The following is a 72,089-nucleotide window of genomic DNA, read 5'->3' on the forward strand; positions in this document are numbered from 1 at the left end:
AAACTACAGTTAGTCCAAAACGCAGCTGTTAGAGTTATTACTAGGTCAAGAAAATATGATCATATAACACCAATTTTATCATCACTACACTGGTTACCTATTAAGTTCCGAATCAATTACAAAGTATTGCTACTGACCTATAAAGCCCTAAATGGTTTAGCTCCAGTGTATCTAACGGATCTTCTATCGCCCTACAATCCATCGCGCTCTTTAAGATCACTAAACTCGAGGCTTCTGGTCATTCCTAGGATATCTAAGTCCACTAAAGGAGGGAGGGCATTTTCACATTTAGCTCCTAAACTCTGGAATAGTCTTCCTGATATTGTTCGAGGTTCAGACTCGCTGTCCCAGTTTAAAACTAGATTAAAGACGCATCTCTTTAGCCAAGCATTCACATTATAATTACCTTTTATACTACAGTTAAATCGGATCAAAAGCATTAATATTCTGAACAGCAGCTATGGTAATTATTTCCCATCTGCTTTTCTGTTGTTATCTCGGGACACTAGTCCCGAGGTAACTAGTTCGTCAGCTCCAGTTTGTATCCAGCCTCTCATGGAGATTTCAGATGCCCCGACACCTGTGATGAGACGACTCCACGCCTGTGAAGAGACGACTCAACGCCAGCGTTGTTATGGCCTTAAATAATACTTGATTGATTAACTTATTCTAACATTTATCTTTAACATTCTCTTTCTAACATTTTTCAAATGTACATTTATGAAATACACTTTCTGTAAAGCTGCTTTGAAACAATGTGTATTGTGAAAAGCGCTATACAAATAAATTTGAATTGAATTGAGCTAAATATTAAATGTTAATAAAGCACAAACTCAAAAGGGACCCAGTTGCTTTATTTAAACATTACAATTGGACGGTCGGATGAATTTCTGGCATGTCAGTTCTTCTGGTCGCCCCTCGTGCAGGTATCGCACAGCTGAAGCAGAGCTAGAACTGATTGCCCTGTTGGCGGTGAGGGGAAATAGGACAATCAGTTCGCAGCTCTGCTTCAGCTGTGTGATTAGCTCACGAGGGCCGACCACAATTACAGAATTCCAATTTAATCTTTATTGCAGCAAGAAAGAAAACAAAAGAAGAGTGATATCTTTAAGTTCTGTAGGCAGCTATATAAAACTGCAGAAATTTAGAAAACTGCTGCGCCTCCAGTTCGTGTTGTAAAATGGATAATCTCTTCCAAACCACAGTGTATCCAGCTCCTCTTTTATTAATTTAGCTATTTGATTATTAATTTACTTGTTTCACTTTCACACTTTATTTGTTTATTTACTATTAAATACAGTATAAATATTAGATAAAATAAGATAGATATTTGAAGATATTTTCACCTTGCTTTTCCATTCATTCCTCCTGTGTGTCTGCAGGTGCTTTAAAGGGAAAAGTTTATACTAAAATTCATTAAATAGTCTTGAATTTGAATTCAGTGTGTTTTAACTGGAATGTAAAGATTTTGATCACATTTCAAGTTTAACTTCAATAATTAGTCACATTTCCAAATATTTACTAACATCTTGTTGTTTTAGGTACATTACAAGTGAATGCTGATAAAAAGGAGGCATCAGAGTTCATCTTTGCTGGGACGGTGCAAAAATGGCTCCGTTACGCCCCTGAAAGGCTTGGGGGCACTGGTCGCGGTGGAAACCCCTGAGTTTAGAGTATTTCATTCTTTCTTCTACCTTTTTTCTTTCAGTAGTACTGTCCCATTTCTGTCTTTATTGACGAGTTTCCATTTGTATTTACTTCCATTTTGCAGATGCAGGTTGTCATGTTTTTCATTTGTGTTATAAATTCTGATGTAATTGTTTTAAGTCAATGTGAGATTTCCTGTTGAAACTGTGGTGGTATAAATAAATAAATTTGCATGTGAACTGAAGGATGTTGTTTACTTTGAGTGACTTTTTGATACAAAATCATATCAATTGCAGCCATACATGAAAATGAACTGGCATAGAATCCTGCTGTACATAAAGCAAGTGCAAGATTGATTTTATAGTGTTTCTATGTTGATTCAGTGTTAAATAAGTGGTTTAATTAAAGTTGAAAAAATATAGATTTTATGGCCATCTTGATCTATTTTTCATCGTTGAAGTAACATTATTTGAAGGTGCAAACCTGATGAAAAATCAATGTTAAATATCAACATTGTTTCAATGATAATTTGATTAATGCATTAACATTGATTCAATGTTGATTCAGTGTTAAATAAGTGATTTAATTGTAGTTGAAGAAAATATTGATTTTAAGCCCGTCTTCATCTATTTTTCATAATTGAAATAACATTATTTCAGGGTGCAAACCTGACGAAACATCAATGTTAAATTTCAACATTGATTCAAAGATATTTTAGTTGATGCATTAACATTGATTCAACGATGATTCAGTGTTGGTCTGCTATCTGGGAATGCAGTTGAATACTTTTGACAGTAAAAACCATTTAATAAACAAATATATAATAAATACATAATACAGCAACAATGTTGTAAAATACATTCTTAAAAAAAGTTTTTGTATTAACAGGAACAAAGTCCCATTCAAAAGTACTCTCGGATCAATGACCAGGTACCTATCCTGGTCAAGTTTTTTTCTGGAGCGGATTTGAAACCAGCCTTCAGGCTCTCCAGGAACAGCATCAGCATGCTGGTCCAGGTGCTGCCCCGTAAAAAAGCCCATGGAGGGAGCCATGAAATTGAAGTGCTGGTTACGGTTTACTGGCTTGCCTGTGGAGCATCCTACAGGGTCACTTCAGACACCTTCAGCATGCCACTTGCAACAGTTTGCAGGACCGTCCACAACGTTGTGGAGGAAATGATGACCATCCTCCATAAAGTTATTAATTTCCCAAAACCAGAGGAGATGGAGGAGGTGGTGGTTGGCTTTGCTCGCCTTGCTGGTCATGAGGCATTCTGCCGTGCAGCTGGTGCCATCGATGGGTGCCACATCAGGATTTTTCCTCCTGCTGAGCCACAAAAAATATGCTACATTAACAGGAAACTCTTTCTTTCCATCATACTGCAGGGTACCTGTGATGCCAAGGGCACATTTATAGATGTGTACATTGGCAATCCAGGCTCTGTACATGATGCCCTTGTCCTGCGCAGATCACCAATGTACCAACAGGCTCTGTATGCACTAGCTGGATACTTTCTGTTGGGAGATGGTGGAATCATGACACCATACCGCCAGCCTGTCACAGGTAAGAAGAACACGCAGAGAAGACACAGTAAATTATTACTTTCATGACTTTGAAATTCACCAAGCCCCGGTACAACAGGCATCATGCTAGGGCGAGGAACATTATCGAGCGCACCTTTGGCATGTTAAAGACGCGCTGGCGTGCCATTTTCCTGAGGGCTCTGAAGGTAAGGGCTCTATTCGCCCCGAAGGTGATTGGTGCCCGCTGCATCCTCCACAACATCTGTGTGGCAGCAGATGATCTCATGGAGGAGGAGGAGGAGGAGGAAAGCCAGGGACAGGATGACAGCGAGGATGACACGGTTAATGCAGCAGCAGATGAGAGGGACCTGTCTGGGAACCGTCTCCGTGGACGTCTTGCTGCTGAGCTTTCTGCTCCTGAAGAACTTCCTGCGTGTCTGGGTGAACATGACTACATCTAGACTGAAAACCTCCAGATGTAGTCAAGTGCACTTACAGTGTGAACATAAACATAATTGTAACATTGTTAAAACATTACATCATATAGAAAGATTTGACTAAATGTGACCATTATTAATTTATGATACTTTCATTATTAATTTATGATAATTTATTGATGTAGGTATGTTCTTCTGGATAATGTAATAAATAATTGTTTATAACTGCAAGACACTGGATTTAATATATTGTTATATTTTTTGTTGTAAATGGGGGTGCTCCTCTATTGCTCCCCGCCGCAGCAAAAATGTCTGCCCACAGCTCCAGATGTGTGTTCATGGTGTGTGTGTGTGTTCAATACTGACTTCTCTGTGTGCACACTTGGATGGGTGAAATGCAGAATCAGAATCAGAAAGAGCTTTATTGCCAAGTGTGCTTGCACACACAAGGAATTTTTCTTGGTGCTGAAGCTTCCAGTGCACATATACAATACAAACACAACAAGAACATAGTAATACAAATTCTAAGAATAAAAATATGAAAAATAATATAAAAAATATAAGGTCACAGTTACGTTTAGTCAGACTAAACATTTACAGATTATGAACATATTTACAGTAATATTTACAGGGGGGGGGGGGGGGGGGGGGGGTTAACTGTTCAAGAGGGAAATGGCCTGTGCCTAGAAACTGTTCCTGTGCCAGGTCCTGGAGGGTTGGCAGGGGAGCACCAATAATCCTCTCCGCAGTCCGGATTGTGCGTTGTAGTCTCTTGATGTCAGATTTGGTAGCTGAACCAAACCAGACAGTGATGGAAGTGCATAACACAGACTCAATGACAGCCGAGTAGAACTGAATCAGCAGCTTCTGTGGGAGGTTGAACTTCCTCAGCTGACGAAGGAAGTACAGTCTCTGCTGGGCCTTTTTCACAATGGGGTCAATGTGATTGTCCCACTTCAGGTCCTGAGAGATGGCAGTGCCCAGGAAGCGGAATGACTCCACTGCTGCCACAGTGCTGTTCATGATGGTGAGTGGGGGGAGAGCTGGGATTTGGGATTTGTTCGTATGTAAATTGGTTTGTATGAAATTAAATGTCAGTGTAAAGCAAATATTCAATCCTGGTGTATTATTCACTGTAAGTAGATTATGAAGAAATACCAATATTTTTTCAGTGCTCTCACGGTACTATTAAACAGAACTCCTAGCCTGCATGAAGTGTATTTAAATGACACTAAGTTTTTTAAGTTTTTTTTGGCACTTTTAGCACATTTTAGTGTTACCTAAAATACAATAGAAGCCCGAGTTGAAGGTACTTCAAATGTCTTTGCAAGCAATTTGGAGCATGTCTTCAGCATTATTAAAGCAAGAGGGCCAAAAACAGTGAATTTTAACACGTATTTAACACGTATTTTACGTGTATTTAACGCGTATTTCACCGGTAAAATACGCGTGAAATACCTGTTAAATACGTGTGACGAATCAGCGCATATTTCACATTTCGCGTTAAAATTCAGTTTGAATGGGTCAGTGTCATTGGCTGCTGAAGACTTGGGTCTAACCATTTCTGTGAGCTTAGAGGGGTGTCCCATTCATAGACTAGGCTACCACCATTTAACATGCTATAGATCAGATTATTTATTTTGTCCTTTTTTTTGTTTCTTTGTTGGTATGGAAAATGTAGCCTAGATAAAAATAAAAATCATGTGAATAAACACATTAGTGACATTCTAGCTTTAACATCAAAGCATTAACATTTGTGTGGGGAAATCAGTTAGAGATTGGACACTCATCAGACAAACAGTAATTAGGTACACAGGAGGTACACATATTATCCATTTAAATGATTTTTTTAAAGACTTATAGGGTGGGTTACCAACAATTACTCTTAAATCTAGATTAAATCAAGGTTTATCTAATAATCGTATTGCACCAAACTTTAAACCTTGTTTAAAAATAAGCAGGTTTACATTTAAACCATCATTTTGAACATGGATTTAATTTATATTTAAGATGGATTAACTTTAATCATGTTGCTCCATACTTTAAACTCAGATTTAAATCTCAATTATGGATTCATTTAAAAGATTAAAAATATGAGGAGGTTTAAATAAAATAAAAAAATTGATTGGGGAAAAGTGTACAGTGTACTTTTTCGTTCATTTGATTTTCCTTTGAAACAGTATTAAAAAACAAAAAAAGACTCCTTTTTCGTTTTTTTGTTTTTTTAAAACAAAACGAAAAACAAGAATTCAGCTTTATTTTTCGTTTTTCGTTCAGATTTTTTTTTTTTTTTAGTTCAATTACAAAGTACAAAACAGAAATAAGACATTGTGGTACAATTCAGAGTATGCAATAACAATTAAAATATAGATTATCATGAAACATGCAGTGACTTATTCATTTAACGTAAAATAATCTAAACTTTTAAAAGTAGGTTCGTCAAGTATTCGTTGTATTTTGGTTAATGTTATGGTGTGCGCCAGAAGTGTTTTTTTTATTTTTCAAAGGCATGACATATTGTAGTCATTTTGTGCACAATGTGCACAAATAAAAGTATAAATTTTATGATGATGATTATGATGTCCTACTCATCAGTATGATGATAAATGTATTTCCTCTGCTGAGGAAAAAAAAATCACTTTGGCGCCGGCGACTCACGCATAGGCTATATTATCAAAATAAAACTTCAGTAATAATGTTCAATAAAAACATAAAAAAAAATATTCTGCTTGGTCTTTTGTACAATGGTTGCAATTGATCTGTTGGGCAAGTACGCACATAACCCAGTGTTGTTGTATTTTATTTACCTGTAAATTTACCCGCGCGTCTCTCAACATGACACTCAGGTGCGACTTATTTTCTGGTAAATAGCGACGGTCGATTATAAAAATCATAGGATGGAGGCAATGAATACAATACGTTGTTTTTTTTTGTTGTTTTTTTTGTGCACACAGACACACATACAAAAAACATTGTGTTCATTGCCGCCATCACATTAATTTTGGCCTGAATAATTGTTTTTGGCTACATATTTGGCCCGTTTTGTTTGGATGGCCAACTCTCACAATCTGCGTGAAAGCTGCGGGACACAGGACAGCGCGGAGAGAACGCACATGATGTGCTTTGGAAGTTTACTTATTAGAGAAAATAACACGCACCGTTTTGTTTGACATCAATTAATTCGCACTATTAATTAAGTAAACTCAAAACCAAAATGTAGCTATAACTGCTGCATATCTCCTGAACACTTCAATAGGCCTTCTGGCAGGGCTGGACTGGGGCTAAAATTCGGCCCTGGCAAATCCAGCCCATCCGGCCCATGAGTTCCTCTTGAATGTTTTAACTGGGGTTAGGGCCTTAAATTGGAGTAAATAAATAAATCTAGGACAGGGACAACTAATGATGGATATTATCGAATTTACTGCAAATGCAGATAACAAACGTAATATTGCACTTTTGTCACACAGAAATGCACTTGACAGTAAACCACTGATTTTGAGCTAGGATACATTTAAGTGAATTTACTGCTTTTAAAATCTGCTGTCATTAACTCACTCTCATGTCGTTCCAAACCTGTATGACTTTCTCTCTTCCGTGAAACATAAAAGAAGATATTTTGAAGAATGTTGGCAACCAAACCATTGAATAGCCTATAGGCTATACCATTGAATAGCCTATTGTATGGACAAAAAAAGACTCAAATGATTTTCTTTTATGTTACACAGACAGAAATTCATTGAGGTTTGGAATGACATTAGGGTGAGTAAACGTTCACATGTTTTGGTTGAACTACCCCTTTAAAAACAATAAAAAATGTTCTAGAGTTAACACCTAATTTATGTTACACACTGATATGATATCTACCTTTCATGAGGTTCTCATTGAAATAACATTTTGTTAAATTTCATTAGATCTATAAAAAGTTCATAAAACATTTACAGAGAAAAAAGCTTTGTCCTTAAAGCACTTTATGGAATGATTCCATTATATTGTTGAAATTACATTCACCTACTTCAGTCAGTAGGTGTTCTCCTCCTATTCAAATTTGACATTGAAGGGGTGCATATAACATATTTGTCTACCTCCAACTATAGTTGCCACACATTGAAATACGATTTTCAAAAAAGAAAAAGAAAAAACGAAGAAAAAAAAACCTGGGGAAAATAAATGCAGAACATGTTCACATAGGACACTATTAACACGACTATATACCCTTATGCTGCGTTCACACCAAACGTGAATAGAGCGTCAAATTCGCGTCTAGTTGGACGCTTGAAAATTTTTAATCCATTCGCGCGTCCACAACGAATTGGATGCACATATAAATCGAGCGTTTGAAGCGAAATAGACGTACGCTCAAGTCGCTCCATGAGAAATCTCATAAATATGTCACCACTCTTTTCATTTTCATTAAAAATATATATTAAACATTAATAGCCACACAAATGTGGTTCAGGCAGAGCACTACCTACATTATCTTCACTACATGTGAATAGATTAGATTCATGAGACCAAAGATCGCCCGTTAGATAATTATATCTCATGTTTAACCACTACAGAGACATCAGAGCCAGCGGCAGACGTCAGAAGGACTGGCCGAGGAAAGGCTGCTCTCGCCGGGGTAAATGAGCGCTGAGCGCCCGCTGATCGCCTGGATCTCACAACTCCAAAAACGCAATATTAATTATTTTTAATAGGCACTCTCTAATAACCACAGATTTGAGCTTTAGACAACTACATTCTCATCTTAAAAAGTCTTAAAACTAAATTTTGTGACACAATAACATATCTTTAAATTATGCAGGGTTTCTCATCATATCACTTTACCACGTGACAGAAGCAGCTCCTGATTGGTTAGCGCGGCGCGAATAGACGTCAAAGTTCCGATTTTTCAACGCGAATTTGCTTCAAACGCACGAATGAACAAAAACCATAAAATAAAATCAATCGTGCATATCGCGCAAGACGGTTGATTCACGTGTATCGCGCCACAGGACCTCCAGACACACGTCGACGTGTCTTTACATTGACTTAACATTGAAATCACTCGCTCCAGACGCTCTATTTGCGTTTGGTGTGAATGCAGCATAAGGTAATTTAGTACCATAACAATAATCGGCACATTATACGGTCTCCCAAACATGAGGCATTTCCTGTCTGTGAAATTAATTCCACAATGATGACAAAACCAGTTCTCTCATTCATGAATACTCATGTGGTACTCCAGGGCTTTTTTATAACTAAAATTTTTCCCACAGTGTCCACATGTGAACGGCTTCTCTCCAGTGTGAACTCTCATGTGCCTGTTAAGGCTTTCTTTTCGGGTGAAACTTTTTCCACACTGTTGGCAGGTGAACGGCTTCTCTCCAGTGTGAATTTGCATGTGTTTATTAAGGGTTTCTTTTAGGTTGAAACTTCTTCCACACTGAGGGCAGGTGTAGGATTTCTCTCCAGAGTGAACTCTCATGTGGACTTGAAAGTTTTCATGTTGATCAAAACACTTTCCACACTGTTGGCAGGTGAACGGCTTCTCTCCAGTGTGAATTCGCATGTGGCTTTTAAGGTTTCCTTTTAGGTTGAAACTCTTTCCACAATGTTGGCAGGTGTAAGGTTTCTCTCCGGTGTGAATTAGCATGTGGACTTTAAGGGTTCCTTTGAGGTTGAAACTTCTTCCACAATGTTGGCAGGTGTAAGGTTTCTCTCCGGTGTGAATTAGCATGTGGACTTTAAGGTTTCCTTTATGTCTGAAACTCTTTCCACACTGTTGGCAGGTGTAAGGCTTCTCTTCAGTGTGAATTCTCATGTGCTTGTTAAGGCGTCCTTTTTCAGCAAAACTCTTTCCACAGTGTTGGCAGGTGAAAGGCTTCTCTCCAGTGTGAATTAGCATGTGGCCTTTAAGGTTTCCTTTATGTCTGAAACTCTTTCCACAGTGAGGGCACACGTAAGGTTTCTCTCCAGTGTGAGTTCTCATGTGCTGGTCAAGGATTGCTTTTCCAGCAAAACTCTTTCCACAGTGTTGGCAGGTGAAAGGCTTCTTTCCAGTATGAAGTCTCATGTGAACATTAAGGTTTGCTTTATGTCTGAAACTCTTTGCACAGTGAGGGCACACGTAAGGTTTCTCTCCAGTGTGGGTTCCCATGTGCCGGTTAAGGATTCCTTTTTCAGCAAAACTCTTTCCACACTGTTGGCAGGTGAAAGGCTTCTTTCCAGTATGAAGTCTCATGTGAACATTAAGGTTTGCTTTTCGGCTGAAATGCTTTCCACACTGTTGGCAGGTGTAAGGCTTCTCTCCAGTGTGAACTCTCATGTGGACTTTAAGGTTTCCTTTATTTATGCAACCCTTTCCACACTGTAGGCAGGTGTAGGGTTTCTCTCCAGTGTGAATTCTCATGTGGACTTTAAGATCTCCTTTATTTCTGCTACTCTTTCCACAGTGAGGGCACACATAAGGTTTCTCTCCAGTGTGAACTCTCATGTGACTGTTAAGGTTTATTTTTTGTTGGAAACTCTTTCCACACTGTTGGCAGGTCCAAGACTTCTCTCCAGTGTGAACTCTCATGTGAACTTTAAGGCTTACTCCTGGAGCGAAACTCTTTCCACAGTGTTTGCAGGTACAAGCCTTCTCTCCATTGTGAATTATCATGTGTCTGTCAAGGTTTCTTTTATGAGTAAATCTGTTTCCACACTGTTGGCAGGTGAAATTACCTCTTGTTCCGTTATTTTTAGCCTTTTTTCGTGACAAAGTCTTTTCAGGCTGTGAGCAACTAAAAGGTTTTTCTCCAGTTATCAAATCATGATTCTTATATTGATCTTTCTCTTCATTCAGTACTTCACTCTCCTCTTTCAGCACCATCAGTTCTAAGGCAAAAAGAGACAAATGCAAATTAACACTAGTTTAATGGCACTAAGCAACAGACAACAAAACATTTAGACATGACAAGTATCAAAACCAACATACAACTAGATCCTATTCACATGGGCATCGCACCAGGAGGGAAAAGTGGACAGAGTGCGGAGGGCCCAGAAGTTTATGGAGGGACATTGATATAGAGCACACACGTTTTCTGAAGCCGATCATGAAATTACTGACGTAATCTAACACGTTTTTTTTGTTAGTCCTCAATGCTGTTGTGAACTTCTTTTGTTCCTTGAAGCAGAGACCAGGAGACTTGGATAGGTTCTTTCAGCAGGATTTTTTATTGAGAACTTGTGCTGTCTTTCGGGTGAGGTCGTCAAGTCTAACTAACAGTACAAAACACTGTAACTTAATTACATTTCAGGGGGAGTGTTACATTCCGGCTCAAGGAAGTAACAAAAATAAAGGGTTCAGAGTCCAAAAATGAATTAGACCAAAGATTTATTTACGTCTAGGGGTTACATAATAAAGAAAATAGATGTTCAACAAAAAAAGAAGCGAACAATAAAGAGAAAAACAATATGAAGGTCCAATTCCTGAGCAAGAATGCAGGATAGGGGTCAGCACCCCCTCCCACAAAGGACAGCCGTCTTAAATACTGCTTTCCAAATTCAGTACAGGTGTGGATCCTTATCTGGCAACCTATAGGAGAAAGAGAACGCAACACAACAAACCCAAAACAAAACTGAGCCGTAACAGGGAGGGATTACACAGCAGGGGAGGAGACACTGAACAATACAGTGCAAATGTTGAATAGGAAAAAGGGACACACCCCAAACATTCCTGTCATCAGTCCTGATTCAATCAGCATAACAGTGTCATTCAAATGCATAGATGCTAATCCAATCAGCCAAACGATATTGTGCTCTGAGCTTGTTATGCTAAATGGTCAGGAAGTGCATAAAGACAAAATACTTAATGTCTCAAACACTTAAACTGCCTGACTTAATCTCCTTAGAATGTCCTCAAGTTTACCTCAAAATGTAAAACACAATATAGATAATGTTTTCAGATATATTCTATTACATATAGGAACCTATTTATATAACAATTTATAAATTTGTAATCTCACAATGCCTAACATTCTCTCTTTCAGTGGTCCTCTTACAGTATGGCTAAAGACCTGCTCTGATGGGCTGAACTTCAGAGACTCCTGCACCGTTTCACGGATTGAGAATAAAAGCAAAGGAGCTCCTTCATCCCACTCAGACCATGTCTCGAGGCAGTATATCCTAATCATTGCTTTTAAGGTCTGATGGAACCTTTCAACTGACCCCTGACTTTCTGGGTGATAAGCACTGGACATACGATGTGTAATATTGAGCGATTTAAAGACTTGAGCACACAATTGAAATAGAAAATAAGCCCCCTGATCAGTCTGGACGTGATCAGTCTCAGTAGACCAAAAATGGTAAAGAACTTTGTTAAAGCTTTAACAACTGCTCGGGATGTGATTTTTTTTCGGAGAAGAATTGCTTCCCGGTATCTGTGCACATAATCGTCAATAAAAACCATGGTTAAAAATGATGCTGAAACAGAATGGGTTAACATGGAACAGTGCTCTGAACCATTGTCAACACTAGCTTTTATGACACTGTAACGGATGGCATGATCAAAATGCTCTAGGCACCATAAAAACCTTCCCCCTTTCCCACTGGTCAAACTTGATCACTGGCCCAGCCCAAAGAGTCGCAAACCACGTCTCTTCAAATGCCGTTATCACCTTCAAAGATAGCATAGGAGACCAGACGCCAGCCATTTGGTCAAAGACTAGAGACAAACTTTCAATACACAAGGACATTGACACCATTTTTACTCACAATCAATCTCTCCCAACTGTATACACTATTTCTCCTGCATTTTAAGCATGTCCTTTTATATTAGCCTAGTTATGATTCTTTAGTTATGTTAGTGCAACTTCAAATACTGATATCCAAAGATGATGGGGATTTGAATACATTAAATCAATGACACATCTTGCTTGGTATCAAAATTAATTTCAGAATTTATGGTGTATAGTATGTTTTGATTAAAAAGCATCATATTTCTGCCATACCTTTGTGTAAAAACTGCAAAAATTCTCCATGCCACCATAAACACGCAGATAGGGATAAGACAGAAAAAGATTTTCTGCTGGTCATCTTTGATTGATCACCTCACCAAATGGGTGTGAACTGATAGGGCCTTTAAGAGTTCCCTGATTAGTAGGGGTGTAACGATTCGTTTTAACAACGATACGATTCGTATCACGATTTGAGGTTGTCGATACGATTCAAGGACGATATTGGTTAATTTAGAACGATACGATCCAAAACGATTCAGTGACTTGAAATCGATTCAGTAACTTTTTAGCCAAAGATTGTGTGACTGAAATAAATATCTGGATACTGGTCAGTGCAGGTGAAATTTCCAAGATTCCTGTTGTTTCTTGTAAGGGAATCCGGTATATCAATTAATTATGGATATAAACAATCAAGTAAACAACAATTAATGGCAAATGCATTAAAATTTTATTTGAATAAAGTGCAACCAACAGTTTAGGTTGAATTAACAGGAAGATAACCTTTTCTGCTCTCATTTTCAATATTCAATACATATTCAATAAAAGCACAGTAAGTGCAACCAACATTTCAACAGTAGGTTAACCTGCTACTTCTGCTTTTGTTTTCCAACATAAAAATATTACAATATTAATATAAAAAATAAAGTGCAACTAACTTCTCTTCAGGTTTAATTAATAGTAAGTTTACCTGCTACTTTTGCTGTTGTTTTTCAAAATTAAAATAATACAAATACAATATTAATATCAAAAATAAAGTGCAACCAACATTTCTTCAGATTGAATAAACTGGCTGAACCTGCTACTACTCTCACTTTAATAAACAAACAATATTTAACAAAAGATAAAATGTAACCAACTACTCTTCAATGACTCTACAGATTTCTTTTTCAAAAATATCACCATGATCTGACCGCAGAACACTTCTCTGTGCGTTCACTATGTCGCCAACAGTACTAAAAACTCGCTCTGCTGGCACACTGGTGTCAGGAATGCACAGGTAACAAGCAAGGGTTGAAAGTACAGGTAGCGCTTTCTCCTGGTGGCTTGATCATTTCTCGCTCGTTGGCTTCTCCTCTGCCATGCGCCATGCTACGTTTTGTTTTCTCAAGCCCCGTTCACACCGCCAGCAACACGCAGCGACAAAGCGACACGATCCCATTCATTTCAATGAGCGCTGCTGCTGGTGCGTTGCGATGATGTCACAGATAGGCAGACTGAATCGAGTAACGTTTAACACCTTTATCATTAAAAGTGCTAAGAAAAAACATCCATATAAAGTCTGACGTGCTTAAATCCAATGCGTTATTTCCTATGATCGATACAATCGATTGATTACCTTTTAAAACGATGTTAGATCGATATATGTCGTCCGGAAGGCCAACTTGCCGAGCACAGATCGATGTAGTTAGATCATAGGAAAATAAATCGATACATCGATGTAGTAGATGAATCGTTACACCCCTACTGATTAGGCACATCATGGCTCAATCTCTTTTGAGAGCCCACATTTCTTCCTTCTTGCAACTATCTTTAAGTTAATTTTGTGGGAATCAACATGAAAAACACAATTAACGCTTCAGCGCACTCCTAATGAAAACATCAAGAAACTCTGGACTCTGGACTGGATATTGCATCTGGACTTGTTCAGCAACCGAAGTCAATGCACGTACAGTTCGCAACCTTTAGATGCGTTTCTTAGTCATTGTGCCCCTTTTAAGGTGAACCTGATTCTTTGATGTTTCTCGTAGGTTGTGGTAGAAGCAGAGAAATGCTGGAGAGTGTGGGAAGGTAGGAGACCACACACATATATTCTGGGATTGTCTGAAAATATCCACATTTTTGCAAAGGGGTAAAAGGCTGAGATCATGAAAATTCTGCATAGACGTGCCTTCTTCTCCCATTTTTCTTGTTTGAAGGGTTACCTCAGGATTGGTGTAGTAAAACCAAGAGATATTTTGCAAGTACTCTAATTGAAAAACTATATTAATTGGATGAAGCCACATTCTCCAACAATGGCCCAGTGGATAGAAAAACTTGAATAGAAATGGAATATTTGACTGCCGACTCCCAACTGAAAGTGGACATCTTCTTACAAAGGTGGACAGTATATATATCTGGATGCATTAAAACGAATTGATCAATATGGAACTTGTACTTATCTGCTGGTGTATTATTTGATTTTCACATAATGTGTTTTCTTTATTATCTTATTACTTATGTACTTTTTTCCTCCTTTACTTGAGCCAATGATGGTTAGTTAATTGTTTGTGAATTGTTTTGATGTATAAAAATAAAAGTTAATTTTACTAAAGTAAACGCAATCCACTATCACATACTCAAAAGGGTCTATGACTGAACTGGGATTAAAAGGGCTGGTGGAATCACCTGGTTTGGTTTCCCAGCATACTGGCAAACATGACAAGTGTTGCAATACTGTACCACATCACACTTCATACCGTACCAAACAAATGCTGTAAAACATGGTTGTATGTTCTCTTCAACCCCTAAGTTTCCAGACAGCAAATGATCAATGAAAAATGTAAGGAAGCACAACCTGATAAACAACATTCCACTCATCATGTTTCTATATTAACGAAAGTTGGTGTTCAGATGTAACAACGCCGAAGAAGATGTGCTCTCCTAATCTAGAGGCGCACTTCATAAACTCTAAACCCTTCTACTCGCCGCAGGAGTTTTCCTCGTTCATTCTCGTGAATGTGTACATCGCTTCAGACGCGTGTGTGAGCACGACGCTACAACAGCTGGCTGAGCAAATAGCTGAGACTGAACAAAGGTACCCAGACTCTCTTTTAATCATTCTTGGGGATTTTAATAAAGCAAATCTCTCCCGTGAACTGCCAAAATAAAGACAGCACATTACATGTCCCACCAGAGACAGTAATATACTGGACCACTGTTACACAACAATAAAGAATGCATATCACTCCGTCCCACGGGCAGCTTTGGGGCTCTCTGATCACTGTGTGGTTCATCTTATACCGACCTACAGACTGAAACTGAAATCAGCTAAACCTGTAATAAAGACTGTAAAAAGATGGACTAATGAGGCAAAGCTGGACTTACATGCCTGCTTCGATTGCACTGATTGGACTGTTTTTGAAGCTGCTACCACCGATCTGGACGAGCTCACAGAGTCTGTTACATCATACATCAGTTTCTGTGAGGATACATTAGATTAGATTAGATTAGATTCAACTTTATTGTCATTACACAAGTACAAGTACAAGGCAACGAAATGCAGTTTAGGTCTAACCAGAAGTGCAATAGCAGCAAGTGCAGGATATATACAATGGTTGCGTAAGTGCAGGACATAAAAATGTTCTGAATATATATAAATATGTATAAGTAGAGAGATGGTTATTACTATAAGTAGAACTGAATTTACAGATGAATATATACAGTGAATAAATATACAGATGGCTATTACTATAAACAGAATTTACAGGTGAATATGTACTATGAATAAATATACAGATGGCTATTACTATAAACAGAATTTACAGGTGACTATGTACTATGAATAAATATACAGACGGTTATTACTTGAACAGAATTTTACAGTTAGAGGTATACAATAATATGTTAGGCTAATATGAGGAATATAGCAGTGGATTAAGTTAGTACAATAAATTATGGACAGAGCTATCCGAAAGAAAGTGTAAAAGTGCAGTGGAAAGTGGTTGCATATTCCAGTTAGAAGTACGGTGCAAAATGCAAATGTAAACATTGTTACTGTAAATACAGTCGGCAGTGCAAATGAGCATAATCCAGTTACGGTATGGTGGTGCAGAATGCATAAGTAAACAGTTGTTACTGTAATAAACAGTCAGTAGTGCAAATAACAAAGTGAAGGCAGATGTGAGGTAGGAGAGTTATCAGTTTATGAGGGAAGTGGATCAACGGGGGTTTGAGTTCAATAAAGAGACAGCTCTGGGGAAAAAACTGTTCTTTAGTCTGCTGGTCCTGGTCCGGAGGATCCTGAAACGCCTGCCGGAGGGCAGGAGAGAAAACAGTCTGTGGGCTGGGTGAGAGGAGTCCTTGAGGATGCTGCGAGCTCGATGCAGGCAGCGTTTCCTCTGGATGTGCTCGATGGCAGGCAGTGGAGTCCCTGTGATGCGCTGGGCAGTTTTCACCACCCGCTGCAGTGCCTTGCGCTCCGCAACAGAGCAGCTCCCATACCACACTGCCACACAGTTGGTCAGGATGCTCTCTATTGCGCAGCGGTAGAAGTTCACCAGGATAGCAGAGGAGAGCTGATTCTTCCTCAGTGTCCTCAGGAAGAAGAGGCGCTGGTGAGCCTTCTTGACCAGGCTGGAGGTGTTGGTCGTCCACGACATGTCCGCCGAGATGTGGATCCCCAGGAACTTGAAACTGGAGACACGCTCAACAGCCATTCCATTGATGTGGATGGTGTCGTGTGTGCCTCTTGACTCCTTCCTGAAGTCCACGATGAGCTCCTTCGTTTTGGTGGTGTTGAGGAGCAGGTTATTATCAGCGCACCATGTGGCCAGGTGCTGGATCTCTTCCCTGTAGGCAGTCTCATCGTTGTTGCTGATGAGACCAATCACCGTAGTGTCGTCCGCAAACTTGACGATGGAATTAGTTCCATACACAGGCTTGCAGTCGGAGGTGAAGAGGGAGTAGAGAAACGGACTTAGCACACAGCCCTGTGGTACACCAGTGTTGAGTGTGATGGATGTGGAGCAGGTGGATCCTGATCGAACATTCTGGGGTCTGTCAGTTAGGAAGTCCAAAATCCAGTTACACATTGAAGTGTTGATGCCCAGGTCTCCAAGTTTGGCAATTAACTTGGATGGGATGACAGTGTTGAATGCTGAGCTGAAGTCAACAAACAGCATGCGTGCATAAGTGTTTTTACTGTCCAGATGGGTGAGCACAGAGTGCAGTGCCATGGAAACGGCATCCTCTGTGCTCCTATTGCTGCGGTAGGCAAACTGGTGTGAGTCCAATGTGGATGGTATAGAGTCTTTTAGGTGTTCCAGGACCAGCCGCTCAAAGCACTTCATAATGATGGGTGTGAGTGCTACAGGGCGGTAGTCATTAGGGCACCTCGGGCTGGAGTGTTTCGGCACTGGCACAATGGAAGTGCGTTTAAAGCATGATGGTACAGCTGCTTGGGCGAGAGACAGGTTGAAAATGTCTGTAAAAACCCCAGCGAGCTGCTCCGCACATGCCCTGAGCACACGTCCAGGGATGTTGTCTGGTCCAGCAGCCTTGTGCGCGCTGATCCGGCTCAGTGCCTTGCAGACATCTGTGGTGGAGAGTGTGATTGGTGGGTGGTCAGCTGAGGGTTTGAGCTTGGTGGCAGTTTCTCTGTTGTCTCTTTCAAAACGAGCATAAAAGTAATTTAGCTCATTCAGGAAGTTGACATCAGTGGCTGCGGGGGTGGAGTGGGGGGGTTTGTAGTCACTGATGGCCTGGATGCCCTGCCACATGCGTCGAGGGTCAGAGTTGGAAAAGTGACCCTCAATCTTAAGCTTGTAGCAGTGCTTGGCCTTTTTGATGCCCCTCTTCAGGTTTGCCCTGGATGCGCTGTAGGCTTGTGCATCTCCTGATCTGAAGGCAGTATTGCGTGACTTCAGCAGGAGTCGTACTTCCCTGTTCATCCAAGGCTTCTGATTTGGGTATGTGGTGATCTGTTTCTGGGTTGTAACACTGTCGATGGTGGTATTGATATGATCCAATACTGAGGAGGTGTAGGAGTCAATGTCCGTGTGAGCGCCACTGGTGGCTTGAGAAGCAAACATACTCCAGTCTGTGTTTAGAAACCTTTCCTGGAGTGTGGAGTCTGCCCCCGCAGGCCACACCTTGATGGTTTTCATTGATGGCTTCACGCGGTTGATGAGGGGTGAATATTTGGGTCTGAGAAACAAAGAGAGGTGGTCTGACTGTCCCAGGTGGGGGAGGGGTGTCGCAACGTAAGCTCCGGCCATGTTTGTGTAGACATGGTCTAAGGTTTTGTTTCCTCTGGTGTGGCAGGAAACATGCTGGTGAAACTTGGGTAGCACTGACTTTAAGTTTGAGTGATTAAAGTCACCTGCAACAATAAACGCAGCTTCCGGGTGATCAGTCTGTTGTTTACTGATGGCTGCGTGAAGTTCTTTCATAGCAAGCTTGGCATCAGCATCGGGTGGAATATAAGCTGCTGTGATAATAGTGGAGGTGAACTCCCGCGGTAGATAAAACGGTCTACATTTAACCATGAGAAACTCCAGGTTAGCTGAACAATGACTCCCAACAATAGCAGAGTTTGTGCACCAAGCTTTGTTAATATAAATGCACAATCCACCCCCTCTGCTCTTCCCGGAGCCATCTAATGTTCTATCCGCCCGGAGTGTGTGGCGTCCCGCTAGCTCGATAGCGGTGTCCGGTATTCCGCTGTTTAACCAGGTTTCCGTGAATATTAGGACGTTACAGTTCAAAAGTTTCTTACTGTGTGTGATGCTGAGTCGAATCTCCTCCATTTTGTTCACTAGCGACCGTACATTGGCAAGGAAAATGCTGGGTAAAGAGAGCCGATGAGGAGTAAGCGTTAGCTTAGCACGCGTTCCTCCACGTCTCCCTCGCCTTTGTTTACGATCACGCCGCCGTCTGCGTGCACTTCCGCCCGGCCGGGTAGAGTGCAGAGTCACCGGTGTCTTAGCGATCTCAGGAAGGAGTTGTAGATTGTCCATAAAACTGTCGGAAATTCGCAAACCAATATCCAAAAGCTCAGCGCGGGTGTACGATGTAAAGGCACAACTGTTCTGTGCGAACAGACCCGAGAAGAACAGGAAAAATACCGCAAAATTGCAGAATCTGGAGAGACGCTGAGCCTCGCGATCTACTCGCGCCGCCATCTTGGTCATTATGATACATGCATTCCTACCAGTACATTCTTATCATTTACTAATGATAAACCATGGTTTACTGGGAAACTCAAACAGTTTCGTCATGCCAAAGAGGATGCTTACAGAAGTGGGGATAAAATCTTGTATAACCAGGCCAGAAACAGACTGACAAAGGAGGTCAGAGTTGCTAAAAGAAGCTACTCTGAAAAGCTGAGAAACCAGTTTTCTTCCAACGACCCTGCCTCAGTCTGGACAGGCTTAAAGAATATCACCAATTACAAGTCCCCATCCCCCCGATCTGCTGAGAATCAACAACTGGCCGATGAGCTGAATGCTTTTTACTGCAGATTTGAAAAGCCCAGTCTCACACCACACACCCGCTCTGATCTGCAATTCACACGTTCACCATCTCCTCCTTCACCCCCTATCCTCCCCCCTCCTGCCATCCAACCCAAGCTTCAGGTCTGTGTGGAGGATGTGAGCCAGGTCTTCAAGAAAACAGAAGACTAGGAAAGCTTCAGGCCCAGACGGCATCTCATCTGCCTGTTTGAAAGCCTGCGCTGACCAACTGGCCCCAGTCTTTGCGCAGATCTTCAACAGATCATTGGAGCAGTGTGAAGTTCCCTGCTGCTTCAAACACTCCACTATCATTCCTGTCCTCAAAAATTTTTTAAAAAAAATCACTGGACTTAATGACTACAGACCTGTCGCTCTCACGTCTCTGTGGTCATGAAGTCGACATCAGTGGACCCTTGCTGGATCCTCTTCAATTTGCCTACAGAGCAAACAGGTCTGTGGATGATGCAGTCAACATGGGACTGCATTATATCCTGCAACATCTCGACAGACCTGGGACTTATGCAAGGATCGTATTTGTGGACTTCAGTTCGGCCTTCAATATCATCATGCCTGATCTTCTCTCAGCTAAACTGACCCAGCTCTCCATGCCATCCTCAATCTGTCAGTGGATCACCAGCTTCCTGACAGACCGACAACAGCTCGTGAGACTGGGGAAACTCACATCCAGGACTCTCACTACCAGCACTGGCACCCCCCAGGGGTGTGTTCTCTCCCCACTGCTCTTCTCCCTGTACACCAATGACTGCACTTCTAAAGACCCCTCTGTGAAGCTCCTGAAATTTGCAGACGACACCACTGTCATCGGCCTCATCCAAAATGGTGACAAGTCTGCTTATAGACTGGAGGTTGAACAGCTGGCTGTCTGGTGCAGTTATAACAACCTTGAGCTCAACACGCTCAAAACGGTGGAGATGATAGTGGACTCCAGGAGGAACAGCCCAGCTGTCCCCCCACTCACCATCATGAACAGCACTGTGGCAGCAGTGGAGTCATTCCGGTTCCTGGGCACTACCATCTCTCAGGACCTGAAGTGGGACAATCACATTGACCCCATTGTGAAAAAGGCCCAGCAGAGACTGTACTTCCTTCGTCAGCTGAGGAAGTTCAACCTCCCACAGAAGCTGCTGATTCAGTTCTACTCGGCTGTCATTGAGTCTGTGTTATGCACTTCCGTCACTGTCTGGTTTGGTTCAGCTACTAAATCTGACATCAAGAGACTACAACGCACAATCCGGACTGCGGAGAGGATTATTGGTGCTCCCCTGCCAACCCTCCAGGACCTGTACTCTTCCAGAGTGAGGAAGAGGGCAGGGAAAATCATCACAGACTCCACTCACCCTGGACACCGCCTGTTTGAACTGCGACCATCCGGACGGCGACTCCGATCACTGGCCACCAGAACATCTAGGCACAGGAACAGTTTCTTCCCACAGGCCATCTCCCTCTTGAACAGTTAAATACACCCACCCACCCTCCCCCCTAAAGTGCAGATTTGGATATTTCACATTCAACAGTGCATAACATAATTAAAAGATTCAAGGAATCTGGAGGAATTTCAGTGCGTAAAGGACAAGGGCGCAAGCCTAAGCTGAACAACCGTGATCTCCGATCCCTCAGGTGGCACTGCATCAAGAATCGTCATTCATCTATAAGCGATATCACCACATGGGCTCAGGACTACTTTGGCAAACCTTTGTCAAGTACCCCAATATGTAGTTACATCCACAAATGCCAGTTAAAACTGTACTGTGCCAAAAGGAAGCCCTATGTTAACAGTGTCCAGAAGCGCCGTCGACTTCTCTGGGCTCGGAGGCATCTGGGATGGACCATCACACAGTGGAAACGTGTACTGTGGTCAGATGAATCAGTATTTGAGGTATTTTTGGGGAGGAATGGACGCCGTGTGCTCTGGACCAAAGAAGAAAAGGATCATCCAGACTGTTACCAGCAACAAGTCCAAAAGCCAGGGTCTGTCATGGTATGGGGTTGTGTCAGTGCCCTTGGCAAAGGTAACTTTATGCACCATTAATGCTGAAAAGTACATAGAGATTTTGGAGCATAATATGCTGCCTTCAAGAAGACATCTTTTCAAGGGACGTCCATGCATATTTCAACAAGACAATGCAAAAACACATTCTGCACACATTACAAAGTCCTGGCTGCGGAGGAAGAGGGTACGGGTACTTGACTGGCCTGCCTGCAGTCCCGACCTGTCTCCAATAGAGAATGTGTGGCGCATTTTGAAGCGCAAAATGCGACAACGAAGACCCCGTACTGTTGCCCACCTTAAGACTTGTTTGCAGGAAGAATGGGACAAAAATACACTGAAACACTTCATCACTTGGTGTCTTCAGTCCCTAAACGTCTTTTAAGTGTTGTGAAAAGGAATGGCAACATTACAAAGTGGTAAATGCTTTACTGTCCCAACTTTTTTGTTAAATGTGTTGCAGGTCTGAATGACAGGAAAGGATGCATATTTACAAATGACATGAAGTTGACCAGACAAAACATGAAATATTTTTGTTCATATTGTCTGCAATGAAATACAAGTCAAAGTAAATTTAGAAATCACTTTTTTTTTTTGGGGTTGTATTACTATGTTCTTGTTGTGTTTGTATTGTATATGTGCACTGGACGCTTCAGCACCAAGAAAAATTCCTTGTGTGTGCAAGCACACTTGGCAATAAAGCTCTTTCTGATTCTGATTCTGATCATGATAGTATTATTTTTATGCCATTTCCGCATCAGTAGTCCAACTTTCACCAAAAATGAGACATTAAGTGCAGGTTTGTCAAGTGAAACGTCATTCTTTTGAGCTTCAACAAACCACCACAAAACCAGGCACGACGTCTGTCCGCAGATGAATACAGTGAACTGGGACTCTCATGACCTCCATGCTGAAACTCTGTATAAGTCTACAGGATCCAACTGATGTTCGGGGGTTAAAGCAAAAAAAAAATCCTGCGCCTGAACTTTTTTTTTTCAGTGGGGTTGGGGGCTGGGTGAGTGGACAAATACGTTATTTGGCAAACAAAAGAAAAAACTACAGTATAATAATGTATCTGCCAGGGGCGGAGCCAGACATTTTAAAGATTCGGGGCTTAGCCCAAATCTAGTTTGTTCAATGACATTTTAATTTGGCTTTATCAACTTTACTGACTTTGAGGAACAATGTAGTACTAGACTGGAGTAAAGTTCATAATGATCATGATCAGTTTTTCCCACAGGATTTTGTAAAGCTATTTGTAAAGTTGGGTGGACATCTGTCCCTCTACAGGGGTTCGGGGGAAGCCCGTTGTGTGAGAATTAGCAAATATGACTAAAATGCCCAGGTGGAAACTGTCAAAACGGCAATCAAGAAATGAATTGACTAAACCCTCAGAAAAACATAATTTTCAATGTCAACAGTAAGAATAGGCTAATTTATGTGCAAAAAGTACAAATATAAGAGATAGGAAAAAACAATGTAATTCGCAGGCATTTCACAGCAGGCATATAGCCACGATACATGTCCGGCCCCCCAGATTACTGATTGCTTAAAATAAAATAATGGATTGAGCGCACAGCGGCAAACAGAGGTGTGAGCTTGTCAAGCACACATCCCTTTTTCACAGACATCGCTGGAAGTTTGAAGTTCAGTCGGATATTTTAAACATTAATTGCTTTGATGTCGTGCCTGTGGAAGCCGTTTAGCCCTTCACAGAGGAGCAGCGGACATGCACAGAAGCATATTAAAATATTATTATGATTAGGCTACTTTTATTATTAAAGGGTTAGTTCACCCAAAAATGAAAATTCTGTCATTAATTACTCACCCTCATGTCGTTCGACACCCGTAAGACCTCCGTTCATCTTCGGAACACAAATGAAGATATTTTAGTTGAAAGCTGTTGACTGAGAAAGGCTTCAGATAGGCCTCCATTGGCATTCAGTACATTTACACTCACAAGTGTAAAAGACCCATAAAAGGCACATAAAACGTCGTTACAAAGTCCATCTCACCACAGTGGCTCTACAATAATTTTACGAAGCGACGGCAATAGTTTTTGTGCGCAAAAAAAAAATCTAAATAACGCCTTTATCCAACTTGTTCTTGTCTTCCGTGTGTGCCTCCACGACGCATGCGCGAGAATATGACGTAGCGCCAGCGTTTGGGAATCCATGGAATGCGCACTTTAGCCCCATTTTGAGCACTACGCCGAGACCTAAAGCACGATCAATGTAGAATCCAACAGCTTAGATACGAGCGTCTTCCTCTGCTTGTAAACAAATCGCTTCTGGGTCATGTGTCCGAACGCCGGATCTGCGTAATATTCTCGCGCATGCGTCGTGAAGGCCTACACGGAAGAACAAGTTGGATAAAGGCGTTATTTTGATTTTTTTTGCGCACAAAAACTATTGTCGTCGCTTCGTAAAATTATTGTAGAGCCACTGTCGTGAGATGGACTTTGTAACGATGTTTTAAGTGCCTTTTATGGGTCTTGTGAGTGTAAATGTACTGAATGCCAATGGAGGCTTATCTGAAGCCTTTCTCAGCCATCAGCTTTCAACAAAAATATTTTCATTTGTGTTCCGAATAAGAACGGAGGTCTTACGGGTGTCGAACGACATGAGGGTGAGTAATTAATGACAGAATTTTCATTTTTGGGTGAACTAACCCTTTAAATTAATATTAGCTAGGCCTAATACAATTCATAAGCTCCACAATATTTCACAGCGCATCAACGCAACCGACATCCTGCTACTCTGCGTCTGCTACTAGGCTACTCATTTCAAAAACAACTTGTTTAACACGAAATACTTCTCGATTCACGAAAATAGATTTTTTTCCCCCACAATAGGCCACTATTGAGATATAAAAAAAATACATCATAATAAATCAAAATAAATCATCTCTAATAGAATATGCGCCCGTAATGCAGCGTCAGATAAACGGTTAGTTTTTTACTTTCACTTTGAACAATTGACTGGCGTTAAAGACCCTCACCGGCATAACTCTCGCGCAAAGTTTGCACATTGCGATATGATATCCACTGGCCTGCCCTCATGGTTTAAGATGCAAACATTTTAAATATTGATGTGGCATTTTTCTTTATAGTCACGCGAAATGATGGACAGACAATGATTCACATTTCCAGCGCATCATTTCCTGTGATAAGATTAAGTAGGCTAAATTATATATATATATATATATATATATATATATATATATATATATATATATATATATATATATATATATATATATATATATATATATATATAGCGGTCCCCTATTTTTTAGATGATAAAATTATGGCTAAGCCACTGTTTCACACACGTTAATTCACACGCCACTGCCAAAATGCGTCATGCATTGATCAGTCAAAACTGAATAATCGTTGATTCAAACCTCTTTTAGCAGCTGTGGGGGATGAGTACAGCGCAGTCTACGGTTTAAAACTTGCAGATGTCCTGGTCAGTGTGCACACGATGATGGACAGGAGTCATAGTCACTTATTCGTCATTCAATTAAAGCCATTCAACTGTGCTCTCAGAGTTGGTTATGTTTATAAAGAGGAGTAATCCACGCTGGATCATTCTCCCACTCTTTACTCTAATACAGATACAACCTCTTTATGCAGATACAACTGTATATTTATGCCACTTTAGCATTGCGATCACTTGAATATACAGCTACAAAATATTGCGCTAAAAACCCTTCAGTCATGAATAAGCGCGTCTGCCTGTTGATCGCTGATTGGCTGGAAGTGTGTGCTCGTCGGCTACGTCAACACCAATGCCAGCTGACTCTGCATGTTACTCTCAAACCATTGGTAGGCGAACTCATGAACTCGAACGTGATATCAACACAGTTTTTTATTCATAGAATTTTTCTCCGCAGCCGCACGCCGAAGATCCGGCACGGTGCCGGAAAACTTTAAGCCATGTGAGGTCTGATCTGAAAAGGGCAAAACATCTGCACACACAAAAGAATGGGCAGTGCCCATGTCCCTTAACACCTGCACTTCTACCTGATCTTCCTCCTGACCTAAAAAAGGATACATACCCTTTAAAAAATAAACGGTAGGTAGACACTGTCGCTTAAACTCTTTTAAGTTATTTTTTTCCTCATTAATGTACACACAGCACCCCATATTGACAGAAAAACACAGAATTGTTAACATTTTTGGAGATTTATTAAAAAAGAAAAACACATGGAATATCACATGGTCCTAAGTATTCAGACCCTTTGCTCAGTATTTAGTAGAAGCACCCTTTTGATCTAATACAGCCATGAGTCTTTTTGGGAAAGATGCAACAAGTTCTTCACACCTGGATTTGGGGATCCTCTGCCATTCCTCCTTGCAGACCCTCTCCAGTTTTGTCAGGTTGGATGGTAAACGCTGGTGGACAGCCATTTTCAGGTCTCTCCAGAGATGCTCAATTGGGTTTAAGTCAGGGCTCTGGCTGGGCCATTCAAGAACAGTCACGAATTTGTTGTGAAGCCACTCCTTCGTTATTTTAGCTGTGTGCTTAGGGTCATTGTCTTGTTGGAAGGTGAACCTTCGGCCCAGTCTGAGGTCTTGAGCCCTCTGGAAAAGTTTTTCATCCAGGATATCCCTGTACTTGGCCGCATTCATCTTTTCCTTGATTGCAACCAGTCAACCTGTCCATGCAGCTGAAAAACACCCCCACAGCATGATGCTGCCACCACCATGCTTCACTGTTGGGACTGTATTGGACAGGTGATGAGCAGTGCCTTGTTTTCTCCACACATACCACTTAGAATTAAGGCCAAAAAGTTATATCTTTGAAAGGTGGAAAATAATCAAAGATATTTGAAATTGAACAAAATCATCTGCTTTCCTGTTAGCAGCCATCGTCGTGACCAAGATATTTGAAATTGACTCAACCCCCTCCCCCTTAACGCCATCAGAGGGGCCAGTTGGAGTTTCTAAAGGACAAAAGAATGGCTGGCTGGCTGGCTAAATGGTTTTCACACCTTTGGTACAATGGGGGAAGCTTTTTGTCTGATTGGTTACTTTCAAACGTCTCACGGTTTGGTCTGATTGGTCAGTTTTAAAAGAGTCATATTTGAGTTTGGTGACATCAGGGAAGAGGATAAAAGAGGATTTCAACTGTAGCTCGCGCTCTTTTGGGATTCTCTGCTTTCTCTAGCTCTCTCTCTCTCCCTCTCTCTCTCTATCTCACAGGTAACGTTCTAGGCAGAGGCCTACTGAGTATAATTAAGGGTTTAAGTTTACATCTATTTGAAACTATTTTAAGTGCAACCATAATTAAATTGTGTGTTTCCTTTTCAAAGAGATTTCTGTCTATGATGTAATTGACATTTTACATTTACTTGATTGTTATTAAATTGTTAAATTTTTTATCCTTTCTGAATTAATCTGTAATTATTAACTATCTCCAATACGGAACGGTATAATTGCAACAAAGGGTTAAAACGGAATGATTAAATGTATGATTAACTATCAAATATAAATGACCAAACAACCAGTTGGCATTCTCTTCTAAATACGACAATTATGATAAATGGAGTCAGATAAAGAATATTATAATCAAATCCATGTTTCCAGCTGAGACACTGAACACGCGTGCGGCCTTCACCGCGATTCGCTACCGATCCTTGGAGTGAATTCATGTGGTCTTACATCTTGGTCTCATCAGACCAGAGAATCTTATTTCTCACCATCTTGGAGCCCTTCAGGTGTTTTTTTAACAAACTCCATGCAGGCTTTCATGCGTCTTGCACTGAGGAGAGGCTTCCATCGGGCCACTCTGCCATAAAGCTCCGACTGGTGGAGTGCTGCAGTGATGGTTAACTTTCTACAACTTTCTCCCATCTCCCGACTGCATCTCTGGAGCTCAGCCACAGTGATCTTTGGGTTCTTCTTTACCTCTCTCACCAAGGCTCTTCTCCCCCGATAGCTCAGTTTGGCCGGACGGCCAGCTCTAGGAAGGGTTCTGGTAGCCCCCAAACGTCTTCCATTTAAGGACTATGGAGGCCATTGTGCTCTTAGAAACTTTAAGTGCAGCAGAATTTTTTTGTAACCATGGCCAGTTCTGTGCCTTGCCACAATTCTGTCTCTGAGCTCTTCAGGCAGTTCCTTTGACCTCATGATTCTCATTTGCTCGGACATGCACTGTGAGCTGTAAGGTCTTATATAGACAGGTGTGCGGCTTTCCTAATCAAGTCCTATCAGTATAATCAAACACAGCTTGACTTAAATGAAGGTGTAGAACCATCTCAAGGATGATCAGAAGAAATGGACAGCACCTGAGTTAAATATATAAGTGTCACAGCTAAAGGTCTGAATACTAAGGACCATGTGATATTTCAGTTTATCTTTTTCAATAAATCTGCAAACAATTCTGTGTTTTTCTGTCAATATGGGGTGCTGTGTGTACATTAATGAGAAAAAAAAAATTTCTTAAATGATTATAGCAAATGGCTGCAATATAACAAAGTGAAAAATTTAAGGGGGTCTGAATACTTTTCGTACCCACTGTATGTAACTGCTGCCTGTAAGCCTCTGGGACTAACTTTGAGTACGGCTAGCTTAACCACACCATACTTAAGGCTGTCTTCTAAAGACAAGGGTTGAATAAACCTCTAAATCTTTCCTGGCCAATTTGCAACTGCAACAACAATGACCATACATATTTTGGACAACCCAAAGAAGTTGCAATCTTGGCAAAAGCACTAAAATAGCTTATACATTGTACATACATTGTAGCATTGAAAACATCCTGTAATTATCTAATCAACCAAACACATGGCAGTTGCTTCAATGCATTTAGGGGTGTGGTCCTGGTCAAGACAATCTCCTGAACTCCAAACTGAATGTCAGAATGGGAAAGAAAGGTGATTTAAGCAATTTTGAGCGTGGCATGGTTGTTGGTGCCAGACGGGCCGGTCTGAGTATTTCACAATCTGCTCAGTTACTGGGATTTTCACGCACAACCATTTCTAGGGTTTACAAAGAATGGTGTGAAAAGGGAAAAACATCCAGTATGCGGCAGTCCTGTGGGCGAAAATGCCTTGTTGATGCTAGAGGTCAGAGGAGAATGGGCCGACTGATTCAAGCTGATAGAAGAGCAACTTTGACTGAAATAACCACTCGTTACAACCGAGGTATGCAGCAAAGCATTTGTGAAGCCACAACACGCACAACCTTGAGCGGATGGGCTACAACAGCAGAAGACCCCACCGGGTACCACTCATCTCCACTACAAATAGGAAAAAGAGGCTACAATTTGCACAAGCTCACCAAAATTGGACAGTTAAAGACTGGAAAAATGTTGCCTGGTCTGATGAGTCTCGATTTCTGTTGAGACATTCAGATGGTAGAGTCAGAATTTGGCGTAAACAGAATGAGAACATGGATCCATCATGCCTTGTTACCACTGTGCAGGCTGGTGGTGGTGGTGTAATGGTGTGGGGGATGTTTTCTTGGCACACTTTAGGCCCCTTAGTGCCAATTGGGCATCGTTTTTTTACTACCTACCTGAGCATTGTTTCTGACCATGTCCATCCCTTTATGACCACCATGTCCCCATCCTCTGATGGCTACTTCCAGTAGGATAATGCACCATGTCACAAAGCTCGAATCATTTCAAATTGGTTTCTTGAACATGACAATGAGTTTACTGTACTAAAATGGCCCCCACAGTCACCAGATCTCAACCCAATAGAGCATCTTTGGGATGTGGTGGAACGGGAGCTTCGAGCCCTGGATGTGCATCCCACAAATCTCCATCAACTGCAAGATGCTCTCCTATCAATATGGCCCAACATTTCTAAAGAATGCTTTCAGCACCTTGTTGAATCAATGCCACATAGAATTAAGGCAGTTCTGAAGGCGAAAGGGGGTCAAACACAGTATTAGTATGGTGTTCCTAATAATTCTTTAGGCGAGTGTATATACTATATTGCAAATCATTGAATTCAGGTCTTCCAATCACTTCATGGCCACAGGTGTATAAATCAAGCACTAGGCATGCAGACACTTCTACAAACATTTGTGAAAGAATGGGTCGCTCTCAGGAGCTCAGTGAATTCACGCGTGCAGTGTTTCCCCTACCATTGTTTTGGGGGGGCGCCCCGCCCTCCCAAAACGACCCCCCGCCCCCCTGAATGAATGACAAAAAATATTTGTCATTACGGTCGACAATAAGAATTGCCCGATGGTTCAGTGCCAGCGTGAAAGACACTCGGGCCAAAGCTGCATCTTCACGGAAACTGATCATTTGCGCATTTTTAAGCCTTGCCAATTTAAATATTCAAGCGCTCATAGACGAGAAAGTGTGTCTCTCAGTTTGCTCGTCGCGAAGGGCAGCAACACACACACACACACACACACACACACACACACACACACACACACACACACACACAAACACACACACACACGCACGGCCACGCGTCTCAGTGTCGGAATATTCACACAAAATTATATCAAAATGACTGTCTTGTTGAGTATCATCGTAAACATAGTCGGTTAGGTCTTTTAAATGAACGTAAACATGAAATTTGCCAGTCACCGCCAGCATTTATGATCATTTTCACAAGTTTTAATGGTCCACAGAATATCTAAACATGAAATATATCAAAAAAAGAACAGACCCACTGTTTTATTCCAGCTTCATATATTATTTTTTTAATCAACACTTGAATGTTGCAAGTTTCATGAAAAGCAACATTTTGAGCATAAAGCTGAAAAAAATCACGTTTTTGTAAAAGACTAACGTTACGTCCGAACGATGAACAAAACACAGATGTTGTAGATCGAGTCCATCAACACCCCAAAACTTGACAGTCCTATAATTCGTCCTGGGTTGACATTTCATTCAATAACATTAGGCAGTTTTGATTTATATGCTGTTTAATGGTAATGATCGCGTTATTTTACATATGCATCTGCTTACACATGATATCGCACGTTGCTTCTTCGGCAGTGTTTTGATCAGGAGATTCTGTTCTCGTGCAGGAAATGCGCTACAGCGCCCCCTACCGTATAACAGTGAAAACATGGAAAGCCGGAAAATATCGTCATTGGCTATATAAATATTGAGATAACAAAAGACAAAAAAAAAAAATCACTCACTGCTCTTGACTGAATAACTTTTAATAAGGGTTAATCTGTATTTATATGCAGTGGCATATCATTTTATGCAGATTATGCAGTTATATTTTACATTTGATTACTATTTTTGTACCTGACAATCTAGTTTAGACCTACATGAAAATAACTGTTTATTTAATTTGTATATGTTTGTTCTGCTTTATTTATTTGTGCTTTTGCTCATAATTTGATTATTTGTTCTTATTTTATTACTGACGGTCTTTAACAATATAAAAAAAATATATGAGTTAGGATTTTAGTTTTTAGAGTCATAACCTTATTTATTAAGCTTATATGGCTCAAAAACAATACTAGGCCTATTTAATTTTATTTGTCTTTTTTTTGTGGTGGGGTCAGTGAAAATTCTGACAGGGCAAGTAAAAATTTGAACCCCTGAAAAATATCCTTAGCATTGAGCCGTGAAATATAGTATATATATTGTTTATATTTATTTACCAAATTAATTAATTTATTGTCTATGGCAACACCACGTATCCGTAACACTCCCGCTCCGCGACACTGGTAGTTTCGGGAGGCCCCCCCCCCCCCCCCAAAGCTGTAAACCTAAGGGAAACACTGCACCAGGATGCACTATGGGAAGAAGGCAAGCTGGCGGAGGCAGTGTGATGCTTTGGGCAATGTTCTATTGGGAAACCTCGGGTCATGCTATCCAAAAATGGTTCAGGAATGGTTTTAGGAGCACAACTAGTTTAACCTCTTAACCGGATTGAGGGTGCATTCGTCCTTAAAGGGTTAGTTCACCCAAAAATGAAAATTCTGTCATTAATTAATTACCCTCATGTCGTTCGACACCCGTAAGACCTCCGTTCATCTTCGGAACACAAATGAAGATATTTTAGTTAAAATCTGATGGCTCTGAAAGGCCTCCATTGGCACAATGGCACTTTACACTCTCAAGAACCTTAAAAGGTACTAAAGACGTCGTTACAAAGTCCATCTCACTACAGTGGTTCTAAAATAACAACATAACTTACATAGTGATGACGATTTCAAAACACGGCCTCATGAAGCTTCGAAGCGTTATGAATCAGTGAGTCGATTCAGCGGTTTGAATCGCCAAATTTCAGCAGTTTGGCGGTTTGACACGCGATCCGAATCATGAATCGGCTCGCTGATTCATAACGCTTCGAAGCTTCATGATGCCTTGTTTTGAAATCGTCATCACTATGCAAGTCGTTATTTAGGGTTTTTTTGCGCACAAAAACTATTATCACCGATTCATAAAGTTATTGTAGAACCACTGTAGTGAGATGGACTTTGTAACAACGTCTTTAGTACCTTTTAAGGGTCTTGAGAGTGAACCGTGTATTGTGCCAATGGAGGCCTTTCAGAGCCAGCAGATTTCAACTAAAATATCTTAATTTCTGTTCCGAAGATGAACGGAGGTCCTACGGGTGTCGAACGACATGAGGGTAAGTAATTAATGACAGAATTTTCATTTTTGGGTGAACTAACCCTTTAAGCTTTATTGGTTTAAATTAGCTCAAATGACTGTCAGATGTAAGTAATTACAAGTGACAAACTATACATCATTTAAAAGATCTAAGAGTCAAGCTTCCATTTTTTACCTCTGTTTTATTCTCAAAGTCTTATAGTGACAGTAATTTGTTAATATGTGTCAGGAGTTATGAATATGAAAACCGCGTCGGTACCGTTTGATTGTAATATGAGCCTCAGCTGATCTCATTCATAAAAAAACTCCTCTATTCTCGTCACGAAGGCTCGCGACAAATCAACATCCCTCAGGGCTTTTAGTTCAAAAGTGTGCAGATGAGGAGAAATATTGATAGATTATCATATGTCTGTGTCAAATTTCTAAACAGAGGAGTATTTTTTATTCAATACTTCCTCAAAATGCGCAGATGTAGCCTAATCATGAGCGATTGAGACTCTTATGTGTTGTTTTCAATTCATACTGGCAGCCGGAGGGCGCTCTGTGCACATGTAGTCCATATATGGTACAGACAGACGAAGAAGATACCATGTGCCATAATAGAAGTCCATAATAACAGCTTCCTGAGATCGCGAAAGATGCAAATAGAGACATTTGAAGATAATAAACACACAATCGCAACGATTTATGGTTTGTCTGTGTTCTTTATACCATGTTGGGTGTATTCATAATAGATTATATTTATAATGCAATGCTATTTGACATAGCTTTTATCAATATGCAGAATTTTGTAAAATGATATATTTTCTGTCTGATTTTTTGATCCGAAGCCAAATGAGACTACAGAATGTTATTTAAAACATCCCACTTGTGATATAAAGTAATTTTGGAGAAAAAACATGGTTATAATCTTTATTGTATTTTGATTGTGTGCTAAGCTAACATGCTAGCTAGCCAATGCACCTGCCACCTGGGCAAATACGTTATTTTTATTAATAATTTTGAATAGACTGAAATGAAAAACCAACTGAAATGTTTCTATTGTCAACAACGGCATTTGAGGCTTTTTAGAAGGTGAAGTGAGAAGTTTGATCATAAATGAGGTTTGAATAGAACAGTTTGAATAGAGAGTCGTCAGTGATTACAATGACGACAAAAGAATAATTTAATAACAGCCATAACCTGGCCAGAGGGGTGTGAAAGTGTTCTAGGGGGACTGAAACTGAATGGGCAGTTTGCACCTCAAAACAATAGAGACAATAAACTGAATGGTAGCTCAGAACAGATGGAAATAAACATCAGTTAACTTTTTAGAGAAATCTCAAAATAAAATCATATGACATGATCTTGAAAAACATTTCATAAAATTCAGAGTTTTAGACTTGTCATCTTCAGATTTTAAATATAACATGGTCAGACATGTGGCTTCAGCTCTAGTGCATTTCTAGATTGCTAAAATGCCAACTTCAATTTTATTTTCATAAAGATATTTCATACAAATATATTTCTAATAACTTTACAAAACTTTGAAGCTTATTAAAGCTATTTTTGATTATGAAAATAATTATAATTTTGAATGTACAGTAAACTGCCAAGTGTCTGCTTTCAAATGACCAGATCTCAATCCAATCGAACATCTGTGGATGTGCTGAACAAACAAGTCCAATGCATGGAGGCCCCACCTCACAACTTACTGGACTTAAAGGATCTCCTGCTAACATCTTGGTGCCAGATACCACAACACACCTTCAGGGGTTTAGTGGAGTCCATGCCTCGGTGACAGCAAAATGGGGACCAACACAATATTAGGCCATAATTCAGCTTTAAGAATGAAACCAACCTGTTTGTTCCTCTTTTACTCTCAATGTTTCTTCAATCTTCACGTCTTCTCTCTCCTCTTTCTCTGTTTGTTCCACAGTTTCTTCATGCTTGACCCTGAATGTTTCCTCAATCTTCACGTCTTCACTCTCCTCTTTAATAAACTCCATCTTTATAATAGTGTGTCACGTGGATCTCAGTCGCTTCTCCGGGAGTTTGTGTGTGTGTTTGTCCTGTTTAAGATGAGAATAATTAACAGAAAGAAAAATAAATCAAAAATCTCTCCTAGTCCAGTAGTCAGTGCACTGGCAAGAGAATGAGTTTGTTCGCTTTTTAATACATTTTTTTTTAATTGAAAAATTACCGAATTCAACAGCAGAATTTACAGAATTTCTTGACACATTTTCACATTTTGTAAGTATGAATTGAAACATAACAATTGAAATAAAAAGAAACAAAAAAGTTGTATTTAAAATGAAAGGGCATCACAAACATGTTAAATTAATTGCACAATTTTTTTTTGAAAATGAGCAAAAAAAAAGAGCGTCTCTTGCTCTCAAATTGCCAAACCTGCTTTTGATATGAAAAAACGTCTTCGCTTTTACAAACTTTAAAGTTTTAGTACGAAATTCCAACAATTAATAGCGTTTTGGTGCTAATGTGGAATAATAGATAAAGCCAGAGGCGTTAAAAAACAGAGTTGCGACCTGCTCGCTCATCTCACGTGGTTCACGAGCTCTCAATAGTTCCACACAAACCAGCTCTGTCAATATATCTGAATGGATAGACGACAGCTTCACTATACAGGTGTCTGCAGCAAGTTTTGGTAAACAGTACAGCATAGTGTGCTTTGATTATTACGCCAACCATATTTACAGTATCATTTTACTATGGAGAGTGATGGAGATGCAACATTGTTAACATTAATGTTTTTCCTGTATTTAGCCCTCAGGTATTCCTTACCAACTCACACTCATACTCATTGGTGGTCAAATGTGACCATACACCTTAACTATTATTCAATTAAATAAATGTTCTATATTTTGTATAATAATATTTATTGAATATTTTGAGGAGATCTTTTGGTACTAAATAGGCCTACTATTTGTGCAATAATTATGGTCCATTAATGACCATTTAATGAATTAATATTTAAATGAATTAAATATATTAAGGTTAAATAGAGACTTCCAATGCAAAGAGGCAAATTAGAGTCATTATGTGTCTGGAAAAATTATTATTTTAATTTGTAATACCATTACCCAGTGGTGCCTGTATGGCTCTTTAATAAATATACATTTAGCCTAGATCATAACTGCTTACTTATTTTTAGGTTTTGCATTTTAATAAATATTTAGACATGATCAATCACTAGATTTCTTTAAATGTGACATTTTTAAACGTTAACTTGAATCCTAATATTTTGAATGATACTTATACAAGCACACACAAGTGAATATTAATCAATGCAAGCAAATATAATTAAACCCAAGAAAATGTATGATCAACTAAATCAAGTTGATCTAAACATAAATGTTTGGAGAGTTAATTATTAAAAATAATTGCTTTGTTGAATATTTTCCCTAACCATTTATTTAAGCAACTTGGTGGTATACATTTTTTTTTCGAAACACCTCTTCAATTATCAAATTTTCACTCACAAGTCCTTTTGCCGCGGTTTTTGGTTTTTAAACAACTTCTCTCACCCTTTTTTATTTGGAATAATATGTATATCACACACCAGAACAAAATATTTTATTATTAATTAGTTGTTATTGTTATTATTATTATTCATTTGCTAGAAGTACACCATCTATCAAAACTAATTCCCTTGTCTCTGGTGAATTCCACATATGTTTGACTGGTCTTTTTCTTCAGAGTACTGCTTCCTGTAGTCCTCTGGGACGGCTAACGTTAGCTTAACCACACTGAGTTTACGGCTGTCTTCTAAAGACAAGGGGTGAAGTATTATTATTCATTTGTTATTATTATTAATATTAGTTGGACTGTTGTTGAATTCCGATGCTCAGCTTTTGAATATTACTGAACTATGCCTTACATTTAAGTGTCTGTTAAAAAATATTGTATTGTCATGAATTCTATTATAAAATTACATCTCTATTCATCAGTGATGGACCTAAATGACCTGATTATACAAAAAAACTCTAAACTAACACAACAAATTAATAAAACAATGTAAATTATACAGACCCTCATATTAGGCAGTTTAGCTATTTAATGATTTGTTGTGAATCAATCGGTTCAATTGACTCGGAGAGTCTAAAGCTCCGGTTCTCTCGTCACTCAGAGACTGAACTCATGTTTGAACTGATTCACGATAAAGAGCGAAATGAGCCGCTCCTTCTGTTACTCATGAGTTTATTCTGTTACTTTACTCACACAACGCTGATAAATGTTAGATAAAGCAATGCAGTGTTACAATACGTCGCTATAAACACTTTAAACGCTTACATCACAAACCTCTCTTCAGCAGAATCACAACAGATGCGGGAGCGCGGCGCGGCCTTAAGACGTCACACCACAACACCAACATAAAAGTCCTGTTCTTCTTCTTTCTTCTTCTTTTGATTTTATGGCGGGTTGCGAACCAACTTTTAAGGTGCATACCGCCACCTACACTGATGGAGTGTGAAGAGAATGAAACTAACTACTTCTATATCCTATTAAATAACCCGCTGTTCTTACTATATCTCATAATTGCATTTATTTTTTTACCTGAATTAGGTCCATCATATAATAATTTAGTTATATTGAATTCCTGGCAACCTACTGCTTTTAATTCTTCCTTTAAGATCTTCCTTTCTTCATTATAAGCTTTACATTTCTCCAATACATGCTCTACTGTCTCCTCCATTGAACATACCTCACATAAACCAGTATTATGTTTCCCTATAATGTGTAAAGTATAATTTAAATTTGAATGTCCTGTTCTCAAATGTGAAAATATAACTTGTTCTCTTCTACTTAAATTATGATTTATATTACTTCTCTTTATGGTTTTTTGTATCCTGTAATATTGCCTACCTGTATGACCCGAGTCCCAAACTGTCTACCATTTCTTATTGCATGTTTTTAAAATAAAATGTTTTCCTTCTGATCTACTAAGCATAATGTTTATATTTGGTTCTTTCCTTTTTAATGATTCTTTAGCTATTTTGTCTGCTTCCTCATTCCCTTGTATTCCCACATGAGCTGGAACCCACATAAATTTAATTATTATTCCCACCTGTTCTAAACTAAATAGCCTGATCAATATTTCAGTTAAAATGTCGATTCTATTCGTTTCCATTGATTGTAAACTCCCAAGAACTGACATTGAGTCAGTGCATATAATTACTTTATCAGGTCTAACTTCATACACCCACTCTAATGCCATTAGAATAGCCGTCATCTCAGCTGTATATACTGATGTTCCGTCTGTTAACCTTCCAGCCTTCCTAACCTTAAATTCTGGCACGTAAAATGCAATCCCTGTCCTTCCAGACTCAATGCTCTTCGACGCATCTGTATATATTTGTAAAAATGAGAAATATGTATTATTTATATACTCCCTAACATATTGATTTATATTAACAACTTCATCCATTTTACTTCTATTTTCATGTAATTTTATATCAATTTCAGGTTGAGACAACATCCAAGGAGGAATTGGGGAAATTACTATTATTGGAGCAAATGATCTTAAGTCTAGACCATCTTCATTAACCCACTTCTTTATTTTCCATGCAAAACCTTTACCTGTTTTATTAAAAATTTCCCAACTTTCGTTCAAGACCTCCTTTACAGGATGGTTATCTCTTTGTCCCTGTAAATTTATCCAGTATGCCATAGCCAACTTTTGTCTTCTTATAAATAATGGCATTTCTGATGCTTCTATTTGCAATGCTGCTATTGGAGTGGATTTAACTGCTCCTAAAATGATTCTTAGTGCCTTAGCTTGCATAACATCTAATTTCTTTTGCAAAGTTGATGATGCTGACTCGTAAACTATGCACCCATAGTCTAACCGCATAAGACCAGTATAAATTCCCTTTAATGACTGTTTATCAGCACCCCAATCTTGACCTGCTACTGCTCTCATTAAGTTTAAAACTTTACCACATTTCTTTAAAATAAAATCAATATGTTCCTTCCATGTTAACTTGTTATCAAACCACAATCCTAGATATTTAAACTTTGACACTTTCTCTAACGATGACCCATATAATGTTAGCATTTTATTTTCCTTACTCTTCTTTTTTGTAAATATCTGATAACATGTTTTAGATATTGAGAATCTAAAACCCCATTCTAGTGACCATTTTCCAACTACTTCTATAGCATCTTGGATTTTATCCATAATAAAAGATATATTCCTTCCCCTTTACCACATTATCCCATCATCCGCATATAAACCAGTATTAATTCCCAACGCCACTTTACCAAAAATATCATTAATCATAATATTAAAAAGTATAGGACTAATCACACTTCCCTGAGGTGTGCCATTTTCCACACTTAGAGTTTGAGATACCTCACTACCAACTTGAACTTGAATTGTCCTATCAAATAAAAAACTTAAAACCCAATTAAACATTCTACCTTCTATTCCAATACCCTTCATTTTAATAAGTAATCCTTCTTTCCATAACATGTCATAAGCTTTTTCCATATCAAAGTAAACTGCTACTAATCCCTCTTTGACTGCTAAAGCTTTTTTAACCTCTGTTTCCAGCTTTACTAAAGCGTCTAAAGTTGATCGCCCTTTTCTAAAACCATATTGATTAGGTGCTAATGCTCCCTTACTCTCAAGTACATAATTTAATCTATTTACAATTATTTTTTCCATCAGTTTACATAAATTTGACGTAAGTGCAATTGGCCTGTAATTCCCTGCTAGTGATGCATCTTTTCCCGGTTTAGCTATTGGAATTACTATTGCATGTTTCCATGACTTTGGAATTCGACCTTCCTTCCAAATTTTATTATACAAGTCCAAAATTATTTTTAGAATACTATCATTTGCATACTTGAGCATAATATAACATATTCCATCTTGTCCAGGTGCAGTTCGTTTTGTCCTGTTTAATACTCTTTTAAGTTCCCATATCTCAAAATCAGCATCTAATGCTTCTTTTCCATCCGGTCTTTTAATATATACATCTTGATGTAAACTTAAAATTTCCTGTCTTTTCCTTCTATAACTCTCATCGAGATTTTCTGTACTATGCGCTTTTTGAAATGTTTTCACTAATAATTCTGCCTTATCCTTTTCTGTAATGGCTGTCCTTCCTAGGGATGGCAGACGCGAAACAGACGTTTCGGGGCTTTGCCGAGATCCCGAAGCGCAGATGTTTCGAAACACTGCTCCGAACTGTGATTCGAAACACCCATGTCACGTGACTATGGCTAAATGAAGCTTCAAAGTGTTTCATCAGGTGGCGCTGCCGAAACTGCGTTGATTAAAGGGAGCGGGAACAAACCACACAGTCACACATCTGTATGAAACTAATTCCCCACAGTTTAAAAGTGAAGTAAATCCATCTTCACCTCGTGGGTTTTTGTGAGAGGAGAGTGATTTTGTGATAGCAGTGATTTTGTGATAGCAGTGAGATTTATAGTGCGCTTTGGTTAGTTATATTTAGGCTAGATTTAAATTAGATATAGGCTATTGACTGATAGGTATAGACAGTGACATATAGTTAGGATAGATATAGTGACACATTCATATAGGCTAAGTTAGATAGTGACAGATAGATAGCACAGCATAAGTTAGATATATAGAATTATATGGATATAGATTCATAGGTGATATATAGATATATTAATAGAATATATAAAAATGGAGGCTGCACGCAAGAGATGCCGTACATCTGTGGTGTGGGAGCATTTCCATTTGGAAGCACCAAATAAAGTGAGATGTGTGTATTGTGATAGGCAGCTAGCCTTCTGCAACAATACATCATCCATGTATTTACATCATCCAAAAATATTTGTGCATGCCAGCAACAATTGTCCCTTGTGAGAGGATTTTTTCAAAGGCTGGAGAAATTATATGTAAAAAAAGAAGTCAGCTGAGTCCTTCAACAGCAGAGCAATTCATATTTTTGAATAAAAATGTTTTGTGACAAATGTGACACATTGTGGCTTTATTTATTTTATTAATGTTCATTTTGTATAACAAACAAAATATATATAGTTCTTTACAATGACGAGGCTACAGGTTACAAAACCAAGATCATGTAGTTGTCAGACAGATGTTAAAAACAATTTTTTTTACATGGATCATTGTCAAGGTATTTCAGATCAACACATGGAAATGACCACTAGATGGCGCCGTAGAGACGGGTGTCAGATTGATTCGAAGCTTCAAAACAATATGGCTGCGTCCCAATTCGCCTACTTATACTACGTCCTAAAAGTATGTACTCTTTTTGTGAAGAAAAAGTACATACTTTTGAGTATGTAGCAGAAGAGTATGCAAGCTTTGGGAAATACTACTTCGTCACTCTTACGTGAGTCCTGTCACCGTTTAAACTGCCCTGTCAATCATCGTCACAGTTCAAATCCTCCACTTTCAATTTAATTTCCTACCGTATCGGAGAGAAATGTAGTCGCTCGTTGATCTGCCTTTCGTGGGTCTTTAATGCAGAGACTCCTCTCATGTGTTTGCAAAGTTAATGGCCAAACGTATCATTACAAAAGTTCTCAATGCTGCTGAAGGAGAAATATAATGTGGATAATATTGAATAAATATCTTTTCGTCCGGTTAAATACTGATAATTGCTCACTCAAACCACTTTATCTAATCCTCTCCACTTAACCGTCAGACTCGCGTAACCGTCATGTTTGTAGTTTTTTAAACACTTTTTATCCGCGTTTGTAGTTCTAATCGAATCCTCGTCCATCTCGCAATGGGTTGTGGGCAATATCAGCCGTTAGAGTGCGCATCGATCTGCACTTCGGATTCTGACCGGAAATAGTAAACCATCCGGGAATCTTTGGAATACTTTTTTCAACATACTAAGATTTGGGACATACTAATTCTTTTTTCGAATACTATTTAGTACGGATAGTATGCGAATTGGGACGCAGCATATGACACATTTGCTTCAACTGCTTCAGTGCTTCACGAAGCCTCGGTCTGCCCATCACTAGTCCTTCCTTCTCCTGATATTACTGGCATATTCCTAGTTTTATATATTCCCATCATTTTCTTTAGCATACTCCATACCTCTCCTAATTCCGTTTCCTTCCCTATGGTATCACAATAATCTCTCCAGTATTTCTTTTTTTTCCTGTTTAATTGTCCGTCTAGCCTTTAACAAAGACACATGGCAAACATGAGGGCTTAAATACACACAGACTAATGACAAGACAAGTGACACCTGTGAACAGTGATGACACAATGAACCAATGACATGACAACACATGAGGGCATGGGAATCACATGACAAGACCAGGAAGTGCATGACAAGACTGTGAACATGACACTAAAACAAAGCAAGAACATGATAAACTAAAAACATGAACGAGGAACAAGGAACATGAACCATCACCAAAACACCCTGTGACAGATTTTTGGCTATAACATATGTTTAAATGTTTTGCCACTTGTGTGCACTAAATCTAAAGTACTAGCTTTGTAAATATAAAATAATGAATTGAATAAAACATTTAAAGGTCCCATGGCATGGCATTTTTCTATTATTTTATAATGTTTCCTGAGGTGTACTTATATTGTTAGTATGATTTTTACATCATAAAATGTCATAATTTAGAAATAAAAAGCATTTTTTCTATACTGCTGTTTGCCCTGTGGCTGAATGCCCTGTTTAAAGGGGCGTGTCTGCTGTGAGACTTCAGTAAAAACGCCCGCTGTTGTGATTGGCTGACATCTTTGCATTTGAAATGAGTGGAGGGGGCGTGGTTTAACGAGGTCTATGAGGCACGAGCTGCTGCCAGAGAGACGGACAGGGTTGCCATATTGGGCGGTTTCGCAATCTATTTTGCGGGCAAAAATGGGTTTGGGCGGGTGGATAAAAATTGGGCTGGTTTTGGATCAGTTCGGCGGGTTTTTTGTAGCCGAGATACCGGCACTTCAGATCCTTCTTCCTGCGACCCTCTGTTCAGCAGGCAGCAGTCTCACTCACTCACTCACTCACGCACACACACACACACATACACTAACTACAGCTCTGGGCTGGCTGACGTGCTCTGACGTAAACTCACAACAGACACTCCCTCCCACTACCTTCAGCTCATATCGGTTCGTGGAATAAAGGCTATAGCTTTATGATATTAAGCCTAATTGTTCAAAATCACAGGTGTTAAACTCAAGTTTGCTATTATATTTAGCGTATGAAAATATTTTTTTTTTGTGTAGAGATGTCCATGCTCCAGCGTTCTGCTTCTGCAAAGAGCGCACTGACACGTTCTATAAATAATATGTTCAACGCGATTTTCATGTAATGTTATTCATGAATATGCATGTTTCATGTGGCTATTTGAAATAATTGAAATGTTAAAGTGGGTTATTTTGTATGTCCATATATCCACTCAATGTTTTCATGTTAGGCTGCTTTTGTTCCAAGCGACTTTTATTGACAATAAACTGATTGATCATTAACATTGATAAACACATTGATCGCCTAAGTTGATCGCATTATTTTCCTTAACATAAGCTTATAGTTTAATAGTATAATGGTCAGACTGAGGACGCTATTGCATCCATTCCGTTTTCCTTTTTTAAACCAGAAATAAAATATGGAAACGCGTTTCTTCTTTTTTTTTATTTTAACACTGATTAAAAGAATTAGCAGATACAAGGTAATTTTCCTAATACCTTACTATTATTTTATTAAAAATAATAAGTGATTTATAATTTGTTTTTGTTTTTGTTTTTAAATGTGTAAATATGCTCAATTTAATTTCTAGCGTTTTTGCGTCAATAGGCCTACACAGATTCTAAAAGTGCCCATAGCAGTGCCTTTTCTTTTGGAATCAATAGAATGACTACGGACAGCATAGTGTCAGAAACCAATCAGCAGACTCTGCATCACGATCCACACAACGTTCAATCTCCCCAGAATTCTAATCACCCACACCTGTTCACAATCAGTAACCTCATCAACCAGCTCCATAAAACACTCACACTCACTGCAGTCTAGCGTCGGCGATTGGAGTGTGGGGTGGGGTGGGGTGGGGTGGGGTGGGGTGGGGTGGGGTGGGGTGGGGTGGGGTGGGGTGGGGTGGGGTGGGGTGGGTTGGGTTGGGTTGGGTTGGGTTGGGTTGGGTTGGGTTGGGTTGGGTTGGGTTGGGTTGGGTTGGGTTGGGGTTGGGTTGGGTTGGGTTGGGTTGGGTTGGGATGGCAGGAAATGGCGTGGAGTCAGGAAGTGGCGTGGAGTCAGGAAGTGAGGAGGAGATGGAAGGAGAGGACGCGGGAAAAACTAACAATAGTGAGGCTGAATGGCAAACGATGCGAAAAAGTAAAAGAAAGAAAAAACATTCTCAAAGTTCTTATGAGTCAGATGTGGGTAGTGTTATCAATTTGAACCAAACGGAAGAGATAAAGGTAAAGCTTCAATTTGATTCTCCTGGTTCTGTCAACCCATTGAAGCTGACTAAAGCACTACATGAAAGCGTAGGAGTAGTGAATGTTAAACCATTGAGAGATGGCAGTCTACTGATTATTTGTACAAACACTAAACAGCGAGATCACTTGATTAAACTTACGTCCTTAAATGGAAAGAAAATGAAGTGTTTTGCTTGGCAAAGAAAGAAAACTGTACAAGGAGTAATCACAGGGGTATCAACAGATATATCCGTTGAAGACATCCTAAGTAATGTAGAAGGAGCTAAAGTAGAGAAGGCAAAACGATTATTGTATACTAAAAATGGGAGCAAGCAGGAGAGTTTGTCTGTTTTGTTACATTTCAATGAGGAAGTGTTACCGGTACGAGTAAAAGTAGGATATTTGAGTTACCAAGTGCGACTATACATTCCACCACCATTGAGGTGTTTCAAATGTCAGAAATTTGGGCATGTGGCAGCAGTGTGCAGAGGTAAACAGCGGTGTGGCAAATGTGGAGGAGAGGATCATGAATATGGCAAATGTTGTGAAGGTACAAAAGCAAAATGTTGTAACTGTGGAGGTGAACATAGTGCAGCATATAAAGGATGTGGAGCACACAAACGAGCAGCTGAGGTACAGAGGGTTAAAGTAGAAGAGAAGCTCACATATGCTGAGGCCATCAAAAAAGTCAGTACAAAGAGAAATCTGGTACACCAACTACCAATGAGGAAAGTGCTTGAACAGAGACCCAATTTGGACGATTATAAGGGAAGAAATGAGTGTGATACAGCAAATAAGATAAATGTAGGAGTGGACAAAGTAAAGTTTGTGACATTTCTTGCTGAGATAATAAATTGCTCAGCTCAAACACAGAGTAGAACAGAGAGGATTAAAATCATAATAAGGGCGGCAGAAAAATATCTTGATGTGGGAGAGATATCAATTGAATTAATAAATGAAACACTTAATGCAGGGATACAAGACACACAGTCATCATGTACTGGTACATAATGGTCCTTATGATTCTGCAATGGAATGCCCGTAGTCTTTACTCTAATGGGCAGGAGTTTAAGAATTTTATTGAAGGAATGGATAAGAAACCACAAGTTATATGTGTGCAAGAAACTTGGCTCAAGTCACATCTAGACTTTGTAATACATGGGTATGTAGCTGTTCGTAGGGACAGGGAAGCTGGTACTGGAGGTGGGGTAGCAACTTTTATTCAGCAGGGACTGGGGTACAGGATTATAAGTATAAATAAAGAATCAGAAGCAATTGTAGTGGAGGTATGGATAGGCAATACAAATATATGGATAGTGAATTTTTATAATCCATGTGGGAAATTAAGTAGAGAGACCTTTGAAAATATAATTGGTCAAGAGGTGAATAAGACAATATGGTGTGGGGATTTTAATGCACACAATACTCTTTGGGGTAGTACAAGCACAGATATCAATGGTAATATGGTTGAAGAATTTTTAGAAGATGAGGGTTTGGTATGTTTAAATGATGGAAGGGGGACTAGAATAGATGTAGTGAGAGGATTGGTTTCATCTATAGACCTCACTTTGGTGTCTGAACAAATAGCCAGCATCTCAGAATGGGATGTTTTTGAGAATACCACAATAGGTAGTGATCACTACCCAATAATAAGTACTATTGGAGTAGGACCAGTTCAATTGGAGGAAGTAAGTTTTCCTAGATGGAAGTTAAGAAATGCTAATTGGGCAGAATATAATATGATCTGTAGTGAGAGGTTACTAGTACTAAAACCAAACAGTTTCAATAGTGTGGATGATTTTAATGGAAAAATTACAGAAGTCATGCATTCTACTGCTGTAGAGGTGATTGGTAAAGGAGGTGGAATAGGAAAGCGTAAAATGGTTCCCTGGTGGTCTGATGAATGCAAAAAGGCTATACAAGATAGGAACAAAGCTTTTAAAAAGGTTAAAACCACATTCTGTTTTAATGACCTGGTGGAGTATAAAAAAGCTCAAGCAGTTGTTAGAAGAGTTATTAGACAAGCTAAGCGACAACAATGGCAACAATTTTGTAATAAGATTGGAAGGGAAACTCAAATAAATGATATATGGGGCATGATTAGGAAAATGAATGGTATCAGAAGAGAGTTTACACTACCAGCCATAAGGTATAATAATGAAGTCATGATCAGTAACAAAGATAAGGCAGAAGCTTTAGCAAAAACTTTTGTTAAAATTCACAGTTCTGATAATTTGACATCAGACGCAAGGGTAGCTAGGAATACAATTTTGATAGATTATCCTAACATTTATAGAAAAAAAAGGAGTGTTTTTAATGAAGCAGTAGATGTTCCTTTTTCTCTATTTGAATTGAAAAGAGCTCTGGCTGGGGTTAGAGCAACATCTCCTGGTAAGGATGAAGTTTGTTATAAGATGGTGGAAAACTTAAATCCTGTAGCTCAGGTTGTAATTTTAAAGTTGTATAACAAGATATGGGAATCAGGGATCTTACCATTGGCTTGGAAGCACTCAGTCGTTATACCCATTGGAAAACCTGGGAAGGATAAGTGTGAGGTAACTAGTTACAGACCTATTGCTCTAACTTCCAATATATGTAAAATTATGGAACGTATGGTTACAGACAGACTAACATATGTAATGGAAAAGAAAAATTTAATTACTTGTTATCAGAGTGGTTTCAGGAAAGGAAGGACCACCATGGACCCTGTTGTATGCCTAGAGAATGAAATTAGGAAGGCTCAGGCCAATAAGGAGCTGGTAAATGCAGTATTTTTTGATGTGGAGAAGGCATATGACATGTTATGGAAAGATGGCCTTCTTATCAAATTAGAAAATATGGGTATAGGAGGGAGAATGTATAATTGGGTGATGGATTTTTTAAGGGACAGGAGTATTGAAGTAAGGGTTGGGACATTCCACTCCAGTACCTACACTATAGAAAATGGAACCCCCCAAGGCAGTGTATGCAGCCCTCTACTTTTTAATATTATGATTAATGATGTCTTCGCAGGAGTTGATAATAGCCTTGGCAGATCATTATATGCAGATGACGGGGCGCTGTGGATAAGAGGTCGTAATGCGGCAATTGTGCAGAAGAAATTACAAGCAGCGGTTAGTACTGTGGAGGAATGGGGTAATAAATGGGGCTTCCACTTTTCCATTGAAAAAACCCAAGTAATATGTTTTTCTAAGAAAAGGGTCAACCCGAAAATACAGATTACTCTTTATGGGCAGCCAGTTAAGCAAGCTCTATGGATTCGATTTTTAGGGGTATGGATGGACCATAAATTAACTTATGGAGAACACATTCAGAAAGTCATAACTAAATGCAAAAAGGCTATTAATGTTATGAGATGCCTCACAGGAAGTAACTGGGGTGCAAGTATGAGGTCTCTTAGACATATTTATACTGCATTAATTAGATCAGCTTTAGATTATGCATGTATTGCATATGGATCTGCTGCTAACTCGCATTTATACAAACTAGATGTGATTCAGGCACAGGCTTTGCGATTGTGTTGTGGGGCTTTTAAGACATCTCCAGTTCCAGCATTACAGGTGGAGGTAGGAGAAATGCCACTATCATTGAGGCGTCTTCGGTTAAATATGACATATTGGTCGACATTACAGGGTCACAAACCAGAACATCCAGCTAAGTCAGTTTTAGGCAAATGTTGGGAGCATGGACGTAGGCATTTTAACAGCTTTGGATGGATAGGGGATAATGAAGCTGAGAAATTGAGTTTGACAAAGATATCTCATAGCTGCACAGTGGCATTATCGGCTACTCCCCCTTGGTTATTTTCTATGCCTAACGTGGATTTTGAAATTGTCAATATATTAAAAAATAGTAGAGAATATGGTGGGGTGGGTAACATGGTACAACAGTACCTAAGTGATAAATATAAAGGTATGGTTCAGGTTTTTACAGATGGCTCAAAGGATCTAGATACAGGAAGGACAGGAGCAGCTGTATATATCCCACAGTTTGAGAAATCTATTAAGCAAAGAACATCTGATCATTTGTCAGTTTATTCTGTAGAGATGTTGGCCATTCTGTTAGCACTCATATGGATAGAGGATGCTAGACCTAGTCAATTGGTTATTTGTTCAGACTCCATGGCAGCATTAATAAGTATTTTAAATTTCAAATCTACTTGTAGACCTGATATACTTTATGAAATATATCAAAGTCTATACAGACTCCATCAGATGAGTATATCGGTATTTTTTACCTGGGTTCCTTCACATGCTGGAGTAGATGGAAATGAGGTTGTGGACTGTCTGGCCAAAAAAGCCCTTGAATTAAATGCAGATAACTTGAATGTACCCTTGAGTCGAGATGAAGTCAAAACTATAATTAAAACCAAAGTTAACAAAATGTGGCAAGAACAATGGAACACAAACATAAAGGGCAGGTTTTTATATAAGATCCAGAAACAGGTTCCCTCCAAAAGACCAGGAAGTTGGAATCGAAGGGAGGAAACTGTAATGACGAGACTGAGAATAGGTCACACTAGTCTTAATCACAACCTCAACATGATAGGGAAACATAATACGGATCAGTGCACGTTATGCAACCAAAACCAAAGTGAAACTGTAGAACATGTTTTATTAGATTGTCCAGCATATAATAATGAGAGAACAGTCATGCTGGAAAATATGAAACCACTAGGATATACAAGTATCACATTGGAAAGTTTACTATCTTTCTCAAATATAAGACCATCAGCCTGGAAACTCCTCATTGATTTCTTAAAATCAACCAGATTATATGAGAGGATTTAGCAGACCTTTTTTTATTTTTTTAAATTTTTTTTTATGTCTAATCTCCATTGATGCTCCACACCCACCCAACAGTTGGTGGCGGTAATGCACCATGCTGGATGCCAACCGCCAATAAAAATTAAAGAAGAAGAAGTCTAGCGTCAAGCCTCCAACAGGAACTGACCGTATTTCCTCTGTCTCTGTCTGTTAGAGAAAACCTTTGAGTACTCTGTTCACTGAAAATACTCACCTGTGTATCACTAACCTTTGACTCTGTCTGTAATCCTCAGAAGAGCTGCTGTTGATCACCGATGTCCTAGCCACCAGCACTCATCCAAGGCTCATTGAAACCTCGGTTTCTCCCGCTGAACCCTCACCTTATCCTGTAAGAATTAAGGCCAGTGTTATCATTCTGGGATTGTATTCACGGAATATATGATTTCAAGAGTGTGCACCAACCTGTTGTGGATCCCGCATCTTATGTTCACTTAAATCCTCTCGTCTGGAAAAGACAATTCACATTCACAGATCTGAAGAGGAATACTCACCCATGGTGGATCCTGATCTCCTTTATTGAACAATTCTGAAAGTTAATTTGAGTTCCTAACCCGTTGAGTGAATATTACCCGCTGTGGATCCCGAATTCCTTTGTTTTGTTGCTCCGGGTTTTTCCCCCGAATCCCTTGCACCTGCTATCCTAACATTCAATAAAGTTGTGTTATTTAACATCACCTCGATCTCTGAGTCCATCGTATCCTGACACATAGAAGGTCCGTGTACTTTTTTGTTCATTTATTATTCTATTTCAGAATGAAAGATGAAATTTAAAAAAGGGTGCAGCTTTGTTTTTTTTGTTTAAAAGAAAAAAAGCAGAAATGGCTGTATTTTGTTTTCCAAATGTATTGTTGTCATTGTTTGACAACAACCGATGGTTTTTTTTAATTTGTAATCATTATTTGTAAGTTTGTGTTTCATTTGACTGATCCTATCTTTACCTGGAAATAATTTTACAAAAGAACATTTGTAAATTGACATTTTTTATATGAATCTGTTCGTTTTTAGTTTATAAAAATGCAAAACGTAATTTAAAAAAATCCCAAAATAAGTTTTTATTTTGTGTGCATGGAATTTGTGTATAGCCTACATTTTGATTTAAATTTAGTTATTCAACATAGTATTTAAAAATACAACAACCATTCCATTTTTGTTTTTTGTTTCCATGGTTAAAAAGGAATGGCAAAAGTACAAGGACCGCTGCGTTCATTTCATTGAATGTGGTTTCTGAAATCGGATAGGCTAGTCGATAAATGGGTCATTTTAAAGCTTGTTAATGATTTCAATGTATTTAAACGAGAAACAAGCCAAAAAAAAAATTGGGCGGTTTTTGGCGAAGTTTTGGGCTGGGAAACCCTGCTGGCATCTGGCAACCCTGGAGACGGATGGACCTAAGTTCACTTCTCATCAGTTCTCAGCAAGTCTCAGTTCAGTGAACTGTTGTAGTTACTAGAATATACTTCAGGTTATTAGTTTATTTCTAGTCGGAGGGACTGTCACTCATGTCAGAAAGTTAGTAACTTTAGTAAATTAGGGATCAGCGCTGACTCGAGACGCGAACCCTTTAGAACGATTCAGTCCGACTTGGTGAACTGTTTGTATCTGAGAGTTCTGAATAAACACGAGTCTCAGTCACACCGAGTCCGTCTTCATCATTATTCTACCAACTTTGTAACGCATGCAATGTACCATTACAGCTATCGAGATGAACGAGTTAGTAAGTGTTGATTATAGCATTATTTTTAGATATGTTCCTATCATATGGAAAGCGTCAGTGACGCGCATTGAGTACACAGCGCAAACAAAGACACAACAGCAGAAATCGAATGTAATCCAGTTTATTGTGGGGATAGCTAGCTGGCTAGCCTGGATACCCTCACGCTTACCCCCCTTCTGCTTAATCTCGCGCCGCGTTTGGTGCCTGCTGTGGGCCAGATGCAGTACTGGGGGTCGGGGATGTTGAAGGCCGACCGGTCAGTGCAGCCCGAGCTTCGGCGTGCGTGAGGTTTATCTCTAAAGATGTGACTCTGCTGATGTTGAGCAGAAACTCACGACTGCATGTAGAACAGATAGACGCGACGAGGACGTACAAAAACACTGACTCACAAGATAGAAAACACGAAAACACCGTTCTGTCGGGAGAGAGAGAAGCCGCAGTGTGCGCACGAATAATAAATAATTAGCTACACATAAGAAATCACTGATCACAGATCAGAAGGAACTGAAAAAAGACTTCTGTTTTCATTTGTACATCCAAAAACTGAGAAACTGCCAGCGTTCACTCGTTCACAAGCCATGATCTCTCGAGGACAAATATAGCGTTTGCATGGGCGTGCCAGATTCTCTGGGTGGAGGAAAGGGAGGTAACCGTTCCTGTGTGGACGTCAAAACAGGAGACTTCAGGATTGGCTAGTCTGAGCTGTCATTTTCTCAAAGGCAGAGACAGACACCCAGAACTCGGTTTTACACCGATCAACATTTATATCCACTTGGGGACAATATTCAGGCTAGGGGAACTCATATTAATGTTGAAATACCTCATAAAATGAAAATGTCATGCCATGGGACCTTTAAATGTAGTAGCCTACGTTAAAACGTATCTATGAAAGTGTAAACAAAGGGAATTGCAACGCTGACAAGCCATTTTCAGTAACAACTTTTGGATTTAAAATAAAAATATATATGAATAAATGCTGTGTTTGTGGTATACAGCCGCGGATCAGTTGCGCACTGCAAACGCATCATATGTGAAAGCACAACAGCACGTGCAGCTCCTGCACCGCATACGCACTGCAGACGGAGTATGTGTGAAACGGGCGTGGGACGGGTGCGCTCGCATTACACAATACCTGAGAAGGGTCTGCTGGCATTATATAGCACGAGAGCGCCCTCTTGAGGCGAAATAAAAACTCACTGACACCTCGTGGTGTTTACATTCACAGACACACGTGAGGCTGCACGCGGTGCTGCAGGACAGCGCTACACATCAGATGCTCTTTTAAAACACGACAGCGAAACGGTAAGAATACAGAACACTACAGTACTTGTTATCAAATCACTATAAAGTAATTTGTTGACTAGATGCTGCATTAGCAGATAAAGAACACCAGTGTATGCTTGTCATGACGTTAACATTAACAGTAGCCTACCTCAAGCTGAAAATGTGTGGTACATATAAAATGTTGCACATAAAATTAGTGAGAAAGCAAACTGTCATTCTACTGACAGAAATATAAACAAAACAGAAGCACATTCGTTTATTTATTAAATAATCTCCTTCTAAAACAGAAGACTGTTTGATCATATGAAATGGAAACACTTTACATAAATAGTCAATGTGTAACATTAACTAAGGTTAATATGTGCTGTGGAAGTATTGTTAATTTAAACATTAAATTGATTTTTTGATCTGTTAACCTGGTTAATGCACTATAAACTAACATCAGTGATCAAGGTACTTGCTCATATTAATACATAATTAGAGTTCAACCGATATTGGATTTTACTGTAAAAACCACAATCTACCTCTAAAGGACAAAAACGAGTGTAGCCTAATGCAAACACTGCTCCATTCATTATTTAAACTGCATCTCGCTGGAGGTTCAGATCGGGCCAAAGCAGTAACTAATAAATGCCATTAGTTATTTGCATTCAATTTTATATCTATTTAAATCTACTTCTAATTTTTCTACTCCGATATTTTTTTTTTGTTGCATTTTTGAAATATAATACACGCTTTGACTATTTTCTCAAGTGCAGGTTGTTTCTTCCAGCATATCCAAGCAGAGTGGCTTATGACAGCATAAGTAGTAATATCATAAAAATTAATTAATGTAAATCTTATTTAAACATTAGAGGTGCGTCTCAAAAAACTCCCTAGCAATGTTCCCCCTAAGGCTTGTGCGCAGAAGAAATAAGATGCTCGCAAACGACAGACACAAAATGAGGAAAGAAATCTATTTGATTGTAGTTTAAATGAGAAATAATTGCAGTGCTCCACAATTATCGCTAGAGTCAGTTCTGTCACAAGGGCTGTGCCAAGTGTGCGGCCGCACAGGGCCTCGTGCAAAAGTAACATCTTCCTTGATGATGTAAAGACAACAGTTAAAGTTCACGTTTTGTTCTTCAAAATACTATAAGTTAAAAAACATAATTAAAAATGTGTATTGTGATGCTTTAATATTCTGCGTGTTAAAAATGTATTATGCAGTAACTTGCAATAGCCTATTTTTCTGTGCGTGTGACTGTGTGCATGTTAGTCAGCGCGGCTTTATCACGTTCATTCAAATTCAGATTTTGCCGCCTCTGAAATCGGTCAAACCATAGAATAGATATTACCTAAGAAGTAAATACACTTTAATTGCACAATCATTCAAGGATGTGCATTTATTTCATGGACAGAGAAAGGATATATCTTGCGGATTGTTGCATTTCATCTGACGGTATGCACAAATGTTTTTTTTTAATTTATTTTTTTAACACTATTAAAGTTAAATAAGCTTAGTATAACTATTACTCACCTTTTGTAGCATCAGTGAGAGCAATGGCACCGCAGAACGAGTACACTCAAAAGAATATTTCAGACTAAATTTAAGTTTTATGTATTTGAATTACATTACAATTTTCCATCCATTTGGATTACATAGTTTTAACATAAACAAACTAATAAACTTAATGTGATTCATATTTGTCAGTCATACGCAAATGAAATAGGTAAGTTTTATGTAATAGTACACATCAAAATGGCCATGATAAATTAACACAGCCTAGTGCTCACTACAGAGATAAAGTACCACTGAAGCAAAATTGGTGTTATATAGCACTAAAAAAGGTTCCCCTATGATTATGAGCCGAGAACCATTTTTGGTGCCACCTTTTTTTTAAGTGAACAATCTAGCTTTTAAAAAACTACTAAAGTAAATCTTAAAACTGTTTCAAACAAATAAGTTTCTAACTTAAAGCTGTTAAAACTACATACCACACATTTTCTGGTCAAGCTTTCTCAAGGCAATGTCAAACTTTGAATAACTTTTTTTATCTAGATCAATGTGAAAACTCACCAAAATGCCCTCTTCAACAATTTTTATTTCTTACCTTTTGAAGCATTTGCCTCAGTTCCCAGTCCTCTATTTCGTCAATGTCAACAGGAGGACTGGGACAAAGGGAAATGAGACTATACAGTCTCTCTGAAAAAAATGATGGTGTAATGCCCCCATGAACGACTGAAACAGCCAACATCTTTCCAATACATCTGTACTCGCCTGCCTGCACAGCTAAAAGACAAACAAACAAAACAAATTCACAGATTTGCTAAATACATAACAAAACAAATATTTTTTACCACGAGACACCAAAGTCAAATTCTTGGCCTCATCTGGACCACAAAAATATTGGCTGTTTTTCAGCTCCAGCATCAGTAGACGGAAAAATTCCCTTGTGGGGCCTCCATCATCTACTGCACCTTCACCAGTGTTTTCGGTGTCGACAAACACCACATTCAGCCTCTTTTCTGGAGCAAAACTCAGGCGACCAGATGCTCTTAAGGCACTCGCCATCACAGTTTCTCGCATAACATTGACATCATTTGACATTGGTGCAGGTCCAGGGTCCAGCTGGTTCTCCAGCCTCCGTAATACAGTCTCCAAATCTGGCCTGTGAGGAAATAGTTACATTTTACAAACTTATGTATTGAGTTAATAGGCATAATTAAAGTGATAATTCATCAAAGCCTAAATCCCTTTAGCTGAAATAACTGCTTTCAGGAATGGAGTGCATTAACCAACTACTCCCAAGTTTATTTAAAATTGCATTAAGTGAAAAACCTATATGCTTTGATTGACTGTGGTAATGGATCACTTCACTACTGAAGCTTCAGACATTTTAAACTTTTATGTTACATGTTATGGAGTTGAGTTTGGGTTAAAACAAATATGTATTTTTGTTTTAACAGATTTCTTACTCGCTTGATTCATCATGCCAACTTGCGGTGGTTAGCTGTGATAGGGACATATCATTTTGGTGGTGTTGATCCACCATGTTCTGTAATCAAGCCAATAATCAGATTTACTAATACATATTCTGTGCAATTCCTTCTGTGTATTAACTAGTACACATGCAGAAAGTATGCCTTTTTTTCACTGTACCAAAATTTCCAATATCATTAATTTTTCAGTTGTCTGTACAAAATATGGTACCATAGCAAAAACTATAGAGGTAACTGTTCAAAAATAAGAAATATTAAATACATTTTATAATTTAATTCATGATGATAATAATATTAATTATTATTACAAGTATGTTATATCAAAAACATGTAGCCATCAAATATTTAAGTAAACATTAATGATAAGCTGTGAAAAAAGTAGCAATAACATGAAGAACATGCGAATGAAACATATTACAAAAAAAGTGGCTAAACTGCACAATTAATCTCTTACATTGTATTTATAATGCAATAAGTCTATATAACCAATTCTCCTGCTTTTTATAATTTAAGCAGATTCTGACTAAATTAACTTGTGAAACTAATTTGTTTTACTAAAAGTGCACACAAACATATAACACAACAGCATGTTTGAAAGCAGCCACTGATTAGTAAGTACTGTTTGACCTTGTTAACAATTTATTAACACTATTTATATTCTACGGATTCTACAAGATTACAGGGACTGTAAATTCTTAAAGGGGTAATTCATTGAGAAATTAACTTTCCCTTGAGCCTTTGATATATAAAAGTTCATCGTGATATAAGAGTTTCCTGTAGGTTTCAGAGCTGAAAACTTCCTTGGATCGCGCTACCGTGCAATAAACATGCCGAAGATAGCAAGATATTGGGCTGTGCCTGGTTGTGGAAGAACAGTCACTGCATAAGCTTCCTAAGGACTCTAATATTAGGAAGGTGTGGTTAAACTTTATTTTTAATGAAGATCCAGCTCACATGCATAAGACATTACGCATTTGTTCTTTCATTTCACAGTGTAATCGTTTGTAAACAAGATACAGGTTGAGACTGGATTTGCAGACAAATTGAGATTAAAACACAATGCTGTGCTTTCTATATTGGATCTGACAGGAATGGTGCAACACACTTATTTGAGTAAAACAGTTTTTTTATTTGTGATAGTATTGCATTGTTACAGATCGTTTGATATCTACTGATTATGTTGCGTTAGTTTTGAACATGCTGATTTGTCTGCAGTGAAGTTTTGCTTATGCATATGCTTGGCTTGTTTGAATATGCAAAGCTTATCCATTCATAGCAGTGTGCGTTTACTAGGGGTGTGCCATACAATACCGGGCAGATATTAGCCTATTACTTGTTCATTAAGATGATTTTGAATGTAAATACCATGCAAATGTCATAAGTTGACAGTATAACAGTATACTTTTTTTTTTTAAAGCCAGTTCATGACCCTTTAAACGCCTACCAAATAACTAACAATGCATGCCAAACAGTATTTTGTTTCAACGCACTGTTAAACTTACATCTTGCATATACTCTTCCTCACTTGAGAGGACAACTTCAGGTCTGTTTATAAACAAAAAACACTCAGACATTAAGACATAAAGCACTGAATTTGCCAGTCATTAAACAAATAACAGGAAATATACATACAGTGAAACTTCAGTCTGAAGTGTAAAAGCAGGTGAATCACCTCCAGCCTCATGTGACACGTCGGCTGCTGACTGTCCTGAGGAAACGCAGTCCTGCTTGTGTGTACAAAATTCTAATTTGTTATTTCTTTGAAAATGATTGTAAAAGTAAAAATGTCATGCACACAAACCTGTAATGATAGCTCGATTGCCATCAAAACATCTTCGTCATCACTGGAACTGAAATACAAAAATCTAAATTTTAACCCACAACAAACACATTAACCAAAAAGTAAGGACATTTTACATGTTGTTTTACTATCACAGAGTAGCATTCCCATTGTCTTGTTGGCTTAGTGAATCTTGTTGGCTGAGTCCAGCATTTTCGTTAGTTGTGCTGTTTGCATGGAATGAGAAAAATACAGTATCTTTAATTTTCAAAGCTAGCCAAAGATTCATTTAAAGTGAAATATGTACAGTCAGTGCACAAAATGTACCATTTGCATGTTGCAATATGCTCTGGGAGTTGAGACAGCATGATGGTTTCCTTGCAAGTAAAACACTCCTGCATGACCGCTGGAGCCTGCTATTGAAGTGTATTAAAATGGAACAAAGCATAAACATTCACTTTCTTTACAAACTGTTAGTTTATCAGTTTACACATTGCACTTACATTTTCCTCAGGAGGTTGTAGCACAAGGTGTTTCTGCATGGGAATTATGTAAATCGGGGTCCGTTTTCCTTTGCAGTACTGCCTTAAATAGGCTACCGAGTAGCCTGCAGTTGGAATGGGGATGTTTGTTAATTCTCTTAGTCGGTCACTTCTAGCTAAAATAAATCCCCCTGCTCCTCTTAGTAGCGGGTATTCTTCGTAAAGGCATTCCGCTATGTCCGAATGGCTGGCCATATTACCTGAAAAACTAATCAATTTCCGACCCAGGCCACATTTTTCAAGTAGCAATGCATCCTCAGGACTGGGCAAAAAGGTGCTCTCTGGTTCAGAGAGACAAAAAAAAAGGTGACTCCAGGGCATTTCTTTCTTTCTTTTAGGGTTTTTTCCCTTATAGCCCCAAGACTCTGGATGGGAGTTGTAGGGGCGAAAAAGTCTAGCCATATTAATCTGGATGTCATCTTCTCTTGATTCTTGGGTATCTGAGGTACAGTTATATGGTCGCCAGCGGGTTGAATTTGTCCTGTAGCATGGTGTAGTATGGTTTAAAGATGGGAAAGGGCTATGAGAGGGGGGCACTGGGGTCAGCAGAGACCGGGAGGATGTCCCAGGCAGGATGTCTCTGGCTGGAGTTCCTTGGGAGGTAGTCAATCTTTCTGCCAGTAAATTTGTTGTTCTCTGTATTTGGCGAACTGTTAAAATACTGTCACATGTCTGTCTCGTCCTGTGCTGCACATGTGGTGTTTTGGGTTATTTCTGTCATGTGCGTTCCTGTCTTCAGTCTTGACCCCACCCCCCTTGTTATCTGATTATTGATTAATTTGCCCCACCTGTTGTTCCCCATTACCTGTCTTGTTTGTCCTCTATTTAATCTCCTAGCGTCTTCTGTCCGGTGCTGGTTCATTGTCGTCTTCACGTCATGTTCATTGGTATGTCTTGTGTTCCTGATTCCTTGTATGTATTTTAGTTTGTTTAGTTTTCCCCCTCATGGGTATTTTTGTTTGTGTTTATTTTATTATTTAAATAAAACCACCCTTTCTTCTTGCGTTTGAGTCCTCGCCTCCTCACTGCACCAGCAGCCGTGACAAATAAATGCACAAATTTAAAACTTATATTATTACACAAAAAATACTTAAATTAAATGTCTAAATTTTAACTTCAAAAGAATGGTTCATTTATTCACCCTGGTGTGAGTTCACCCACGAAATGAGTGTATTAAGGCCGCAACATACTCCGCGAGAACAGAGAAAAAAGTTTTCGCTCCTAGGGCTGCCAGAACAAAATGACGTCATTTTGTTCTCGCTCCCTGGTTTGGGAGTTCTTGCAGCTCGTTCTCGACACATCGTCTGAGCAGAACTTTTTTCTTGTGGGTGTCCGAGAACTATTGTGTGATTGGTCAGAATTTTAAAGTCGGCGGGTTAATGCGGAGAAACGGAGATGTTCGGCACCTGCTTTTCTCGTGAGGTATGGAATGTCATGGCTAGAACAAACTTTGTTCTTGCCACCTCGAGAAACGGAAAAAACTTGTTGTTCTTGCGGAGGATGTTGCAAGCTTTACTATGGATATCAAAACGACCGCTAGGGCGGTGTCATGGTGGGCAGCGAAGCAAGTGCATTATGGGAGTTGTTGTTTTTCACCCACATGAGACAAAACTACATTTTCTGTCTTTTCTCAGTCTAGAATGTCACATTTCTATTACATAAATGACCTAGTTTAAATACACATTCATCTTCCCAGCGCTGAAGTACCCCTTTAAGGGCACACAATATTAATATTAGTTCGCACAAAAATGTAAGTTCTGTCATAATTTACTATCCCTCAGTTTGTTTCAAACATGTACACGTTTCTTTCTTCTGCTGAACACAAACAAATATATTTTGAATAATGTTTGTAAATAAACAGTTGATTGACTTCCATTGTATTTTTCCATACTATGTAAGTCAATGGGTTCCATCAAACTTTTGTTTACAAACATTATTCAAAATATATTTGTTTGTGTTCAGCAGAAGAAAGAAACGTGTACAGGTTTAAAAACAATTGGAATGTTGCCTCACCTAATCTGTTTTAGATCGATAGCTAGATGTAAAGAAAAAGGAAAGATTTTAGTTTGCTTTGCTATATGGCTAGAAAAACCTCATCCATTGCAGCATCCGTCCAGCAAGCCAATCAGCGCTCCAGGAAAGACATGCAGGTCAGTGTTCCTGCTCACTGAACTGAGGCACACTCATCGTGAAAGCGACGGATGCAAACTGCACTGTAGCGATTCATCTTTGCTAAAGTTGTGTGCTTGCGTGTAAAGTAATAGCAGTCTGTTTATATGTTGTTCTCTACTTTGTTCATGAGCATTTGAATCTATCTATCTATCTATCTGTCTATCAGTCCTACCGCATTTTGTAAAGCTGAGAGGGGGCGGGGGCAAATTTCAAATGCTCACTAATAGTGAATACTAGCAGTGCACCCATGTAATGGTAGCCTGACGTTGTCATACTCAATTCTGGTCAGAATATGAGTCTGATACTGCTCTGTTGGGCTGTGATTATGGGGCGTGTTTCAACCCAACCAGGAAAGACCTCAACTCGATAGATCTACAACCAATCAGAGCAAAAGAGCGACGCATAACGTTAGTTGTCAAATGTCAACAGAGCTCAACTGCACATAGTGCTGCCATGTCCCTGGTTGCAGTGGCGGCTCCAGAGATTTTCTGTTGCAGGTGCTATGGGGATGCTCAACATTTCTGAGAAGGTGCTTTGAATTTTGCGGCGTCATTATGGCGTTATGGAGTCGCATTGGACCACCCTGGTATAAATTAATGCGTACATGCCCGCATTAACTATATTCGTTACGCAACTATAGGCATATATATATAGCCTGCCAATGTAAACCTCTGAAAATATTATTTCACACAATTATGTCACAGTCGAGCCCTGAATACAACGGAGCAGCAACAGACACACACTTCGGCCTAAAATTCTCAGATCACGAAATCACACAGCCAGTTACCAACACAATAGTCTGACCTAGGGTTGCCACCTTTAGTGTGGCCAAATAAGGGACACCCATTCATTTATTTCTAAAGAACTCTTTAGAGCCTATTTGGTGCACTTTACAGGGATAGTTCATCCAAAATGAAAATTCTGTCATCATTTACTCGCCCTCATGATGTCCAAACCTGTATGAGTTTCTTTGTTCTGCTGAACACAAAAGAAGATATTTAGAAGAAAGTTTGTAACCAGGCTGCTTTGGGGGCACCATTGACTTCCATAGTAATCTTCCTGTGTTCAACATAACAAAGAAATGTATACATGTTTGGAACAACTTGAGGGTGAGAAAATGATGACAGAATTTTCATTTTTGGTTGAACTGTCCCTTTAAGCAGTCATTCTGAACCAGTAATCACTTTTTTGAATTTCAAAAATGTTTATTTTTTTATTAATTTACTTAAATTATGACTATATTATTATGTAATTATTTGTCCCATTTTTATCTAAATATTTTTTAAATGTCATAAACTTTATATGACAGGATTGTTTATTATGTATGATTAATATAGCCTAGCTAAATTATAAATTAATAATAACATTTATTAGGCTATAATCTATTAATTACCCTGTCTAAAAAAATTATAATTCTGTCTGCCAAGCTCTGATAATGTATGGAATATTATATTATATATTATCCATTAAAAAATAAACGATGGGCCTATACCTTTAGAGCACGGATGTGTCCGTCACATAGACCGGTCTGTTGCTTTAAGTCAGTCAGTCTGAGACACTGAAATGCTTCTCATAAAGTGTGCAGTTGGCCTGAGGTTCATCATGAGTTACTGAACAGACCCATTGATACCTTTATGATATTCAGCTCTATATCTGGAGATCCTCTTGCGTTCAAACGGTGGACGCGACGCGAGCTCGACATGTTTTTAAAAAAACGCGCAAGTTTACAGGCACACGGCACAGCGCATGCTTTTGAGACTATGACAACAAAGCCGCTAAAACGCAATCACGCACAAATGAGCTCCTGTACTACTTATTGTGAAATTGATTTCTTTATATTTGCTATCAGTATTCTCCACACTGCAAAATCTGTATGTTAATTTAACTATGTGTGGACCTATGTAAATATGGGACAATTTGACTTTTTGCAGGTTGGGATGTCTGTAATATATACATTTTCACTTGTGAAATAATAAACTAAGCACAACTTTAGTGTTGTAAAAAATACTTTCACATAGTGAAAAAAAAGCCACTTCTCAGAACTAAATTGAGTTAGTTTTGTAGCAACAATGACCCGATTCAATCAGATTTTGGCCGAATGCATACGTCACCGGATGGGCCTTTACACACCAACTCGTGACTCTCCTAATCAAATCAGACATAAACAAAGGGGTATTGTGTGTGATAGGGATATCGAAGTTAATTAACAACCCGAGGAGCCATCATGTCTGAGTCTAAAGAAGGGAGTCTGTCCAAAAGAATGCAGCATTGAGTGGTATAGCCTAAAGACATTCACATGACTTCACGTCCGCAAACACACACACACACGCGTTACTTAACTCATGTGGACTCTCAATGATGTTCAAATATATATAATTTGTTGATTTAATGTCTTTATACAATGTATTCGAATAACTAGGATGTTTACTGTATGTAAATCAAAATATAATATAATAAATAAAAATAAAATATTTACTGTATGTAAATCAAAATCTTGTATATCTGTACGCGCACATCGCAGAATGGCCGTGCTTGGTATCTCTGTTATCGCAAAAACCTGACTGTGCCGAATCTTGTTCACAAATCACAACAAGATGCATTATTTCAGAAATACCAGCTTTCTGAAGAAATAGAGGCTTAAAATGTCCACCCTGTTGATTAACTGAAGAGGAGGGGGTCCAGAGAACAATGAAACACTCACGCCTTCTCTCTCCACGGATGTGATTGGATCCTTCCATCTGTCTGGGCTCGGCCACTCCATCTATAAGAACTCTGAGTTTATCATTAACTTTTGCACTCCGCCATCCCGAGGAAGACCACCCTGGCCTTCTGACAGCAGCCAAATTAGGAGATCATATTACAAATATCTATATGGCAGATTCTACCCATTATTTCTATGTCAAAATTGTGGCCAATGAAAATGCTAAGTGGTTAGTAACTTTGGAAAACCACTAGTCACAGTGGCTAGTGAACAAAAAGGTTAATGTCAAGCCCTTATACCAGAGTTAAAGAGATGTGTTTAGTCTAAATGTTAAACTGACAGAGTGTGTCTGCTTCCTGGACAAGGCTAGGAACATTAATTTGTATTGTATAAAGAACTAGCGAAGAAGTGCATATAAACCTTAATTGCTAATTCCTTTAGCAGTATTTTACTGTAAATGTAGAACATATGTTTTATTCTGTATTTTCAAAAAACAGTTACCAACTGTAAATAATGTAAATATGTAAATGTAAAATAATTTTTTTATGGTACATTTTTAACAGTGTACAGTGTGCATGTCTAAAACATTCATTCAAAAGAGTTTGAATAACTCTCTGGGGTATGATGTTTCAGAGATATTTTATTCAATACTTTAAAGGTCCTGTTCTTCGTGATCCCATTTTTCAAACTTTAGTTAGTGTGTAATGTTGCTGTTAGAGCATAAATAATACCTGTAAAATTATAAAGCTCAAAGTTCAATGCCAAGCGAGATATTTTATTTAACAGAAGTTCCCTTTCAAAGCCTACAGCGAACGGCCGGTTTGTACTACATCCCTGGTACTTTCTTCTTTAATGACGTCAGTAGAACAGTTTGTTGACTAACCTCCGCCCACAAGAATACGCGAAAAAGGGGGCGTGGTCTTGTTGCTCCCTCGTGGAGAAGAGGAAGTGTTGCGTTCGGTTCGGTTGCGTTTGTCGCCATGTCGTCCAGACGCTGTTATTTTCATCCCGGAGTCAAATCACCTTTGTTTGGCCTTCAGGGGCTGTAGTTTGAGCGCGTTCATCTCCCCGTTATGGTAAGAGGCGTGACCTTTCCGGGCAACGTGTGTAAGCTGCTGTCGAATCACAACACGGGAACCGCTGGCACAATCAGAACTCGTTACGTATTTCTGAAGGAGGGACTTCATAGAACGAGGAAATTCTCAGGCCGTTTTGAGGACAGTGAAAACAGCGGTACACAGATAAGTAAATTGTGTGAAAAATACTGTTTTTTTACACATGAAACATGAACACATGTTATATTGCACACTGTAAACACAATCAAAGCTTCAAAAAAACACGAAAAACGGGACCTTTAATATACTGCTTAATACAGCCGAGCATCTGTTTGAACAAGAATAAAGTTTAACATATAAGCCTACACTATCGATGAATTGGCGTCTACAGTTTATATCAGTTTAATTTTGATAAACATGACAATATAACATCGCGACCACATGATAAGAGGTTTTACTGTTATAAAAAACTGATTTTTGAGCATTAGTGGAACTGAAGGTTTTAGGATAAACACAAAACACACGTGATCGCTGTCATGTGGGGAATCCGGCCAATCGTGGAACAGCTGCGCTGCCGCAATTTGGACCAAATGTTTAACCGGCATGCACTGCTTTAAGACAGCCGCCGATCGGTCTGCGCATCACTGCATGAAGTCGAACAAGCCTTATGTGTTAATCCGTGCCTACACATGAGGACAAGAGAATCACATGACAATAGAGCATATGGCAGGATCACATGATAAACAGGAACACAAGACAAAACCATGACACACTGACAGTTCAGATCAGCTGTTATTGGTCAAATAAGCACAGACAGAAACAGATACAGGAGAACTGGGAGCTCTTTAATTATATTATTGATGAGAGAATACAGGAGAGTCTCTGACCTGATACGCTACAGTGACCTATAGAAACACTTCTATAAACAACAACATTACACATAACTCATGGATAGTATTTTATATAAAGCTAGTATAATTCTAATATACTTAATGCACTTTTAATCAAGTCTTTTTAGGGATAGTTCACCCAAAACTGTCCTCTGACTTCCAATGTAAGGACAAAACATCTCAAAATATTGTCTTTTATGCTCCACAGAAGAAAGTTATTCAGCGTCTGCACTTATGTAGTGTTGATGCTGAAAGTGCTCGTTTCTGGAGGATCCTGCAGACTGTTTGGCCTGTTTTACTGCGGGAGAACATTTTTCCTACAGCATTTCCCCACGACTGCAATGCAGACGCTCTTTATGAAGCCAAACGTTTGCTCCTCTCCATGGTATGATGAATTACTGCTGCTACAGAAAGCCAGCAGAAGCATCAGCGCTAAGTGTACATCAATGCATGGTTTATCTCTAATAAACCTAGATCCCATAGAAAGGAAGTGTGTGTGTGTGAAAAAAGGAATGACATTAGTTGATTTATTTAGTGCAGCTCTATTTCAGCTGTTTAAACTGAACTGCAGGTGGTCTGTGAATGAGACGCAGGCTTCTGCACTGAAACACAGCAGGCAAACGGGCCACTACTGTCCTGTGAGTGTTCGTCCCGGCTGTGTGTCGAATTCTGACGTCTGTCAGTTCTACAACAGCAGTGAACAGACTTCAATAAACCACCAACATCAGGCCTCATGAACAAGTACAAGATATAGTCAGCCAGTGGGTTCAGAAACAGGAGGATATCAGAAAAAAACAAAACTTTAACAAATAATAAACTGTGTAAGAACTTGGGAAAAATCTCTGTAATAAAACCCAGGATTACACTGGGGAGAATGAGAAATGTGTAAGTCAGCAGCACCAGGAACAAACTGCCCAAAATTAATTTGCGCTTTAGAGGAGTAAGAGATATTGCGTGTGAAAGACCGCGACAAGTGCCAACAAAACACAGAATGACTATTGGGTAGGGGATCAAACAGGCGATCGATTGAGGCAGATAGTTAAATAGCAAATTAGAGTTTACTTTTGCAAAGATCAGAGGAACAAACCAGATGATCACAGAAACAACACAGCAGACTTTCAGTGAATGATGAGATTTGTACCAGATAGGATGAGAAACCAGAAGATATCGTTCAACAGCAACACATGCCATAAAATACAGACCCACAATCACACTATAAAAATATGCACTGATCAGTTCATGTGACCATTTTAACCATTCGAATGTCCTTATTAATGTACAAATGATCTGAATGAGATCTGAAAGAATCAAATGAATAACAAAAACTGGAGCAGAGCGATGAGATTTGATGAGAACACATAACGCAAACAGAGTTAAGATCATGATTGGAATCTCAACGACTGAAATCATCCAGACAAATAATGACAGTGCAAGATCAAGTTTCCGGAAAAATTCATCCATCTCCTTTTCCTCAGGTTTCCATCCACTGTGATCATTTCCTCCAGTTGATCCGTTGATGCTGGCGTTGTGTTCTGCCATTGTTTCACCAGATCTTGACAAGCAGCACTAAATAACAAACCAGTCATTAGTTAAAAACAACAACATTTCCTATTGTAAAAAGATATTTGTCTTTATTAAACACAACAGGGAAAATATGTATCGACGAGAGAAAGCACACATGCTTTGATCTTCCTAAAATATTGATTCTCTGCTGTTTTTCAAGCCTGTTTTCTGTAAGAAATGGAAATCTGTGTTTTTTCCATTGACTGCCGCTGAACTGAAATCACACACAATGTTAATTAAAGGAAACTAAAGGTTTAAGTGCAAATGATCACATAATACCAGAGGCTGAAATACAAAGATAGTTGATCTAAACTCACAGATGAGATGATCTCATGATCTTCCCTGGAATCATAATAATCATCAAACTACAAGACAGATGATGATGTTTATGAGTCAGTCATATCATGATCAAATGAATCTCAAGAACATAAAATCAATTCCATTTTCATTTCTTCTACACTGTTCCACATAAACAACACTAGAGAGTCAACAAGCTGAACAACATGTGCTGATGTTTGACTGAAGGCTGAAACACAATGACACAATAATTCACAGCAGAGACGACATGATCTTACCAGGAATCAGACTGAAGACGCTGCTCGTGAAGATGATGGTGTTTATGAGCTGCTCAGCGCTCTTTTATAGCCTGAATTAACTCCAGAAACATCAAGCAGAGATGCATTACACATCATTTACACTTAATGCACACTTAATCGCATTAGCAAACAAATCAAAACAGAAAAACTCTTAAAGAAAGAGCCCAGAGTGTTAAAGAGAGGAAAATGTGAACAGCCAGAAATACAGTGATATCATACTGAGATCATTCTGTAAACTTATCAGATTATGATTATGAAGTGAAAGCAAAATAAAGACAAACTGGCTCCATGTTTATTTGCAGTTTGATTCCAGACACTGATGTCTGACATCGATCCATCGATAAACTCTTGAGTTAGTTTGATTCTGCATGGCTTTAATTATAATTATTGACACTTGATATAGTGATGATTGTAAAGTATACCGACTGTATCCACACGAGAAATGGGCATTTCTGTTAAAGATTTACAGATCATTACAACATGTGTGTTCCAAATGTTAAATTATGTGTTAATATTGATGAAAACCTAATTCATGTTCAAATATGGACCTGACTTTCACACTACGGCACATTTGAAGAATAATCAAACAGCATCTTAGCTTAATGGAAAATAATGACAGCAATGAACACTTTCATTAACATGTTGAGAGTGAACACAAAAGCCACGTGATGCACATATTTCACATATGATGATTTAAAAGATGATAGCAGCTAAAATGATGAACAGTACAGTTTTTATGCATTCTTTCTTTTTGCAAGCTTCAGTCATGAAGGATTGAACTTGAAGCACTTCTCCTGAGTCTCATAGTGGCTTTGGTTTCTGCCATTAGAAAACACTTCCCTGATTGAGTGAATGTGGGGATTTTTTCCCCTCCCTTTTCAAAAGCTTACCAAGACATTCAGTAGCGATTACACATTTCCCATCAGCATTATTTAATTATGCATTTCACACACCACCTCTAATATAATATGCATGTTTACTGTTTCCTACTGAAAGTATCTGCACAATGTGTGTGACTGTGTGTGAGTTTTATGCTTATGTGGACTTGAAGCATGAATGTAATCGTTGTTTGATTTTGTTAAAAGGTGAAAAAAATAAGTACAAAAATAAGCAGCACTCAGGTCGTAGAAGTCTCTTCTTCAACTGCAAATCACACCTGTCATGAGTTGTTGCGTGATATTCATCTTTTCTGCTGCAGTTTGCATTATCTGGTGTAGATTGGTATAAACTATTGGATGTTACCGTTTTTCTCCATCGCTTTGACTCATTTTTTAAACAATTGTCACTGTTTGATGAAACATCACAACTCTAGTGCATGACTGCAAATAGAGTAACTCACCCAAAACATTCAAAACTTAGTTATTGTGTTACATGCACATGTCCTTCGAATGAGCCATTAAACCGGGGTCCTGACTGTCTGTGGTCATTAAAAATCCCAGGATGTCCTTCGAAAAAAAGAGCAAGGGTTTAATATTGGCCAAATTTGCCCATTGTCCTCTGTCCATCATCATGACCTCCTAATCATCCCCATATACTGACCGGCTTCATCACTCTGTCTCCACCATGTGGTGTGTGGTGGGCGTTCTGGAGCAATATGGCTGCCATCCGAACCTCCAGGGGGTGCTGCACATTGGTGGTGGTTGTCCCTAACTTTACCTGAATCCCACCTCAATATCAGCAAAGGTGTTTTGCAATACAATATGAACACAGTAAGTACATTGTACTTATTTTTTTATGTTAGTACATAGTAGTTAAGGACACCTAATATAAAGTGGGAACGCATTTAACAATTCCATTTGTCATCAGAGGACCGGGTGGGGACGTCCTGAAATCAATCGCCATGTCCTTTGGTTTATTAACATTGAGCTGAAGAGAAAATCAATCGCACTACGACAGGATCATGCCTCAGATCCTGTTCGTAGTGAAGACTCACAATCATCATCTTTGTAGTTGAATCTCATCTGTTCCAGACATCCCAACTTGCAAAAAGTAATTTCAGGGAGGTATTTAACGTCGATTGGATGAACATTTTTGGTCCTGAGACTTAAAAGATGTACAGTATCTATGTTTTAACATACACACTTCTAATATTGATTGCTATCTGGATGTGAAGTGAGTTAAACCTAAACAACAAAATTGTGACAACATTTTTTTTTAAAACAAAGGGCCTACCTTTACGGTTAATGTGGACTGGACTCAAATTTTCTAAACATTCAAATGAATCTAATTAGTAAAGTAAATTAACTATATAAACTAAATTAGTGATCTGCCCACATTGTCACTGTATGATAATTGAAATGAGCTGATGACATCACTGTTTTCTACGGAGAGGCTGTACGGCCGAATCAAATTCTGTTGCATTGTTTTCCTGTTTAACACCGTGAAGCTGATTTGAAACAATAATAAATAAAGTTGACTTGACTTGATTATGTGATTTTGACACTAACAACATGGCCAACTTGCAGAAGACCTTCAGACTTTTCTGACTTAGTGTGCAATATCTTTTCTAACTGATCAATGTTTATTATTAAGGTAGGGTAGGCAATTATTATAATTTTTTCGATATACAAGATGGCGCCGTGGAGGGCTGCCTCATGATGGAGCTCTTCAGCTATTGTGTTGTTTTTGTTTGTTTGTTCTGCGTTTAGCCATTCTTTTCCGATCAGTTTCACCAAAGACGGAACTGGGGATAAAATCGTGTGTAACCAGGCCAGAAACAGACTGACAAAGGATATCAGAGTTGCTAAAAGAAGCTACTCTGAAAAGCTGAGAAACCAGTTTTTTTCTAACGACCCTGCTTCAGTCTGGACAGGTCTTAGGAACATCACCAACTACAAGTCACCATCCCCCCGATCTGCTGAGAATCAACAACTGGCCGATGAGCTGAATGCTTTTTACTGCAGATTTGAAAAGCCCAGTCTCACACCACACACCCACTCTGATCTGCAATTCACACGTCCCCCATCACCTCCTGCTCCCCCTCTCCTCCCCCCTCCTGTCATTCAACCCGAGTTTAAGGTCTGTGTGGAGGATGTGAGCCGAGTCTTCAAACAACAGAAGACTAGGAAAGCTTCAGGCCCAGACGGCATCTCATCTGCCTGTTTGAAAGCCTGCGCTGACCAACTGGCCCCAGTCTTCATTGGAGCAGTGTGAAGTTCCTTGCTGCTTCAAACGGTCCACTATCATTCCTGTCCCCAAAAAAAACAAAATCACTGGACTTAATGACTACAGACCTGTCGCTCTCACGTCTGTGGTCATGAAGTCGTTTGAAAGACTGGTTCTGGCCCACCTGAAGGACATCACTGGACCCTTGCTGGATCCTCTTCAATTTGCCTACAGAGCAAACAGGTTTGTGGATGATGCAGTCAACATGGGACTGCATTATATCCTGCAACATCTCGACAGACCTGGGACTTATGCAAGGATCTTATTTGTGGACTTCAGTTCGGCCTTCAATACCATCATGCCTGATCTTCTCTCAGCTAAACTGACCCAGCTCTCCATGCCACCCTCAATCTGTCAGTGGATCTCCAGCTTCCTGACAGACCGACAACAGCGAGTGAGACTGGGGAAACTCACATCCAGGACTCTCACTACCAGCACTGGCGCCCCCCAGGGGTGTGTTCTCTCCCCACTGCTCTTCTCCCTGTACACCAATGACTACACTTCTAAAGACCCCTCTGTGAAGCTCCTGAAATTTGCAGACGACACCACTGTCAATCGGCCTCATCCAAAACGGTGACGAGTCTGCTTACAGACTGGAGGTTGAACAGCTGGCTGTCTGGTGCAGTTATAACAACCTTGAGCTCAACACGCTCAAAACGGTGGAGATGATAGTGGACTCCAGGAGGAACAGCCCAGCTCTCCCCCACTCACCATCATGAACAGCACTGTTGAAGCAGTGGAGTCATTCAGGTTCCTGGGCACTACCATCTGCCAGGACCTGAAGTCGGACAATCACAATGCCTCCATTGTGAAAAAGGCCCAGCAGAGACTGTACTTCTTTCGACAAGTGAGGAAGTTCAACCTCCCACAGGAGCTGCTGATTCAGTTCTACTTGGCTGTCATTGAGTCTGTCTTATGCACTTCCATCACTGTCTGGTTTGGTTCAGCTACCAAATCTGACATCAAGAGACTACAACGCACAACCCGGACTGCGGAGTGTGCCCGTTAAAAGCTGCACTCTGACTGGCTGTTGTCGCATTAATTTCTGTTGCGCAATTGGGTAATCTATATCGAGTAAAAATGTCCAGAGCTTATCATCGTTATCGACATGAATTTTATCGCGATTCGATATGATATTGTTTATCGGCCCAGCCCTAGAACAAAGTTTTATTGGTTATTGCAGCTGGTAGGCAGCAGCATTTATTAAATGTCTCACCCGATGTTCCGCAGCGAAATTATGGTGAAGGCCCATGCCATTGGAATGATCAATGCTGTGTTCCAGAACTTTTCGGACCGACTAAAAAGTCTCCCACCAGTTGAATTGGAAAGGCCAACAATCCAGAAGAATAACCTGACAAACTTGGGCAGGATGAACATTCTTCATGCTGATAAAAAATTCACCAGGTTTCACCAGTCTTAACTTTCACTCAATGCTGATATTGACATGGCAATTGTTCTGACAATCACCAAATTTGGACAGAAGGACAGTCGTCTGTTTGATCTCAGCAGTCTGGTGGACAAGGATGGCATTTTCAAGGTCTCATATCATGTTGCCTGTAACATCAGCTGTGTGGATCCATTTGTCGACCTCTTTTGGTCTCGGTGTGGTCTGCAGGAGGTGGTGGGTTCACGTGGAACTCTGTTCCCTGCTTACTCCATGCCAGAAACAGCTAACTTCAAGTCAAACTTGGACCACATGCCAATGGATGTTGGTTTCCAACTCTCCCAGGTTGTGCGTCAACACGACTGCAAAGGGAATTTCCTTCAATTGTACGCCGTCACTCCTCATTCCCAACAGGCCTCCCCGCAAAGCATCCTATTAGTCGGGTGATCACTATGTGTGATCTATATATTGAAAAGCATCGCCGCATGCTGTTAGCGGATGCCAAACACTATGTGGAGCACATTGATGATCTGGCCCTTAAAACGCCGTTAAGGATCTGTGCGAGGTTGGAGGGTCTCTTCCTTGTAGACACAGAGTTTCCAGAGGTGCTGGAGCCCAGTGATTTTTTTTGCGGCACCCATGTTGGACGTCCTGTTGGAAACAGTGCCAATGCAGGGGATACGCATACTCAATTACATCGACGACTGGCTGATACTAGCGCAGTCATAGCGTCTCTCGGTTCAGCATCGAGATGTTGTTCTCACGCATATGAGGAGGTTGGGGCTGAGGATCAACTCCAAGAAGAGTGTTCTTTCTCCTGTGCAAAAGATCACTTATCTCGGTGTGAGTTTGGTTTCGGTCTCTATGCAGGCCCGTCTGTCAGAGCCTCGCATAGGGTCGATCCTCTCAGCCGTGAAAGGGGTGAAGCTAGACCAGCCGCTCACTGTGAAACAGTTTCAGAGACTGTTAGGTCTGATGGCAGCCGCGTCCAACGTGATTCCTTCGGGCCTGCTGTTCATTAGGCCGTTACAGTGGTGGCTCAAGACCAGGGACTTTTCCCCGAGGGGAAACCCTTTTCCCTTAATCAAGGCAACGCGGCGGTGTCTCCGCACCTTAGTTATGTGGAAGGACCCTTGGTTCCTGACCCAAGGCCCGTCCCTGGGGGCACCGTGTCAGCATGCATGTCTGACCACGGATGCCTCCCTGAAGGGCTGGGGGGCGACCATGAGTCAAGTCAAGTCAACTTTATTTATATAGCGCTTTTAACAATGTAGATTGTTTCAAAGCAGCTTTACAGTGTTAAACAGGAAAATAATGCAGCATAATTTTATTCAGCTGTATAGCCATTCTGGAAAAAATTAAAGTATCATACAGTGACAGTGTGGGCTTTAGATCAATAATTTGATCAGTAATTTAGTTTAAATGGTTAATTTAGTTTATTATTTAGATGTATTTCGATGTTTAGTTGAAAAATTTAGTGTCCCCAACTGAGCACGCCAAGCCAGAGGCAACAGTGGCAAGGAAACCAAAACCCCATTAGGTGACCTAATGGAGAAAAATAAACCTTGGGAGAAACCAGGCTCAGTCGGGGTGCCAGTTCTCCTCTGGACAATTAACAAAGAGCATATTATTATTATTATTCTGGCAGTTTTACAGCTCGGAGGTCATAATAGATCAGAATA

This window comes from Gobio gobio, assembly GCF_949357685.1.
Source record: "Gobio gobio genome assembly, chromosome: 1".
Classification (NCBI taxonomy): Eukaryota; Metazoa; Chordata; class Actinopteri; order Cypriniformes; family Gobionidae; genus Gobio; species Gobio gobio.